The 72,089-nt window shown below is 42.8% G+C and overlaps 1 protein-coding gene across 1 annotated transcript; it reads left to right on the top strand.

Annotated features, from left to right (window-relative positions):
• Positions 1–32,738: 32,738 nt before the first annotated feature.
• Positions 32,739–52,625, top strand: LOC147421418 (cytochrome c1-2, heme protein, mitochondrial-like). Its single transcript, XM_086503716.1, has 7 exons — positions 32,739–32,895; positions 41,823–42,028; positions 42,130–42,409; positions 42,484–42,555; positions 42,664–42,780; positions 52,093–52,158; positions 52,250–52,625. The coding sequence occupies exons 1-7, from the start codon at positions 32,818–32,820 to the stop codon at positions 52,364–52,366; spliced, it is 936 nt and encodes a 311-aa protein (XP_086359842.1). The 5' UTR covers positions 32,739–32,817; the 3' UTR covers positions 52,367–52,625.
• Positions 52,626–72,089: the final 19,464 nt, after the last annotated feature.

The raw sequence follows: 72,089 nt of genomic DNA, 5'->3' as shown, positions 1-72,089 counted from the left end.
GATCTTGAACCTAGAAAAAGGTTGAAGGTGTTAGGTTGAAATAATTGATTTTTGACATATTCAATTAAAGAGGTATTTAATTGAAAAGAGAGAGAGAGAGAGAGAGAGAGAGAGAGAGAGAGAGAGAGAGAAAGAAAGAGAGAGAATTATCCTCATTCTTGTAGGAAGATTTCCATCAGGCCTACCACAAATTCATGGATTTCAACATTAGGTTTATGAGGGCATGCCTATCGCGACGCTACTCAATGCAAATAAGCATGATGAAATGGCTAGACAAGAGATTTTCTCCTTCCACTTGGAGGGTCGGGTGGTCAGGATCTAGTGGAATCTTCTTCATTGATGTGGGAGACTTAGAAGGTTTAGCACTAAATATGAAGAGACTCATATGGGCTGAAGATCTTCAAGTGATTGAAGTATACGTTTTCTTTGGGAAGAGAATCCAGAGGAAACCCTTGTAGTAGATGGTGTCCAAGTATCACATAATCATTGGATTTTTTACTAGGTGTCTAAAGTAATCTACCTATGTAGAATTAGGCCCATAGGTATCGGCCCTAGATTTGAGGACCAAAAGATGTTGTATATTTTGATCCTATATCTGATCCACCCATAATCCACAAGATTCTAGTATAGGAATTTCATCACCCTTGTACATAGTAGGGTATACATTATTTTCTTTTCCAAAATTACTCAATCAAGAAATCAAGGGTAGATCTAGCAAATAAGGAAGAGGTTCTCGATAGGAAGGTAGATTTTGAATCTTAGGAATGAGATAGTTATCCAAAAACCAACTCACATTCCATGTGCACAAGATAGCCTCCCTTGAAAAATGACCTAGATATGAGGGTATTAATGCACAAGACTAATAGGAAGCCAAAAGAACCCTTGGTATGATAACTCTTAAAACCCTTTACATATTGTTGGTCAACCAGGTTAGGGCACACGGGGGTACCTCTGGTGCAATGGTGAAAGCTTGTGCTGAACGCAGATTTCTTACAATGGCAAGAACACGCTGAGTGCATTCAGATTGGCAAAGCTAGAATACTTAAAACTTGTTGAATGTTGATTGCTCTACATGGTCAATTAGACCGACCACGTTGACAAGGTGGATATATGGATCTTTTATATGAAATGGATTTGATCTGGTTTTTGAGATAATACCTTTGGTTTGTAAAGGTTTTTAAGATGGGCTCAACCCCGAGAGTCTCTTGGATAAATTGAGTAGCAAGTAGTTAGTAATGCTAAAGTAAGGAATTGTGGGATCTCAAAATTAGCCTTGAGAAAAGATAAAGAAAGTTATTGGAAATAAAAAAATTAAGGATCAACTAGTTGTATGGAAAGATGACCCCACTAAAAAATGCTACTCGGGTGCCAAAAATTTTCTATGTAAAGAGTTCACTAATTTCGGTTGAGATGAGGAATCTCAAATTCTTAAGTTGGGGTGATTGTAAGGTTTCCACCTTTCTAGAAGTGGGAAAATGAACTCTAAGCTTTATTTCAGAACCCTATGTTATCATATACATGTGGTAGTGATGTGTGTGAACACATTAGGACAACCGGGGCATTTTTTCCCTCTTTAGGAGGTTTTTTCCCCCGAGCATTGTATATACGCCCATCACTCTAGGGCTATCTATCTTTTCATTGCATACTAAGTAACACACTCTCTATTGTGTGCCTTAAGCTTCCTTCACCTTCTCCAAGTTGTGTGCATTTCTCTGCAACCCTAATTCCAACAATTGGTATCAGAGCAAGTTGCATCCTCCCGGGCTCAGTCGCCAGCAGCTCCAGCACACGTCTGCTCACTTTCTCCAATTTTTGTGAGCTTTGGCAAGCGTTCGCAGGTCGACAAAAATTTCAAGTGAGCTTGTAGAGCTCAATCTGCTCAAATTTTTGATGCGGGCTCATTTTGGCCTCTGTTTCCACTACAGACAGTACTGCACATGCTATTTCATCATTTTGTGTAAAAATTGTGTCAGTGCCGTTTTCTGCATAATAGGTGCCTAACAGTCTTCTATGGTATGTGCTATATAGCACGTGTTGTTCCTGCTTTGTTTCTCCTCTTTTGGAAGCATTTAGGGGCAGCATTTACCATGGCTGACAATAACACAGATGTGTTCAAGATGTTTGCTACTGAGGACAGACTGGATGGGGACAATTACCCTATGTGGGATTACATGATGCAACATGTTCTTGTGTCAAAGGGCGTCTGGAATATTGTGCAAGGCATTGATGTACGTCTTGGTTCTGAGGATGCAGGCGATGTTGAGGATGTTGCAGGTCTTACTGCAAGAATTGCTGCTATTAGAGTTGCTTTGCTTGCAGCACAACAATCTCGTTGGGATGTAAAGGATGCGTAGGCTCATGCATTGATTGCGTTGTCTATGAAGCGTACCATTGTTCCTCACATTCGTTCAACAAAATTTGCAAAACAGGCTTGGGATATTCTAGCAGGTCTTTATGCAAGCCGCAATGAGGCTAAAATTGCTTTGTTGTATAAAGAGCTGGAATCGAAGATTATGCATGAGGAAGATGATATGGACACTTTCCTTGCTAGTGTCAAGGATATCAGTGAGCAACTTATTTCTGCAGGTAAAGTCATTTCAGACAGTTCCCTTGTGCAGACTGTTCTTGATGCCTTACCAGATTCATACCAGACTTTTTCTAGTACTTGGAGACTAATGACCCAAAGAAATCCTGAAGTTGTCAAGTTTGATGCATTATGCACATTGATGTTGCAAGAGTCACCTTCCAGAAAAAATAGGACTAGGGAGCGTGAAGTCAAACAGGCTTTTATTGCTTCTCAAAGAAAGGGTGGTAACAGCAATGCAACCACTTCTTATGATTCTGTTGCGAGTGGCAAAACTTTTGTTCCTAATGCTTCTACACGCAGTAATTCGTCTGGAAATTTTGGTGATAAGGGTAAAAAGAAGATGCATTGCCATTTTTGTAGAGCTAATGATCATTTGATCAAGCAGTGTCCTAAGTTGAAGTCCAAAGAGGCTAAGAAGAAAGAGAGTGGTTCCACTGTAAATGCTGGTTCCACTACAAATGCAGCCATTGTTGAGTCTTTTGTAAAAGGAGACTATGATACTGATGTTGATGCAAAATGGGCTTTTAGTGTAGAGTGCACTTACAATCCTGTTGTCCATGATGCATGCATGTGAGTTGCTGCAAATTCACATGTGTGGTATTTTGACAATGGTGCTACAAAGCACATTACCTCACATCGTGAATTGTTCACCTCTCTCGAGTTTGTCCCTCATGGGAATTCAGTCACTTGTGCCAACAATGCCTCTTATCCGGTTCTTTCACACTTGTTGATGCACTTTATGTACCTGGGATCAAGAAGAATATTTTGTCTGTATCCGCACTTGCTAGACTTGGACTTGTAGTCAAATTTGTGGATGACAGAGATACAGTTCATGATCTCAGTTTTGGTGATGAAATTGTTGCATCTGGCCTTTTGTGTTGTGGGCTGTGTATAAGCTCACTTTGTATGACAAGTATGGACAAATTTTTGCAAATGCTGTTGCAGATTCAAGGGCTATTTCAGATGCCAAACTTTGGCATGCACGTTTTGGGCATGTGAATTTTGCCAGTTTGCTGCGTTTCAGAAATCTGATATGGTTGCTTCTTTCCGCCTCTTGAAGCACCTATCAAACATGTTTGTGAAGGCTGTATTTTGGGTAAAATGGAGCGTTAAGTTTCCAAAGGATGATTCAGTTAGGACCACATGCAGGTTGCAGCTTGTGCGTAGCGATGTTTGTGGGCCCATGCAAACTCCATCCTTGGGCAATTACCTGTACTTCGTGACTTTCATTGATGATTACTCCAGGCATGCATGGGTATTTCCGCTTAAAGCGAAGTCCGAAGTTTTTATGTGCTTCAAACAATTTCTGGCTATGGCTGAAAATGTATTGAAATGTACTATGGGCACCCTCTGTTCCAATCGAGGGGGGGGGGGGGTATATGTCTCATGAATTTAATGCATTTCTGGCTAGTCGTGGGATAAAACACCAATGTCCAGTGCCGTATACGCCTCAACAAAATGGTGTTGCTGAGAGGAAAAACAGGTCTCTTACGAAAATGGCAAGATGTATGGTCAAGAGTCAAGCTTTACCACATTCGTTTTGGCTCGAGGTTGTCATATGTGCCACTTATGTACTCAACAGGTGTCCTACGAAAGCATTGCAGTCTATGACTCCATATGAAGCATGGCATGATAGAAAGCCATCTATTGAGCACATGTGTGTTTTTGGTTGTTTGGCTTATGGTTTAGTGCCACAAGTGCAGCTCAGAAAATTGGATGATGAGGCTGTCAAATGTATTTTTGTTGGTTATAGTGCTGAAAGCAAAGGTTACATGTTGTATCATCTATAAAGAAAGCGTATTTTGGTTTCACGGGATGTAGTGTTGTGGAAGATTCTGTTCAGCCCTTGCTGTCATGTACTAGAGACAATAATGTAAGCTCATAGGACATTTATGACACTTCGTTGCCTCTTTTCAGTGGTGGAAGTTTGAATGTAAATTCCAATGAGGCAAATGTACAGGCTATGGGGGTTTTCAAAAATGTTATAGATCAGCCTATTACTGATGCAGATGTACATGATGTACTTGATGAGGAAAGGGCTGAAAATGAGCGGGTTAGAGGTATGCCAAAATGGCTAGTGCACACTTTGCGTGACAGTAAATTGGATGCACCTTTGTCTAGTCGTACTCGTTCAGGCTCTCGCCATGCATCTTATGCATTAGATTGTTATGCTTTGGCTGTGTCTAGCTTACATGATGTTGAGGAACCTCTGTCTTTTGATGAAGCACAAAATTCAAAAAATTGGATGGCTGCCATGCAATCAGAATATGATGCACTTATAGAAAATGACACATGGAGTTTATATGATTTGTCTCCTAGCAAAAAGTCCATTGGTACAAAGTGGGTTTACAAGTTGAAACACAATCCGGATGGTGAGATCGATCGCCATAAGGCTCGACTTGTTGCAAAGGGTTATGCACAACAAAAAGGCATAGATTCTTAAGAGACTTTTGCTCGCACTTGTTGTATGACTACTGTGTGTTTTCTATGTGCATTGGCAGCTCATTTTGGTTGGGATATACATGAATCAGACATTGTTACTACTTTCTTGAATGGTGACATATTTGAGGAAGTTTATGTAATGCAGCCTCGTGGTTTTATCAAGATAGGACAAGACGAGAAAGTATGCAAATGTAACAAGGCTTTGTATGGGTTGAAGCAATCTCCTCGTGCTTGGTATGAGGCTGACACTCATTTGGTCAAACAAGGCTTTCGTAACAGTCCAACAGAAAGTACATTGTATGTAAAGTGTGAGGGTGATGTACTTCTCATTTTGGTTCTTTATGTAGATGATTTGTTGATCACTAGACCAAATAAGAGACATATTGTTGAATTTAAGGTTGATTTAAATGCTACTTTCAAGATGAAAGATTTGGGACTGTTGCATCATTACTTAGGTATATAATTTAAGCAGTGTGATGGTGGTATTGCCTTGTGTCAAAAAAGTTACATAGAGACATTGCTATGTAAGTTTGGACTTGAGGATTACTCCCATGGAAACATGTTTGAAATTGAGTCTACATGATGTTGGTGATGCTGCAGATGTCACTCTTTACCAAACTGCTGTTGGATGCCTCATTTATGTATGCAACACGTGGCCAAATATTCTGTTTGCAGTCTCACAGGTTAGCAGATTTATGCATAGCCCAGGTTCTAAGCATTGGCAGGATGTCAAGAGGATTTTTCGCTACCTTAGTGGCACTTTACATCTTGGCTTGTTTTATCCCAAAGGGGGATCATTGCCGCCAAACTTACATGCTTTTTCGGACTCAGATTTGGCTGGTTGTTTTGACACGCGAGTGTCCACAAGTGTTTTTGTTTCATGCTAGCAATTCATGTATATCATGGTTGAGTAAGAAGCAACCTACTGTGGCCACTTCAAGTTGTGAGACTGAGTACAGGGTAGTCTTCACATCTACGTTTGAGTGTGTATGGCTTAGATGCCTTATGGCTGATTTGGATGTTGGACAGGACACTGCCAACACTATCTACACTGACAGTCAGAGCGCATTGGCAATTGCAAGGAATACAGTTTTTCGCGCTTGCACAAAGCACATTGAGGTGCATTACCACTATGTTAGGGAGAGGCTCTTAGCAGGAGAGATCAGCTTGGCTTATGTGCCAACACAAGACAACCTTGCAGATCTTTTCACAAAGGCATTGTCTCATGAGAAGCTTGAAGCTTTTCGCAAAGCTTTGGGCTTATTCCCCTTTGTGGATTGATCATGTCCTCAGGGCATGGCACTTTGCTTTACTCATGTGCCAACTCTCGTTCACCGCATCACTCCAGGCGGGATTTGTTACCATATACATGTGGTAGTGATGTGTGTGAACACATTAGGACCGCCGGGGCATTTTTTCCCTCTTTAGGAGGTTTTTCCCCTGAGCATTTTATATACACCCATCACTGTAGGGCTATCTATCTTTCCATTGCACACTAAGTAACACACTCTCTATTGTGTGCCTTGAGCTTCCTTCGTCTTCTCCAAGCTGTGTGCATTTCTCTACAACCCTAATTCCAACACACTAAACATAGAAATTAGTAAACCACTATCTCAAAAGTAGCTAAAATTGGTATTTTTAGAATCTTAAGCACGATAAACCTATATCTATGAACTCTCATAACTAAATTCGGATAAAATATGACATCACTATCACCTCTAGAAGCTTTACTACCACTTTGAATTGGAAAAATAATTGAATGGTTTCTAGTAATCATTTAAGCTTAAGAATTTCATTATAGCCCCTAGATATTTATCCAGATATTTACCAAAAAAGCAGAAACTAAGCCTAAAAATCAGCAGTTTTGAATTATAAAATGGACAAGAGCTAGGGAAGGCCATTACTGACCTGCCAGGTACTGGTTTAGCAGCATGTGGTGCTAGATGGAGGTTGGGGGCTGCTTGGGCTGCAAGCAACTGCCAATTTTAGAGTCTGAGAGCCTATCTCAGGGGGTTCACCGTTCAATACCCCCTATATAACGTGTGTTCTCGTAGGGTATTAAAAAAGCGACTCTTTTAACATGTCTGAATGAATAAAACGACCCCTTATTTTGGGAAATTTTTTCAAAATTGAATATAAAACCCCTTTATATTAATGTATCTCTATTAAATTTCCTAAATATTTTTCATTTTAAAATCCCTCCTTTCGAACTCACGTTATCCCCCCCTGGGGAGCCTATGAGTGCCAGAAAAATCTATAAAAAGGACCTATGCTTCACAAACAGTCAGACTCAAAGATCTAGCCACATCTCTCTTGCATAGAGAGACTTTGTCCAAAATTCACTAGAGAGCAAAAAATCTAGCTGATTAGCAAAGATAATTAGCATTAATCATGTTAATTAGTATAGATTATTAATCTATGCTTAATTTCTTAACTAATATAATTAATTAGAAAGATTAACCCTCTCTTTATTATAAATCACTCTCTTAATGCAAACATATTGTTGATTATTCAAACTAAGATTATGATTATTAATCTAATTAATTAGTGAACCATATTAAGACTAAAATTAATCAATTTTGGCCTTAATTAAGGAAAATTATATCCTTTAATCTTAGATAATTACAAGGTAATTATTAGAGCTTGATTATACTATTATAAAAGGTATTCCTAATGGCTTCAAAAAAAATAAAAGGTATTCCTAATTCAAAGATTCCCTCAACAACAACAAAAATGATATGCTAATCTATAGAACATATCAACGGGAAATGCACGTAGATTTGCAACAGTATCAGTTAGGAAGGATGGATACAACATTGTGTGTGTGTGTGTGTGTGTGTGTGTGTGTGTGTGTGTGTGTGTGTGTGTGTGAGAGAGAGAGAGAGAGAGAGAGAGAGAGAGAGAGGACGCTTTAAAGAGAAGAAAACGCTCAAGGAAAAATAAAAGAGAAGGGGAACACCTCTTTATATAGACACAAAAGGTATTTTTTTCCACCTTCATCTGTCTTTTCATTTCCTAAACTTATCCTTCACTTATGCACTTAATATGTTTTGAAGGAAATTTTATTTTTTTGAGATTGGGGAGACATATTAAGAACTTAGAAAAAATATGTCATGATTGTTTGATTAATTTTTGTAATTGATTAGAAAAAAAATTAGCTATTTTTAGCCATAAAACTAATAGAAAATTTAGCAAACTAGCTTAATAAATCACAAGATAATTATCAAAGCTAAAAAACATTGTTAGAAACACGAGGTAATTAATTCATGCACAAAAAATTAGTTTAGCTATTTAATTAAGCTAGAATTATTTGATTTTAGTTGTAAATGAAAGGAGGAAGTTAGTTAATTAGCTTAGCAAATTACATGGTAGTTATTTGAGCTAGAAAGCATGATTTCAAGCAAGGATAATTAGCTCATGAATAGAAAATTAGCTTAGATATTTAATTAAGCAAAAATTGTTTGATTTTAATTGTAAATAAAAGGAGAAAATTAGTTAATTAGCTTAGATAACTACATGGTAATTATCAAAGTTAGAAAACATCCTTAGAAAGTTAGGATAATTAGCTCATGAACTAAAAATTAGTTTAGCTTTTTAGTTAAGCTAAAATTGTTTGATTTTAGCTATAATTCAAAGGGGAAAAGTAGTTACTTGGCTTAGATAATTACATGGTAACTATCAAAGTTATAAAATATCATTATAGCAAGTTGACATAATTAGCTCATGAACAAAAAATTAGTTTAGCTATTTAATTAGGTTAAAATTATTTGATTTTAGCTGTAAATCAAAGGGAAAAATTAGTTAATTAGCTAAGATAATTACATGGGACAAGTGGGTATGGGTCAAGATTGTTAAGAAATATTATAAGTGATCGTACTTTGTCTTAAGTCTAAAGATGTATCTTTGCTAAAAGACTATTTCTAATGCTGATTTTCAATACTTGTTTAAAGGAATCACTCTGTTGGGAAGCTAAAAGAATTGTTATTTTAAATGTTAAAAGAGCGTGGTAGTAATTAAAAAATATAGAATCGTGTGTGAGTGCAGGGTGGTAAGTGGGGATTGACTAAGGTTGTCAATCAAGGACGGGTGGACCTGATTAGTCAACCATCCCTGCACACCAAAAATGTTTAGAAGACTCCTTCAATTGGAAGAGGAGTCCACCAACGGTTGTGCTCTCACATCTGCTAGGGAAAAAAAAGCATTGGTTGAGGATACGTTAGCCCAATTTGTGGAAGTTGTAGGGCCAAAAAAATTTTGGACTTTTACGATTTTGTCTCGTTTGCGCTGTGAGACAGGACTAGGTCTTCTTCTAGGGCTATAGACCCAAGCCATTGTCAATGGTAAAGGTCTATTCCCTGGATTTTTCTTGTTGAGACTCTGACTTTTGTTAGGCCTAGAGACCTGTTGCGGTCCCCATCTCGACCTTGATGATGGCGGGTTGGAGACCTCTCAGGTGAGAAATTGGTTTTAGATGTGAGTGTGTAAAGGACATTCTAGAAACCTATCATAAATACTCAAGATATGATTGAAAAGGTACCATACTCCTTGTAGCATCCCATAAATTTCTAAAGAGAGGAATTAAAAGACGTGGATGCTATTAAAAACTTGTGATAGATGATCTTGTGGATAATAAGTTCATTAAGCACTTCTTGTGTTATTTGTAAGGCATGCATGTCTCTTATTACATATTGATCAAAGCACAACTAAGCACGCTATGTATGTTTAACATCCCCCATCAATAGTGCCCTTTATCCCAAAAATATTGTCCTATAATCATAATCCATGAGACTACTATAGATAAATCCTTTGGTTCTTGCTTGCTAATAGCCCAAATCTTTTTTACTCTAGCTTGGTGGCCATATGTTATGATTTTTCACCACAAAGTGACAAGATCCTTATTCACATTATGATTTTCACATGATATCCTTAACACCATGCTATTCTTGCCACCTATCTATGTAGGCATGGTAACCATATATTACCCTCTTTTACGTCGTAGTTCACTAATTGGTTCTCACCTAACTTTATTGGTCCCAATTCTCATGTTCATGTCACATCACTTGATTTAAGCCTTGGATCACATCTAAGGGACCCCTTGTTACATGATCTTGCATTCATATTAATTTAGACAATTTAAAAAAACATCCACATAGCAACATGTTGTAAGTAATAGGTGCAAGCATCACGGTTCCAATTTGATCCCTATAAATATGTAGTCTAGAAAAATCCATGATGTGTTTTGAAAACATTTGATGTGTGCAAGAAATTCAAGCGCACGATAATGTTTTGCAACCGGTCTTGTAGAATGCATGAATTGCAAGATATGCCAAACAACAATCATGGCCAAGATATTGTTCAATATGCAATTAGTGACGTTTGCATTAAAAAAATAAGGCTAAATTCAGACTGCCTAAAGAACAAAATTCTACAAGGTGTTTTGCAATGGTGGAATTTCACCATTCTTGCAAATGTAATGGGAAGACTTTTAGACCCACCACGTTGATGGGTGGCATTTCCTTCTCGAACAAGTGTGACTTTTGGGCACTTACTAACCTAAAATGTGCTCATTGAATCATTCACTGCATGACGTATACTTCATGAGCCAACTAGCTTTCCAAGTCATTGTAACCTATTGCTGCAACAAGAATCAAGATTTTGATTGAAGCCTTGAGGCACCTGTGTGAATACATACAGAGCTAGAACAAAAGCCAGACGCTCATACCATGTGTGCAGTCTGAATGCAATGGCTACTTTGAAAGTATGAATGAGCTTGACTTTTCTTACCATTATCATATACTAAAGGACAATGAAGGTCCTAAAAATATTGGAGCTTTATATGTGTTTGCTTCTTAAAAAATTGAGCTCTCTCTCTCTCTCTCTCTCTCTCTCTCTCTCTCTAAATAACAAAGCCATATGAGTGTGAAACCCATCCATAGGACTAGTGTTTACCAAAAACTTTTATGGCAACCAATGGGAAAAGGGGAGCATAAAAAATCTCCCAATTTTTAGTGTACACTAAAATCCTCCAAATTTAATCGCTTTCCATCAAGGTGACCCGCCAAACTGGTTGAGAGTTTTCAAAAAACTTCCTTTAAAAATAAATTGAAGGCTGGTTTTCTGTCAACATTGCATAGGATGGAGAGAGAGAGAGAGAGAGAGAGAGAGAGAGAGAGAGAGAGAGAGAGAGAGAGAGAGAGAGAGAGAGAGAGAGAGAGAGAGAGAGAGAGAGAGAGAGAGAACAATGCCAACATTTTCTCACAGTGGAACTCTTGATTCAAGCACAACTAACACAATCCCAACAAAATAGTAGCATTTGTTGCAGTGGCATTGTGTACACTCTCTCATAAGGATCACTAGTTTTGTATTCATAGAATGCACCTTGCAAACCTACGCCCTTCTACAAGATGATGACATGGGTAGGAGTATTCATGATGATATTCCAAATAAAATATTGTTGAATATGTATGCTAAATGTGGTACCTTCATGAGAGCGCAATAAGTTCTAGATGAGTGTCTTGTCCAAAATATCATCTTTGAAAGTGAGTTGATCGAAAATGCCCATTATGGCTGTGTCAAGGAAGGAGTGTGCTAAGAGGATTGACAATGAGATTGCTAATTAATGGCAGATGAGCATTGTATTTGAAACAATGTATCTTGGAATGAAGTGATAGCAAGGTCATGGCAATGAAGCATTGTGCTGCTTTCATTGGTGGATGAGAAGGGAAGGAATCTCTTCAAAGAAAAATACCTATTCTTGGACCTTGAATCCTTGTGGACTTACATAAGATGTCAACATGGGTGAGAGAATTCACAATGAGATTGCCAATGAAGGGTTTTTTGAGAAAGATGGCATTCTTGGTGGTGCTTTAGTTGATATGTATGCCAAATGTGATGTTGTCAAGAAAGCACAAAAATTTCTTGTCAATGGGTATCTTATTTGTAATGTCACTTGGAACATATTGATTGTAGGATATTGTCGTGCATGGCTATGGGAAAGAAGCTCTATTATTTTTTAACCAGATGTGAAGGGAAGGCCTCTCTCCAAATGCATCCATCCATGCTTGCACTTGATTGCATGTGGTCTTACGCAACACCTTCATATTGGTAAGAGAATTCATGGTGAGATTGCTAGCTAGGGGTTTTGGGGAAAGATGTGCTTGGTGGTGAGTTGATCAATATATCCAAAATGTGGTGCACTCATGAAAGCACAAAAAGTTCTTGATGGGCATCCTCTCTAAAATTTGGTCTCTTGAAGTGTGTTGATTGCAAGATATGGACAGCATGGTGTGACAAGGAAGCATGTCCTGTTTTCATTGGGATTTGAAGGAAAGGCCTCCCTTTAAATGCAGCCACTTGTGCATTGATTGAAGGATATGCCCAATGTGGATGTGGAAAAGTAGCTTTGAGCTATTTTAAGTGGATTCAAAGAAAAGACCTTTCTCTAAATGTAAACACATGTGGCCTTATACAGGCCTTCACTTGGGTGAGAGGATTCACAATGAGATTGCCAATTAGGGGATGTTGGAGAGACATGTTGTGCTTTGGCAATTGCTTGATGGGAATCTTCTTTGGAATGTTATCTTTTGGAATGTGTTGACTGTAGGAATTCCCAACATGGCATGGTAAGGAAGCTCTGGGTTAATTTTACTAGATGCAAAGGAAAGGGATTTTCCAAATGCATCCCTTGATGCTTGCATCTTGAGGGCATGTGGTCCTATGGTAACATGTTGCTCCAAAATTAGTGGCAACAACTCACTAGTCCTCATCAACAATTACCTAGATGTTAGGAACTCTTGGGTACAAAAAGCAAGTCATGGGTCTTTGTGGTTGACTTCTCAACGATACCTTCCACAGTGTTATCCACTTGGTACGATGACGGGTTGCTATCACAATTTCATGAGGAATGGCAAGAAAGAAACTATGTTGTACCTTGAAGGCATGTGGCCTTACTCAAGATGTGAGAAAATTCACGATGAGATTGCTAGTTAGCTGTTGTTGGAAAACTATTTTGTGCTTGGCAATGGATTATTTGATATGTACATGAAATGTGGTGGCCTTGCAAGAGCACCAAAACCTATTGATGAGCTTCTTGTTTAAAGTGTCATTTTTTGCAATGTACCCAACATGGCTGCGGCAAGGAAGTTACAATGTTGTGAGGGCCCTTCCAAGGACCACCGGCTCTGCCATGTCCAAATGGATACACCATGATCTTCGACATCCCTCCCGCTTGAGACCAACACCAAGACATGTCTCCTCCTACTCTTTGATGATGATTCAAGGGGGTGTTAACATTCACTTTTGTCGTTTGGGTCCCTTAACCCAAAAACACCTTTTCTCATTGGTTCCACTCACCATTCAAAGTCATCAGACTAAATTAGAACATCAACCTTCCAGGGTCAACTGGTGGGAGTTCTCTAATTCACCCTTGGTTCAAGGTTATTGATGCTTTTTTTTCTGATTAGGACCGAGCACAGTCGTTAGTGCATTCCCCTAAGATGAGTGTATTTATTAGCTAAACAAATTCCTTGTTTCCAAGTTTGATTCCCTCTCCGTAGATCAGAATCCCTTATTCCATTTTTGACTTAACTTAATGGACAACATAAAATTGGATTCAACTTTCTGGCCAACAATTGACCCTCCGGAATCCACCCACCCACCCACCAAACCATTTGGTAAATGCACCTTCCCAAGGTAGTACTATGATACTAGAAAATAATATTCTAATAATGTCAAACCAAGAATACATTTCAACCATTTGAAAGCAGCATGCAAATTGTTGTATACCCTTGCAAGTGTGCATTTATAAGGTCGTTCCCACCTTTTTCCTCTTGAGAATATTTTACTTCCTTTTTTCTTTCGTATTAGTAAAATTATATTGTTATCTTCCAAGCAATCACGTATACTCCTCCAGACATATCCCTGTCCTCATCCCAAGACTTGGGTATCCTGTCTCCTTTGCCACATGTGGAGGCAGCGCCTTAACACAATTTTCAATTCTTATATTTGTTTATCACGTGTGGAAAAGGCTTACAAAAATAATCTACTCTAGATTCTTTTTAAATCAATAATCCGAGAAGCACAACAAAGGTTCGGGTGATGAGGACAATTACAAAATAGCCCATTCATGTTCCTAGCCTTTCCAAGGTTCATTTTTACCAAACAATTAGAAGAGCTCCGTAATTAAACCACATCCTCCTCCCTTATCATGATCCCTTCATGGATCCATTTTCCTTCCTCTTTTTCCCATCTGCATCAGGCCTACTTGGACTAGGCCAATTTCCATATGCATGCACGGGTCTCACCACCCGGTCGGGACTCACCCCCATTCAATCTCATTTCTAGGGTAGTGAATGAACCCAAGCTCAAAACATAGACCGATGGTTATCAATCCTAGCCAAAAAGGGCCATCCCTTGTTGCATCCCACAGGTAATCACATGCGCTGGTCTTTTCCAAACATGTAAGACAAAGTTCATACTTAAATATTCTATGTTATGCTAGGGCTATCCACGTCAAATCTTCTCGGTAAAGTATTAATCCTAGTTGAAATTTAGATTAAGTTCATTTGAGCTATAATCACTTAGTTTCTACTGTCTTTTAATTTCTACTTAAACAAAACCTTAAGAAGTATTAATCCTAGTTGAAATTTAGATTAAGTTCATTTGAGCTATAATCACTTAGTTTCTACTGTCTTTTAATTTCTACTTAAACAAAACCTTAAGAAATACAACGAGTCTCTTGGGAGTTAAAGGTTTTGTCTAGATGTAAGTTTCAAGTAAACCACGTCTTGGGTCATCACTTTTGCAAAATTATCCCCTTACTCCCCCCCCCCCCCAATATCGCAATTGCAAAACAAATTTGAAAGAATATGGACTTGAAAAGAACAATGCATATGCTCTTTATGATGATCCTTGCTTTAGAGTGGGTCATGAAATGCAAACATAGAACTTTAGGGTGCACAAACTTATAATTGTAAACTTCTTTGAGTGATTATGCAAGAGTCAATGGTTGATTGTATAAGTATAGAACCCTTCAAAGAATGGTGGTGTAAGAGTTAAAATGCAACATTCCTAAGAGTGGACATTTTAGTGTAGTGAAAAGTGCACATGCACATGCAATGAAGTATGAATGATCAACAAATTTTACACAAGAAATGTTTTAGGCTCACCTCGTGCTTTCATGGAGAGAATTAATCACACATCTAGGAGAGGCTTAAAAATTTGGGATTCTTCCATTTGGTAAGAGGGAAGGGAGGGAATGACCTTATTTGGAATGGGAATCTTCTTTCTCAAAGAAAACTTCTTTGGTTATAATAAACTTACCCTTCAAAACTCAACTTCCTTTTGAAAATTAGATATTAACTTAGTACATCACTAAAACTTTTACACATATAATTTATGCAAAATCAAGAGCATATCTTTTGGAAAAATTATAATTCCTCTTCTTGAAAATTAGGTTAGTTCCAAAAACAACTCCATTACCTAGTTGCCTTTGATTTGTAGCATTTACCTTTATAAGAGTAGTGTAGGCAATAGAATAAAAGTAACTTAAAAGTCAATAAAAGGTTTATGCGAGAGATTAAGAGATAATTAAGGATATTAGTTGCCATTTCATCATGCATACTATTTAGGTAATTATGATCTGCAGCCACCTATGGTTAAAGAGAGTGCTTTCTACTCTCTCTATGCCATATTAGTCTGGTAATCTAAGAAACTTGAAATAACATCGTGGTTAGTTGTTCCCAACTTTAGTAGTCACTAATTGCGGTGAACCCACTTTCTACAAAGAGGCCATTCAAATGGATGATAGCATGAAGTGGGAAGAAGCTATGCAATCTGAGTATAACTCAATTTTAGCGAATGAAACTTGGGAATTGACTGAGTTACTTATGAGTAAACAGGCATTGCCATGCAAACGGCTGTAAATAAAGAAGTGTATTATAGATGATCCCAAGGCTAAGTATAAGGCAAGATTGGGTGCTAAAGGGTTCAAGAAAACGAAAGGCATGGATTTCGATGAAATCTTTTCTCCATTGGTGAAGATGACTACATTGCATCTTGTGCTTGGTCTCGTAGCCATCAAAATCTTGGAATTGGTCCAAATGGATGTGAATACACCGTTTCTTCATGGGGATCTTGAAGAGGATGTTTACATGAAATAGCTAGAGGGTTTTGTGATAAAGCCTGAGAAACCAACACTAGTAGAACTGGTGTATAAACTCAATAAATCTTTGTATGAATTAAAGCAAGGCTCAAGTCAATGTTATATCAAATTTGATAAGTACATTCAGTCCCATGGTTACGTAAGAAGCCAAGCGGATCACTGTTTGTACACAAAGACCTTCAATGATGGTTCCCTCATCATTGTGATTTTGTACGTGGATGATATGCTCATAGCCAAGAAATCAAAAGATGAGATTGCAATTCTCAAGGATGCCTTAAGCAAGCAGTTTTCTATGAAAGATTTGGGCGATGCACATCACTTTCTTAGTATGTGTATCAAGTGAGATCGCAAACGTAGTATACTTGAACTTTTGCACGAAGAGTATATTCACAAGGTGTTGCAACGTTTTAGTATGCAAGTGGGGAAAGCATTGAGTACCCCAATGGCAACATACAAAAAACTTAGCAAGCATGATTGTCCCAAATCGGATGCTCAAAAGGCAGAGATGGCAAAGGTGTCGTATTCTTCAGCAGTTGGCAGTCACATGTTCGCCATGGTTAGCACACAGCTAGACATTGCATATGCAGTGGGAGTGGTCAGCAGGATACATTGATTTGGATTATGCGGGTTGTGTGGACACTAGGCGATCCACATCTAGCTATGTTTTCTTGTTTGTTGGAGCTGCAATTTCTTGGAGTTCGTGTATCCAAAATTGAACTTCGTCTTCCACCACTAATGTTGCAGTTTCTAATTCCAATAAGGAAGTTGTGTGGTTATCTCGTCTAGTGGGAGATTTTGGTATACACCAAATTCCAATGCTACATTGCGACAGTTAGAGTGCGATTGCATTAGTAAAGAACCACGTGCTTCACTCCAAGTCAAAACACATAGAGGTCAGGTATCATGTGGTACGGGATATTTTGGCTAGCAACAAATGCATTGAGTTAGTCAAAGTTCACATGCCAGATATGGTCGCCCACCCACTTATTCTTTGGTTCATAAAGATAATAAGGAGGAGAGAGTGTTTTTACGCTCTCAAGCTCCACCAAAAGAACTTTGTGAACATTGCATCCCCTTCTCCTTCCTTCTCTTGCATTCACCTCTCAACACCATTAATACGTGGCCAGAGAAAATCCGATGCCGAGAATGGAAGGGGAAACACGAATTTTGATGCTTGTAAAGGCAGAAGATTGTGTAAAAGACAAAATCTCAAGTCAGTTTACAAAAACACGGGACACTAGAACAAAAGAGGGTATTAGGAGCTTGAGGAAGCAAGCTCAAAAGATTGAAACAAAACAAAACAAATGAAACCAAAAGAACCAGGGATGGATGAGTTTGGAGAAGTCGAGCATAAAAAGAAATACCAAGAACCCAAGAGAATGTTAAAGGAAGTGTGGACAACTCAGATAGAAAGTGAGGAAGGAGAGAGCACCGATATAGACAATATGGTTGTCCCTTCCCATTATCATAAATTCACTATCTAGGATAGAAAAATAGTGATGACTCAATCGATAAGGAGAAAAGAGGAAATGAATCCTATGATGGCCCTGAAAACACGAAACGAATAGACCTAGTGGAACCTGGAGAGGTGGCAAGACCAGTCTACATAGCAATGGATCTGAGCACAAAATAAGAGGAGCTGCTCATCCAACTCCTCAAAGAATATAAAGATGTTTTTTCATGGTCATACAAAGACCGCAAGGGGGTGGATCCATCCATCTGTCAACAAAAAATTCCCTTGAAGCCTGATGCCAAACCCTATAGACAACATCCCTATACCTATAATGACACATTTGCCAAACAAATTAAAGAGGAGATTGACAAGATTAAGGAGGAGGATTTCATCTACTAGATTGAACACACTGATTGGGTATCACCCATTGTGGTTGTCCCCAAGAAAAATGGGAAATTATGTATATCTATGAATCTCAAAAAAGTAAATGCTGCAACAATAAGGGATAACTATCCCTTACCAATCACAAGACATGTGCTTGAACGAGTGGCAGGCAAACAAAACTACTCATTTTTAGAAAAATTCTTAGGATACAACCAATTTGTCTATCACGTTAAAAGACCAATACAAAATGCCATTCGCTATGGAATGGGGAATCTGTGCTTACAAGGTAATGCCTTTTGGCTTGACCAATGCACTAGCCACATTTCAAAGGCTAATGACACAGTCTTTCAAAGAATACTTGCGAATATTCTTGGAAATATACATGGACAACCTTTGTGTTTACTCTATCCTGAGGACAGAACACATTGAACATCTCATAAAAGTATTCAAAAAGTGCAAAACTTAAAGAATCTGTCTAAACCCTGAAAAATGTTTTTTCACGGTAAGACACGGTAGAATCTTGGGACATATTGCCTCTGAGAATGCTATCTCTATGGATCTTGACAAGATCAAGGTGATTGTGGAAATGCCAAGGCCAACTAATGTCAAACAGGTACAATCCTTCATGGGACATTGCGGATACTATTGACAGTAACCTATATATGTATGTAGTCATTGCACAACCCTCGTATAAGTTGCCTTTGATTGGACAAAGGAGCGCGAGGAGTCATTCACAAAACTTATGGGTTATATCAACACCAGTACACAAAGCACCAGATTGGGATAGAATATTCCATGTTCACATTGATGCCTCAGCATTTACTATAGGTTGTATCTTGGCTCAACCATGAAACAAAACAATGGACTTCCCAGTCTCTTATGATAGTCAACAACTGAATAGTGCAATTACACAACCATGGAGCAAGAAGGGTTAGGAATGATATATGCCATAAATAAATTTAGGCATTATCTTTTGGCTAACAAATTTGTATTCTTCACAAATCCCCAAGCCCTCTTGTATCTAGTAAACAAACGTTGCAATATATGAAGAATTTTTTGTTGGTTCATCATAATGCTTGAGTTTGATTTTATGATTGTGGTAAAAAGAGGGAAAAACACACCTGAGAGCAAATCATCTCTCTAGGTTACCCAATGGGAAGCACCCACAGGAGTAGACGGTGATATACCCAACGCTCACCTCTTCAACATCGAGATGGTTCCAAAATGGTCTCAAGAGGTCGTCAATCTTTTGACTTACGGTGGTAAAATTGACAAAATAGAACAAACCCATAAGCGACAAACAATCAGGCAAGCTAAAAACTTCAGTATAGAGACTTTGATGATAGGTCTGCAAAATGGCAAAAATGCAATTTTTTTGTACCTTTTTTTTGCCCCAAAAAAATTAGTGAGGCAAAAGTAACCATATTTTTTTACCATAATTTATTGAAGTTAACAAGAAATTTTATCTCATGTCCTACAAAAATCCCCACTCTTATTTATATGCAATCAACCGTAAGAAATGGATGTTTTGGGCAAAATGCACGAGTTCGTCAACTTTGGAGGCTTGTTGTGACCAAGACATAAGAAATTTTACAAATTTTTCATTTTTTCCATATGTAGTAGTCTTTGAACTATAAGCTCATGAAAGAATTTTTCAAAATCACTGGATCTACTATGGTTTTGGAAAAAATTTATAACAACCTGAAAGGACATTTTTATGTCCTGTTAGGTTACCAAACTAGTGTTAGAGCAAGTACATGGAGGAATTATCGAAGGCCATTTCTCGAGAGATAAGACAACTAAAATTTTCTTAATTGTAGTGGCCTACATTGCACATGGATGTTGATGAATATGTCAAGCATTGTGATGATTGTCAGCATACCAAGGTACCCATAAAGAGAGATGAGATTCCGTTATGGCCAATGATGGGAGCAAGGGCATTTGCTAAGTAGGGTCTAGACTTTGTGAGACCAATCTCATCACCCGCTTGAAAATCCTATGCCCAATATATCATCGTCGCCACACGGACTATCTCACAAAATGGGTTGAAGGAAAAGCCAGACAAAAGGCAGATGCCAGAACCACTGCACAATTTCTTTATGAAAATGTCTTTGTAAGGTATGGATTACCCATATAAATTTTTAGTGATAAAGACACACATTTCATAAATGAAGTTATCAAAAATCTTCTTGACGAGTTCATGATTATTCAAAAGAAGTCTTTCCCATACCACCCACAAGCTAATGGACAGGCAAAAGCTACTAATAAACCACTTTGCACAGTACTGACAAAAATTATGATAGAATCACAAACATATTGGGACCAAAAGTTACATTCTGCTTTATGGACATACGGAGTGGCCTATAAGATATCCATTGGAGTGACACCCTACAATATGGTGTGTGGTCTTAATGCCATTCTACCCATTGAATTCTTAATCCCAACCCTGAGAGTAGCTAAACAACTAGAATGGATGGGTCATGAATTATCATCAAGATTAGATGACTTGAAAAAGCTAGATGAGCTACGCCTTCAAGCTATAGCGTCTATCTATTATAAAAAAAGATGCCAAAAAGAGTTTTTCAACAAGCATGTGCGGTAAAAAGAATTTACAAGAGGGGATTACATCTTAGTATATACCTTGAAACAATATGCTAAGAATCTCAAAAAGCGAGCGATGGGACCCTTTCTGATAAAAAAATTGTCACCAAGTGGGGCTGTCAAGCTTGCAACATTAGACGGAGAAGAAATGCATAACTGGATTAGTCGATTTAGACTCAAGAAGTATCATCTACCACCACTAACTCAGGAAATGCTAAAGCAGATTCATAGTGGAATACAACGAACAAAAGCAAATCAACGGATTGTTGAAGAAGCACAGACAAAAGCTAAGGGATGAATGGCTAAACGAAGGCTTCTACATCACCAGCAATAACATAGGAGACCATTGAGGATCAACGTTATTTCTATAAAAGAATTTGAAGAAGATAGAGTGGATCCAGTAATCTAGGTCAAGATTGGCAACAATCAAGTCAAAACTACCATTCTACTCGACATAGGATCCCAAAAAAATGTCATTTCCCTCCGCTTGTATAAAAAGATCGGTCAAGACGTAGAGCTTCAAATGACATCACACGAGATGCAAATCTATACCGACCACCATATCAAATCATTAGGATTGGTGACCTCATTTGTTCAAATTGATCAAGATGTCTATCCACACATATTGTATATGGTAGAGGATCATCAAAACCAACCTAAACTCTTGCTAGGATAGCCATGGCAAAGGATGTACAATGTTTAGATAGATTGGAAGTCCAATCTGGTACAAATTCAGAATGAAACAGAGAGGCAAACAGTTCCACTGACTCAAGTCAATGGAACATAGCTAGCCATGGAAAACACTAATAACAAGGGCAAAAAACCCTTGCCTACAAGAACCATGCGATGGATTCCCAAAGACTCTACACAAAGGTCAACACACCAAGTCAAGATAGCATCATCCCAATCCTCACCATCCCAATAAAATATCCAATGACATAAACGACAAACAAAAGAGAGAGATGGATACCAAAGAAATAGTTTAACACAAAGCAAGTTTGGGTAAGGAAAGATAAATTACATAAAAAAGAATCACTCAAAACCCAAGAGCCTGCAACAGCCTCTAGTACCATCTCACATGCCCATACGGCCCACCCCTGCATCTATCACAAAAAGATGGGTGCCAAAGAAGTTGGTTCAAGCTCAAAAAACACAGGAGCTTATTTGTAGACCTAAGCGCAGTAAGTTGAATCCCCCTACAAGGCCAACAAACCAGAAAAGCACCACTAAGCAAATCAACACCCAACCAAGTCAACCAAGCAAGTTTGGATAGCCAAAGAGTTATCAGCTTTGAATCCGAGTGGCAAAAACACAAGACAAACATCAAATCCATAGATAGAATAAGCAACTACAAAAACACCAAGTATGGCAGCCAAAACAACCCAAGCAAGCCATCAACACGGCCGACCTTGTCGAATTTTTCCAGATGCCTATGAAATCACGTGTTGCACTACTCCAACAAAAGCTATATGGACCCAGAAATATGGCTCCACCCAATTTGAACCCATAACTTCCAATTTATCTAGGAGTACTTAGACACGAGAGGGGGGAGACATGACGGAACTCAGTCAATAGGATTTTTGGAGGGTCTTGCATGAGGTTTTCTTTGCACTCAGAGATTCTTGAATGTTGGGATCTCTTCAATGATACATGTGGCTAGAGTTACCCCTTTACATACCTTATTGAAGACTATGTATAGAGATGACTAAGTGCTTTGTACAACATGTTGGTGAGTTAGCTTTTACCATCTTGGGCCAAATTTAGCGCATTTGTTTAGTGAGATACTCTCAATGCACAGTGTTATTGTGATAGCTTTATAGACTTATCTTTGATTCAATATTTTGTTGCATTTACTAGAAAAACTTTGTTAATTTTATCCCAGATTCTTGCCATCTCGGTAGTTATGGCCTCATCTTTTGAGAAGAATGTCTCCAATACTTAGAAGTTTGATGGCACATCTCCATCTGGAAATAAGAGATCCATGACGTGTTGATTCAAAAGAACAAGTTAGAGCCACTGTTTGAATGCCAAGAGGGTGACAATACACATATGCCTAGTGGAAATCACTTGATGCAAAAATAAGGTCTACCATTTGTTTACACCTTGTAGAGTTATTTTATTTATGATTGTGGGTGAAGTCACCACTTGGGATCTATGGCAAAAGTTATGCAACACTTATGAGAGCAAGATTGATAGTAACAAAGTTTACTTGATGAAAAAGTGTTATGGGCTTTGTATGAAGGAAGTGTGCAGTGTCTCAGGACACTTGAATGAGTTTACCATCATTTTCAATTAATTGACTTCGCAGGGACTTAACTCAGCGATGGAGTCCGATATATTTTCTTGTTGGGTTTCTTACCTTCCTCATGGGATATGCTTTGTACAGCCTAAGCACTTCAAAATTTGATGACAAGCTTGAGAAGTTTGATAGATCATTATAAGGGCAAAGCTGGGGTGGAAGAGGCTAATGTTGTGGAGTCTCCGAAGACTCATGTTTTTTATATGACTTATGCTTTGGATCTCTTGGTATTTCCATCAGATCTTACGAGAGATTATCTCGTTACGCATGAAGCTAGCTATGCACAAAATTGAATGATTGATTATGGCACCAATTTCCATGTTATGTCATACAAGAAGTTGTTTTTCTCTTATGGGAAGGACTATAAAGGTCTAGTCAAGTTAGGTGACTCTTATGTCCTTGACATTCTTGGGATTGGAGACATAAAATTGGTATTCTCTAATGGAAGACATGTTCTTGAGTTAGTGAAGAAAATGGCATTCTTGGGATTGGAGACATAAAGTTGGTACTCTCTAATGGTAGACATGTTCCAAAGTTAGTGAAGAGCTCGATCTTTACAAGATAGCTAGATGACTTGGGTTTCATGAACACATTTGGGAAGTAGACTTAAATTATCAAGAAGGGAAGCTTGGTTGTTCTCAAAGGTTAGAAACATAGCTCCTTGTATTCCTTGCATGTGTCATGTGTCAAAGATGATTTTATTGCAATAGACGAGTTGTTGTCTATTCGATTGTGGCATAGCCGACTATAAAATATGAGCCAAAAAGGAATGAAAACTTTTGTATGTTTTGATTATTTACATGTAATCAGTTTAAGTGAATTTTCTATGTGTGAATATTATTTATGGCAACAAGCAGACTAGGAATGTTAATTTACCTAGGAATAAAAAGCATGTTGAGCCACTAGAGCTTGTCGTAGAGACATTTGTGCTCCTATGCCGATCAAGTCTCTAGAGGGTACTTACTTTGTAACTTTTCTTGACAAATCTACTAGGAAGGTGTGGGTTTGCCCTTTGAAACATAAGGGTGAGGTTTTCTCTATGTTCTAGAAGTTCCCTGCATTGGTTGATAATCGGTCAAAAAAGAAGCTTAAGAGCTTGCATATTGACAATTATGGGGAGTATGTCCTGAAAGAGATGGCAGATTTTTGTGCAAAGAGATAGATTTGGTGGCAATTTACTACACCATGCACACCTACCCAGAATGAAATTGTTGAGTGTATGAATCGTACTATACAGGAACATGTTCTAGCTATGCTTTCTATGGCAAACCTTACAAAATGGGCATAAGTTTTTTTTATGGCACTACATATTATTAATAGATCTCCTAGCACACCTTGGATTACAAGATATGAGACGAGTTGTGGTCAGTGGGAAGCTACATTACGACCATTTATGTGTCTTTGGCTACGAGCCATATGTTCATGTGCCAAATGGGCTTAGATCAAAGTCACATAAATGCATCTTCATTGGTTATGAAAAAGTTACTTCTGGGGATGTTGCCTTAGAGTCAATGAGAACTCGAAAGTCTAGTGATGAGCCTTCCACTAGCAACACTCTTCAGCGAGCAGAGTAGTAGTCAAGAATTACAACATTCGATTAGAGCTTTGCATCTGTCTAAGCACTTTTAGTCGGGTGTAGATTATGTCAAGTTTTTGATAGTGGATAACTGTATTGCTTCCAAGAAGCCATGCAAATGGATGATAAGTTGTAGTGGCAACAAGCTATGTAATCTAAGTATGACTCAATTGTGAAGAATGAGACTTGGGAATTAGTGAAATTGCCTTCTAGTAAGAGAGCATTACCTTGCAAATGGTTTCACACACAAAAGTTTACATCGAGAGATCCCAAACCTAAGGCTAGATTAGTCGCTAAGGCATTCAAGCGATAGAAAGGTGCTGATTTTGATTATAAATCCTCACATGTGTTCAAGATGACTACTTTGTTCATAGTGCTTGGCTTAATAGCCACTAAGGATTTGGAATTGGTCCAAATGGAAGTGAAGACGGATTTCCTTCCTAGGGATCTCCAAGAGATATCTACATGAAATAGCTTGAGGGATTTGAAGTGCCAAGTAGAGAAGAATTGGTGTGTGAGCTCAAACAAGCTCTTTATGACTCGAGGAAAGGATCCAAGCAATGGTATCATAAGTTTGATACATTCATGCAATCTTATTGTTATAAGAGGAGTCAAGAGGATCATTGCTTGTACAGGTTGAAGCTCGGTGATGGATCATTGATACTTCTCATTTTATAAGTCAATAACATGCTTATCCCTAGGAAGTCCACTCATGAGATTGCCACTTTAATAATTACAATCCCAACAAAAGTTTGTAGAGTGTAGATGCCATCTAGGTTTGATCCCTAGAAAAAAAATTTCCTCCTAAAGAGGAAGATGAGTTTTTCCCAAGCACTAATGTGTAGGCTTTCATACTTGAATGGTACACATTCATGCATTTCTAAGAGGAGTCGATAGAGTGAAAGTAGCCCATCCAATCGAGTAGCAAAACAAAGCTATAGTTCACGTGCATTCACAGTGATTTCTATATCATGCAATTGACTTTTGTTACTCCAAAAGTCATCCAACACCTAAAGCCATCTGCAAGACATTTAAATACGGGCCTCACTTTCACATTAAAAATGAACTATTGATATTTAATCCATGTTGTTCTTCATTCATCCTATAGGAATAACATGGTATTATTGATAGTTATTTTGAATTGAATGGGATTGGTTTGTATGTTTCTATGAATTGACCTTCTGAATTTACTCCTCTTGTGCAATGTTAAATCTCATAGTGACATGAAGATTGACAACAAAGTGAGCAAGACCAAGTGTGCATCATCAACACAATGAGACTTCTAGGTTTGTTATCTCATTTTGTATCTCCATACCTATGTAGTATTGTAGACTAGGCAGTTGGCTATGGGTTAGGGCACTGCTTCCATTTCTTATAAAATTGGGAGAGACATTATGCCAACTCTCCACCATACTTCTGTATGGCACTTCAATAGTCCATGCACATCATATTTTCACAATTGTTTGTAAATCCTCTATAGTGTGAAACAATTAACCAATTCTTTGTTTTTGTTTGAAGTTCCTCAACGACAAAACTTTAACTACAAGCACATTAGCTTCCTCATTAGGCTCATGCTCCTTTTTGAACTGTATACTGCATTGAAGGTTTATAAATAAACAAAAGTTGATTTTATTTTAGTAATTGTAAATCAAGTTTTATATAAAATATGGGGCACATACAATCTTTTCCATTCCATGGCAATCTCACAATCCAAGGGATCAACTCATTATCGACACTAAGTTATCGACGTCGTTGGCGGGAGTCGGTATATGCATTGCTAAAACTGGAGAAAGACTCAATTTTTAAAAAATCAAAATTTATAATAACGATGTTGATTCTGACACATATACTAATGGATGTTCTGCTCCATATATTAGCACTCATACCAATGCATATGCCAACTTGTAAAACAAAACCCGCAGGTTCGTTTTCACGTTTTCACGTTTTCGCCCCATTTTTTTGCTTCTTCTCCTTGCTCCTTTGCTACATTTCTCCTCCAACCCTGTTGGGCCTCACTTGACTTTGGCTTTCCACTCACACACCCTCTTGCAACAAAAAGGTATGCTTTTTTTGGGGTTTATGTTGTTGGAATTAGGGTTGCAGGGAAACACACACAGCTTGGAGAAACGAAGGAAGCTCAAGGCACACAACAAAGAGTATATAACTTAGTGTGCAACGGAAAGATAGATAGCACTAGAATGATGGGCGTATATACAATGCACGGGGGGGAAAAACCTCCTAGTGAGGGAAAAAATGCCCCAGTGGTCTTAAGTGTGTTCACACACATCACTATCACATGTATATGGTAACAAATTACTCCTGGAGTGATGTGGTGAATGAGAGATGGCACATAGAGTAAAGGGAAGTGCCATGCCCTGAGGATATGATCAGTCCACAAAGTGGAGTAAGCCCAAAGCTTTGCAAAAAGCTTCAAACTTCTCACGAGACAATGCCTTTGTGAAAAGATTTGCAAGGTTGTCCTGTGTTGGCACATAAGCCAAGCTGATCTCTCTTGTTGAGAACCTCTCCTTGACATAGTGGTAATGTACCTCAATGTGCTTTGTGTGAGCATGAAAAACTGGGTTCCTCACAACTACCAATGCACTTTGACTGTCAGTGTAGATAGTGTTGGCAGTGTCTTGTCCAACATCCAAATTAGCCATAAGGCGTCTGAGCCATGCACACTCAAACGTAGTTGTGAAGATTGCCCTGTACTCAGCCCCAACTAGAAGTGGCCACAATAGGTTGCTTCTTGCTCAACCATGATATAATGAACTGCTAAGCATGAAACAAAAACCACTTGTGGACACTCGCGTGCCAAAACAACCAACCCAATTTGAGTCTGAAAAAGCATGTAAGTCTCGTGGCAATGATCTCTCCTTGGGATAAAGCAAGCCAAGATGTAAAGTGCCACTCAAGTAGCGAAAAATTCTCTTGACAGCCTGCCAATGCTTAGACCTTGGGCTGTGCATAAATCTGGAGACTTGTGAGACTGCAAACTGAATATCCGGCCTCATGCTAGATACATAAATGAGGCATCCAACATCATTTTGGTAAAGAGTGACATCAACAGGATCACTAACATCATGTAGACTTAACTTCAAACGTGTTTCCATGGGAGTGGCAATAGGTTTGGAATCCTCAAGTCCAAACTTACATAGCAATGTTTCTATGTAGCTTTTTTGACACAAGGCAATACCATCATCACAATGCTTAAATTGTATACCCAAGTAATGATGCAACAGTTCCAAATCTTTCATGTTGAAAGTAGCATTCAAATCAGCCTTAAATTCAGCAATATGTCTCTCATTTGGTCCAGTGATAAGCAAATCATCTACATAAAGAACCACAATGAGAAGTACATCACCCTCACGCTTTACATACAATGTGTTTTCTGTTGGACTGTTACGAAAACCTTGTTTGACCAAAGGAGTGTCAACCTTCGCATACCAAGCACGAGGAGATTGCTTCAACCCATACAAAGCTTTGTTACATTTGCACACCTTATCCTCTTGTCCTTTCTTGAAAAAATCGCGAGCTGCATTACATAAACTTCCTCAAATATGTCACCATTCAAGAAAGCAGTAACAACGTTTGATTGATGTACATCCCAACCAAAATGAGTTACCAATGCACATAGAAAACACACAGTAGTCATACAACAAGTGGGAGCAAAAGTCTCTTCATAATCTATACCTTTTTGTTGTGCATAACCCTTTGCAACATGTCAAGCCTTATAGCGATCAATCTCACCATCCGGCTTGCGCTTCAACTTGTAAACCCACTTCGTACCATTGGCCTTTTGCCCAGGAGGAAAATCACATAAAGTCCATGTGTCATTTTCTATAAGTGCATCATATTCTGATTGCATGGCAGCCATCCAATTTTTTGAATTTTGTGCTTCATTAAAAGACAGAGGTTCCTCAGCATCATGTAAGCTAGACACAGCCAAAGCATAACAATCTGATGCATAAGATGCAGGCGAGAGCCTGAACGAGTGCGACTAGACAAAGGTGCATCCAATTTACTGTCACACAATGTATGCACCAGCCATTTTGGCATACCTCTAGCCTGCTCATTTTCAGCCCTTTCCTCATCAAGTGCATCATGTACATCTACATCAGTAATAGGATGATCTGTAACATTTTCAAAAGTCCCCCATAGGCTGTACATTTGCCTCATTGGAATTTACATTTGAACTTCCACCACTAAAAAGAGGCAAAAAAATGTCATAAATGTCTTGTGAGCTTACATTACTCTCTCTAGTACATGACAACAAGGGCTGAACAGAGTCTTCCACAAACACAACATCCCGTGAAACAAGAATACACTTTGTTTGTGGATGATACAACCTATAACCTTTGCTTTCAGCACTATAACCAACAAAGATACATTTGACAGCCTTATCATCCAATTTTTTGCGTTGTGTTTGTGGCACAAAAGCATATGCCAAACAACCAAAAAACAAGCATGTACTCAATAGAAGGCTTTCTATCATGCCATGCTTCATATGGAGTAATAGACTGCAAAGCTTTTGTAGGACACTTGTTTAGTACATAAGTGGCGCACATGATGGCCTCAAGCCAAAAAGAATGCGGCAAAGCTTGATTTTTGACCATACATCGTGCCATTTCTATAAGTGACTTGTTTTTCCTCTCAGCGACACCATTTTGCTGAGGTGTATAAGGCACTATACATTGGTGTTTTATCCCATGACTAGCTAGAAATGCATTAAATTCATGAGACATATACTCCCCCCCTCGATCGGAACGGAGGGTGCCCAAAGTACATTTCGAGACATTTTTAGCCATAGCCAGAAATTTTTTGACGCACATAAAAACTTCGGACTTTGCTTTAAGCAGAAATACCCATGCATGCCTGGACTAACATCAATGAAAGTCACGAAGTAAAGGTAATTGCCCAAGGACGGAGTTTGCATGGGCCCACACACATCATTATGCACAAGCTGCAACCTGCATGTGGCCCTAACTGAACCATCCTTTGGAAACTTAGAACGCTGTATCTTACCCAAAATACAGCCTTCACAAACGTGTTTGACAGGTGCTTCAAGAGGCGGCAAAGAAGCAACCATATCAGATTTCTACAAACGCAACAAACTGAGGAAATTCAGGTTACCAAAATGTGCATGCCAAAGTTTTTCATCTGAAATAGCCTTTGAATCCAAAACTGGATTTGCAAAATTCTGCCCACACTTGTCATACAAAGTGAGCTTATACATCCGACATCATAAAATGTGATACAACAATTTCATCACTGAAATTGAGATCATAGACTGTACATCTGTCATCCACAAATTTGACTACAAGACCAAGTCTAGCAATTACATACAAAAGATTCTTCTTGATCCCAGGTACATAAAGTGCATCAACAAGTGTGAAATAACTGCCATTTGCAATAGTAAGCACAATCTTTCCAACTCCTTGACCCGGATAAGAGGCATTGTTGGCACAAGTAACTAAATTCCCATGAGGGACAGACTCAAGAGAGGTGAAAAAATCACGATGTGATGTGAGGTAATGTGCTTTGTAGCACCAATGTCAAAATACCACACATGTGAATCTGCAGCAACTGACATGCATGCATCATGGACATCGGGATTATAGGTACACTGCACTAAAAGCCCATTCTGCATCAACATCAGTATCACAGTCTCCTTTCACCGAAGACTCAACAATAGCTGCATTTGTAGTGGAACCAGCATTTACAGTGGAACCACCCTCTTTGCTCTTAGCTGCATTTGTAGTGGATCAAGCATTTGCAGTGGAACCACCCTTTTTTTTTCTTAGCCTCTTTGGCCTTCAACTTAGGACACTGCTTGATCAAGTGATCATTTAGCTTTAGAATAATGGCAACACATCTTGTTTTGCCCTTATCACCAGAATTTCCAAACGAATTGCTGCCAGCAGAAGCATTAGGAGCATGTGATTTTCCACTTGCAAAAGAACCATAAGAAGTGGCTGGATTGCTATTACCACCCTTTCTTTGAGAAGCAGTAAAAGCCTATTCAAATGCACGCTGTCTAGTCCTGTTTTTTTCTAGAAAGTGACTCTTGCAAGGTGCACAATGCATCAAACTTGACAACTTCAGGATTTCCTTGGGTCATGAGTCTCCAAGTACTATCAAAAGTCTTGTAAGAATCTGGCAAGGGATCGAGAATAGTCTTCACAAGGGAATTGTCTGAAATGACTTCACCTGTAGAAATAAGTTGCTCATTGATATCCTTGACACCAACAAGGAAAGTGTCAATATCATCTTCCTCGTGCATAATCTTCGACTCCAGCTCCCTACACAACAATGCAATTTTTGCCTCATTGCGGCTTGCATAAAGACCAACCAGAATATCCCAAGCCTGTTTTGCAAATTTTGTTGAACAAATGTAATGGTGCGGTTTATAGACAATGCAATCAATGCATGAGCCTACGGATCCCTTACATCCCAATGAGCTTGTTTTGCCGTAGGCAAAACAATTCTAACAGCAGCCTCATCCTCAACATTGACTTACATCCTCAGAACCAAGATGTACATCCATGCCTTGCACAATATTCTAGACGCCCTTTAACACAAGTACATGTTGCATCATGTAAGCCTACATAGGGTTTGGCTGTTAGTAGTTGTCCGTGTAAAGTTGGTTAAAGTTGGCCGCTCTAAATTGACTTTTGGCCACATTGGTTTGGCTATTTCAAGCTGTTAAGGACTAGCGGCTTTTGATTTGGCTGCTAATAGTTGGCAATCTTTTGATCGATTTAGGGTTTGTCGTGTAAAGTCGTTTAAGTTTGGTCGCTTTAAAATCAGGTAAGGGTGGTGTTTGGTCATTTCAATTCGCTTAGGGCTAGCTGCTTAGGTTTAGTGGCTTTTGGTTTGGCAGCTAGGAGTTGGCCTTGTAAATGTGCTTAGGGTTGGTTGTGTAGAGATGCTCTAAATCGACTTAGGATCGCTTTAGTTCTGCCATTCCAGTCCGCTTAGATCTCACTACTTGGGGTTAGTAGCTTATGGTTTGGCCATTTCAATCCGCTTAGGGTTGGTTGTGTAAAGGCACTTAGGGTTGGCGGATCTAAATCAACTTAGGGTTGTATAGATTTTTCCATTCAATTCCGCTTAGGGCTAGCTGCTTAGGATTAGCGGCTTTTAGTTTGCATGCTAATAGTTGGCCATGTTTAGCCACTTAGGGTTGGCAGTGTTTGCCTGCTTAGGATCGTTCGCTTAAGGTTGGTTGTGTTTTAGTCTGCTTAGGGCTAGCCGCTCAAGGTTAGTGGCTTTTGGTTTGGCTGGTGTGGGTGAGTGGGTGCAATCCCATAAAACTAACTCGCACAAGCGAAACGGATAAAAAAAGACAAGATTGGAGAGGAATCCATCATGATCGATATTATGGGCATGTAGTGACAGGTATACATTTATTGTTTCTTACAACAAACACCATCTCTAATATTAGAGGCCACGTATGCCACGGGACTATTTGACACCACCTTATCAGGTGAGATCGGTGGTCCAGGATCTCTGAAAGATGTGGACCGTCTGTTTGTTCCCAAGAATAAAAAGATTCTGGCCGGTGTGGGTGAGTGGGTGCAATCCCATAAAACTAACTCGCACAAGCGAAATGGATAAAAAAAGACAAGATTGGAGAGGAATCCACCATGATCGATATTATGGGCATGTAGTGACAGGTATACATTTATTGTTTCTTACAACAAACACCATCTCTAATATTAGAGGCCACGTATGCCACGGGACCATTTGACACCACCTTATCAGGTGAGATCGGTGGTCCAGGATCTCTGAAAGATGTGGACCGTCCGTTTGTTCCCAAGAATAAAAAGATTCTGGCCGGTTATCCCCACGATTTGAACCCATCACCTCCCTTACTAGAGACATCAGCTCTCCCATTAAGCTATCGTGCGCCACTTGAAAAGAGGGTGAGAACATAATATAATATGGCAAAAGTGACGGGGTGAGGATCATAGGGTAATCACTTGGAGATCACTTTGGAATGGTTGGGGTCACACGATGATCACTTTGAAATCACTTTAGAATGGTTGGGGTCACACGGTGATCACATTGGAATAAGTAGGTTCATAGGGTGATCACATCTCAATTGGAAATCACGTGACGATCACTTGATGTTCACATTGACTTTCCTTGGGGTTCACTTCAATTGTGATCACATGACGATCACTTGGGGCTTAATTCGCCATCGGACGGCGCGAAACCAATCCCGCCGCCCTCAATTAATAGCGATCCCACCTGACACAAGTGGTGTCAAGTAATACCGCTGTAACCGTCGTGCGCTTGAAAGCAAATGGGGGTCGGCTTGCTACCACGCCGAGCTTTTTCACGGATCATACGTCGGTCGGACCACAGCTCGCGGGTTGCTCAGGTTAGCCATCGCCATGCTTGCATTGCCCTCTCTAAGCCCTCACCTGTTGTTTTCTGTTCGATCTTACCAGGAGATGGTCCTCGCTCACTTGATTCACGTTGCCCTATTGCAATTCTGCATAGTAGATCCAATCATCGAGATAGCATGAGTATTTCTTTGCTACATGCTTAGCTTAGGTCCAGGCAGACTGTCAGTGTGGGTGTCTTCTGGCTTTTCTGGCAAGCTTTGTGATATGTTCACGAGTATCCTAGGCTATTCTTGATGAATGCATCTTGTATCAATTTTAGTTTTTGAGCTTAAAGCATAAGCCCTACAAGCTCGATCTGAGATCTTTGCAACAATGACAAATAACTTCAGGAAGCTTTCAAATTCAAGGGGTTGGCCAATAAACAGAAGGAAGCCACTTAAGGAAGCTTATAAACAAAACGAAGCCACTTAAGGAAGCTAGCATGCAAACTTTGTTTGAAGAACGAGCAAGCAGTACATGCTAACACTGAACCCATGGTTGTTGCTGTGAAAGTGCACTGGAAGGTGTGGCGACAACTGAAAATGCCGGGGGAGAGAGAGAGAGAGAGAGAGAGAGAGAGAGAGAGAGAGAGAGAGAGAGAGAGAGAGTTCCTGCGGGGCTGCACCTCTGCAATAGGAGAGTACAATGTGCAGACTCAATGCCAGAATGGGGGCGCCCCCCTCTCCCTATATGGGGGTCAACAAAAATGCCTGACCCGCCTTATTTCTAACCCTATTTCCATATTTTCCCAGACTTTGGGTCATGGGGTTTGTATTGATGCCGAACAAAAAGGCCTACAAGTGGCCAGGTGGCAAAAACTAAAACATTCCTCCACATGTTAGAATGGGGAAAATCCTCACAAGGCTAGGCTTAGCCGCAAATAGGCCCCCACTCGCAGGATCTAGACGAGGAAACCCAGGAGATGACCCCTCTTAGATCTTGGGCACACAACAAAACCAGTGATTTTGGGCCAGTGATCTGGGGCCTCCAAGAGTGAAGAAGGAATATGCAAGTCCTGTACACCATTGGATCAAGAACACCTCTCACTAGCATAGACAATCTGCAAGTCCTGTACACCACTGGATCAAGAACACCTCTCACTAGCCTAGACAATCCTATCCACCACTGGCAACAAGTAGGTCCCATTATTGCCACTAGTGTATGCTTGGCGCATGGAACTTGTATCAGGCATACAGCTAGAGCTAATTCGCCCGTACACCATGCCGTGCGGGCATATCATGAAAATCTATAGGTTATAGGAAAATTCTAAGATTGAATGCACCTTCTCTAGGAACTAGTCTAGCCATCTTGCCCCAAAGTTTGGCTCACAATGCGAGAAGCCGACATACAATGCCCTATGCCCTGTGCTTGAGTATCACAAAGGTGAACATCTGTTGACTTTTGTGTCACACCATCCTCCAAAGATTGAATAGGTCCTCTAGGCTCTGCCAAGAAAGTAGGAGCAACCGTTGAAGCCTCGTGTTGAGAAAGAAATCTGACAAGGGTACTATCCATCTGCAAGTCTATGAGTCTTTGATGAAGATGAAGGTAGCAGAACCAAGTGTGTAAATGTTGGAGCAGGTGCAACAGTAACCACCTCAGTGGACTCCAAGTCCTAAGTTAACTTCTTCGGGCAATTCTCCTGAACATGCCCTCGTTCTCCACTTTTATGACATATCATTTTCTTCTTGGATCTCTCACCACGTGAAGTATGATTCTTTTGTGTCATTTTCTTCTGCTTTCCTTTCTTGGACAACTGTCTTGCCAGGGCTTCTGAGCCCCTCTCTAAACCCGGACTTCCATAACTGGTACTCTTGATCGAGCATGATAGGAACAAGGTCCTCTTTGATTTAATCAAGGCCAAGTAGAAAGCACTGTACTTGAGAGTCAAATGCATCATCAAGATAATAGCCATATCTTCCGCACAGATCAACTTCCGTACTTGAAGAATCTGATCCTTCATGGATTTCAACTGTCGAGGGTCCAAAGTGTGCAATTATAAATCTGTCTTCGTAGGTGTCATCCTATTGTAAACTTTCTCCAAGTGGTTCAAGATCTCCTGCAATGGAAAAAGTGAATTGGATGACGATCAATAAGTCTGCAGCTATGAGTAAACCTTTTCTCGAACATGGGATGCCACCAGATCTTCGATCTACCCCCGATAGAAGTTAGAACTCCACCAAATGTGCCTGATCAAGGGCAGCCCACCCAGGGTGGTCTCGTATGGTGACGTGAGTTTTGTCCACGTACGAAGACGTACGGTACTCATCGAACTAGAAAATTTTATGTCGTATGACATGGTTACGTACGTTCAAAAATAAAAACACGCAATTCTTATCCCTAGATTTTACACTTAGGACAAATAGACAATTGATTATCACATTGGACAAGAATGCAACTTGCAAGTGCCAAGTGCCGACACTCAAGAGTTGAGAATCAAGACAATGAGACACAATGGGTATGAACTGCGATTCGCATTACATATGTCATAAATTAAAAAGCTAAGTTGAGATTTGATAATCGAGATGATACAAAAAAGTAGGCCTTTTAAGCCTCAATCATGCAAAAAGTGGAAGTAGGGTCAAAAAAGATATGAGAGACACTAAAGTCTAAGAGCTTTCTCCGCTCTCATCATCATCATCATCATCTTCCTCTTGTGAGCTATGCTCATCGATGTCATCTTCATCCTCACATGAATCGGATTGTGGTGTGTCATAATCTCCCTCACTAAGGAGATTTCCCTCCTCGTCATACTTCGGCTCTCTAGGGTCCATAGTGTTGGATCTACGAATAGGCACATCCTCCAAAACAGAAGCCGCCGCAATGGAGCCGCTTCCCGAGCCTCGCGGCACATAGGTTGTAGGAGTAGTAGCCTCCATCTCACGGCCACGGCCACGAGCATGGGAAGCTCTTGCACCTCTACCTCTTGTGGCCGAAGGGACTCCACGGACAATGACCCTCTTGCGTGATCGTGTGCGAGAAACCCGTCGGTCAATCTCCTCTAGCTCCAAGTAGAGCTCGCGGAAATTTTACTCCTCCGTCATATCACGCTCTTTGTTGACACTTTTGAGAGTATCAATTGAGAGCTTGCAATCATCAACATTGACCTATTTGACAAGTTATACAAAAGTTCAAAAGAGTCAAGACTAAAGATAAAGTTAGGCTAGTTAGCACATGTGAATTGGAATGCAAAGCCATAGCCCATATGAGTCAAGAAGCAAGTGTGTAGAAAGAGGGTTTATTTGTCTAGCCATAGGCATCTCATGCATGGAGCGCAACATTCTGAGATTGGAGCGACAACAGTCTCGAATTTCAGCAGTTAGAAGATCTCAGATTTCAGCCATCAAGTCGCCGTCGTCATCACCATCGTCGTCATCGGCATAGTCCCATTGCATCAGTCCATTGCATTCGCATTGTACACCTTTGTGCAATCAAAGTAGACCACTCTCGTCGGCGAGAGTGGGGCCTTCGGAGGAGGGTTTTACAACCTCTTGGGTGTCGTATCTCTTCTCTCTCCTTCTCCGACTCATTCACTTGCACGCACAATATCCACTCACTTTGTTCGTGATCATAGCACTCTCCATAAGACGGAAAGCTCTCTCTTTCCCTAAGAACTAAAAGGAACCTTGAGCAATAAAGATCACTAATCTTGAGAAAAAACAACATTCATTCCGCTGCACCTTACATTGGTATCAGAGCTTTGGAAGTGTTCTGCATTACTCAAGGAAAGAACCACAAGATTTTTTTTTTTTGCTTGTTGCAATCGCACGAACCCAAGTTTACTTGGGCGTGGCAATTCCTAATCGTGTTTTGTTGAAGAGTGACAGGAATCCCAAGAAAGAAGGGCTTGTCCAGCCTCCCCTTGTGTCTCTTTTCACTCATTGAGATCGGACCGTGCACTTAGCGGCCGGCCAATCGACGTGAGGTGGGAAAAAGCAACCTTGGTGTGAGCGCAAGGCTGCCAAGGGGTGCGCCCGTTGAAAGGAGTAGAACTCGGGTGAAGAGAAGATCCTTCTTCAACGCGATTTGCAAGCGAAAGAAAACCTCAAGAACCCCAAGAACTCAAGAACCTCAAGAACCTCAAGAACCCAAGATTCTCACGAATCAAGGACCTCAAGAACCTCAAGACCCTCACGAACCCAAGTTCCTCGTGAACTTAAGAACCCAGACCACAAGAACCCACAAGAACCCACGACTTCAGAATGATCATCACTCGAAGCGGAATGGATACTTCGCTTGGAGGTGATGAGCATGAGAGAGGCGAAGAAGAAATTTCCTTACCAGGAGGTTTTTCTGACCCTTCCCCATCTACGACACTGATTGCACTAACTCCAATGGAGGAGTTGGCATTGTTGTATATGGAACAGAATTTACAACGCAAAGCAAGAAATGCCGCAAGAATGGCAGCCATAGCGCGTGAGCGTGAGCAAGCACGCTTGGAAGCCAAAAAACGACGAGCCACATTGGATCGTGAATTCAAAGAACGACAAGCCACATTGGATCGTGAATTCAAAGAAAGAAAAACAAAAATGGAACGCAAACAAGCAGAGAACCAAGCAAGACAAGCAGAATTTTATCGCGAGAACAAAGCACGACTGCAAGAGATGTTGCGACTCTTTTCTCAAGTGCAGGCACCGATGCAAGAGATTCGAGGAAAGGAGACTCTCTCAGTCTCTTCTTCTCCATCGCATGATACACAGGATTTGCATGATTGTATGAAGCATGATGAATTGAATGATAGTGATTTGCATGATGATTTGAATGATAGTGATTTGCATGATGATTTGAATGACAATGATAAGCATGATGATTTGGATGACAATGACAAGCATGATGATTTACATGATCAAGATGTGATTTCTCACAAGCATGATGAGTTGCATGAAGAAGATGTGATTGTTCACAAGAATGATGTGTTAGTGGATGCTTTTTCTAGCAAAGCTAACCTCGTTGTAGATTCGATTACTCACCAAGAATCGATCTTGGCTTTCGAGTCGAGGTCCACAGATCCCCCACAAGACGATTCGATAGATCCCGAAGAAGCGATCTTGGCTCTCGAGCCTTGGTCCAAAGAACCCTCACAGGAAGTATTATGTGTTCGCATGATTGATACGCACGCATTGTTCGAGTGTTTCATTCGTGACGGTTTCCTGTATTTTAGTCAACATCGTTATGTGATCCCTTTTCCTAGGCATGACATATTGTATGTTGAGCACGTTTCTCTCATGGATGAGCATGAATGTATGCGGATTGTTCATGAAAAGTTGAAAAGTTTGTAAGGAAGTCACATTCCATGTCTCTTCCTTGGCATGACACAGTTTCTGAACGAGCACATGATAGTATGAGCACCAAGCATGGGCATTGCCATTGTGATTTGCCACAGTTGATTGATTTCGATCAAACAGAAAAGATTCGATCGCATTGTTTGCATGTGTTTGATGAACGGGTTGTCACTCCGTCTCTATGTTCATCTACATTGTATGTACAATCTTTAGAGAAGACAATATTTTTTTCCTTCACTTTACATGGAATGGGTATGTTAATGGTTTTGTGTTGGAGATGGTTTCAGGAATTTTCAGCCATGGAGATTCTTGAAGACGAAGGAAGTAGGACTCTAGACGAAGTTGAAGCATCAAAGGAGCCACATAAGACTTTGTCGCTTTCGGTGCGGCCCAAAGAAGCAAGCGTTGCAGACCTTTATGAAGTTCAAGTACCGCACGACCCACACATCAAAGTGGGCCGGCGAGAGTCCCTTCCAGGATTCCGGATGCTGTTGGCGATCTCCCTCGACGCCATACAGTTCGGTACCAGTATCTCACTTTGAAAAGGAGGGGATGTCACGTGACACATCCCAACCCTATGTGTCCGTGGACAAGCTATACCACAATAGGGTTCAGTCCGTTCAATCAAGTCTAGATTAGCAGTGATCTGGCACTTTTGTGAGTCTATTCGTAGACCGTGCATGCACAGTCACTTAGCATAGATGCATATCCTCCGGTTGCACACAGCATGATCATCGGAATTCCCATCAGAATCCATTAGCATCAGTTAGGGGAATTTTCCAGTGCATTTAGCCTATTTTCCTATTTATTGGTATTTTCACTTATTATTTTTAAGTGACTTTCCAACAAAAGTAGGTAGGGCAATTTTGCTAAGTTAATATATAAGCAAACCCAAGTTAGCACTTTCTGGCAGAAGAGGCAGCAGGAGCTTCCCGCTCAACCGGCAACTTCTCAGCAGTACCCCCCTCAGCAGTAGACCCTCGCCATCCACTCCTTCCCTTTGGCGTTTCCTCCCAACAAGCCATCACCTACAAGTCCTCTTGCCTGGCGTTTTCCAACCTCAGCAAATACATCCCAGCCAGCGTTTTTCAGCCTTGACAAAAACGCCAGCATCACTTGCGGATTCAGCGTTTTTTCAGCCTTGTCAAAAACGCCAGCTCAGCAGTAGCAAAAACGCAGAATTCAACAGTTGGATTCTCACAGTTTTTAGCCTATGACACAGTAGCAGATCAGCCCCTAGACGGTTGCAGATGTTCCCCCCATTTTCAGCCATAAAAACGCAGCCAAAACAGTCATTTTCAGCCACCGAAACAGTCCCGAATTTCAGCAGTTAGAAGATCTCAGATTTCAGCCATCAAGTCGCCGTCGTCATCACCGTCGTCGTCATCGGCATAGTCCCATTGCATCAGTCCATTGCATTCGCATTGTACACCTTTGTGCAATCAATGTAGACCACTCTCGCCGACGAGAGTGGGGCCTTCGGAGGAGGGTTTTACAACCTCTCGGGTGTCGTATCTCTTCTCTCTCCTTCTCTCAGTCTCATTCACTTGCACGCACAATATCCACTCACTTTGTTCGTGATCATAGCACTCTCCATAAGACGGAAAGCTCTCTCTTTCCCTAAGAACTAAAAGGAACCTTGAGCAATAAAGATCACTAATCTTGAGAAAAAACAACATTCATTCCGCTGCACCTAACAGTTACATAGAGCATTTCATGATTATTCTAAAGGATGCCTTCATCGAGTGGCCCGGATATATGGACACACATATGCCACATAGTGCTAGAGTGGCGATTCGACGTCTCATACCATAGACCAACGTTTGAGGGCAATGGTTAAAGATCGGGGTGCTTGCCCCTGTGTAGGTGCAGGTGACAGGCTGAGCCGGTCACGCACCTTTTTGGAGGGCTGGCACTGCTTTCAGCATTGTGTACAACAGGAGACACATTGACATCATCTGCCCGCAAGCGGGCGCAGCGGTAGAGGCGCATGTTGGGACGGTGCAGGTGCTGAGCTCGATGTGTGTCAACTCCGCATTGACCATCATTTTGGTCAACCGATTGCTGCCCGTTGAGTTCAACGGGATACCGGCTGGGACGTGCTTGCCATGATGGCAAGCACCCTGAGATATAACCAACGCCAAGTTTGAGGTTCGATAGGCAGCACGGATTGACAGACCAAAGGACATGCAGGGTAAGTGGAGGTGGGGTGGGGAACAAGGAGCACTACGTTTGCAGCTGTCCAACATATGAGAGCATACGAGGCAGATATACAATCCTTTTCAAAGGACACCCACACTCAGGAGAGTGCTCTTGGAGTTGACAGACCAGAGACAGCTGGGTCGCTTCTTCCTAGAGATTCAGAGACATAGAGAGCCTCTCCTCCAGTAATCCTCACCCACTAGTGAGGGCAACAGTCACAGATTTTTAGAGAGCTGCCCAGGCCCCAGTTCCACCCACTGACATTCAGAAAGGGGTCACATTACAGCAGACATAGGTTATTTGAGCAGGCAGACACCTTAGAGCACCAGGATACCAAGCCCTGAGAGTACATCAGGGGGTCATCGGGGAGATTTGACTACGACATTAGCAAACCAGACAGAGGGAGATAGAGTGGGCAGTAGTCTTGCTACATGGGTGTGTGAGCGAAAAGTGAAGTTTTTTCTTCTTCTGGTTGTCTTCCAAAGTAATGGCTTGCAGATAAAGTGAGCGATGGGCTGGTCACAAGAGACTTGATTTTAGGGAGCATTTGTCATGCTGTCTGTACCAACTTTCACTGCATATCTTTTGACTATGACATCAGCAGACCAGACAGTGGGAGACAGAGTGGGCAGTAGTCTTGCTACGTGGGTGTGTGAGCGAAAAGCAAGTTTTTTCCGCTTCTGGTTGTCTTCCAAAGTAATGGCTTGCAGATAAAGTGAGTGATGGCTGGTCACAAGAGGCTTGGTTTTAGGGAGCATTTTTCATGCTATGTGTACCTACTTTTACTGCATATCTTTTGAGATAAATGAAGACTGGTACAAGACCGTCAATTGTGACATTTTGGCCCTTGTGCAGGTTATTTTGCTTCCCTTGTGTCCACTAAGTTCAAACAATGATATAATGCATCTTATCCCATGTGGTGTTGCTCAGACTTTTGGTGATTCTGAAGCTTCAACTTTTCAATTGTGCACACTAAAGATCAGTATGAGTTCTCGCCACAAGTGCTTGACTTGAATTTAAGATTGCCAATGTTTTGGTCAATCATTTGAGCCCATCATGATGCACCCAATTCCCTTTCTCACTTCAAAATTTCTGCTGTAATTGACTTGATCGTTTCAGAGAAAACAGAGTTCTTTCTTGTAAACATGTAGAAGTTTTTTCTTGATGCATTGAACTTGTACTACAGTTGCTTTGTAGAGATGTTTTTTGTCCATTCTTGTTTTAGTTAATTAAGAATCAAGATGAGAATTTAATTTTACTTAGTTAAAATTCAAGACAAGAATGGAAGAAATCTTTCTGTTATAGATAACAGCGCTCTTACGTGTCAGTTTTAGAACCTATCTTGCTGACCATTCATTCCTTACATTACGTGTGCAGTCTTGGATCTTCTTATTCTGAAGAATGAACTATTATATTTTTTAACTAATGTGCTGCAGGTGGCTGCTGCCACTAACAAGCAACATGATACTGGAGTCAGCAGCAGAAGACCATCTGCCAAAGCTTTGGGCTATTTAGGAGCCGGTGTCGCTGGTTTGATAGGCCTTATAGGTGTGGCCTATGCAGATGAAGCTGAGCATGGGTTACCAGCCCCACATTACCCATGGCCTCACAATGGTGTTCTAAGTTCCTATGATCACGCATCGTATGTCTGTTCTGTATACATATACTTTGCTTGTCCTTCAGTGTATAAGCTGTTAATCATGCTGTTGACGTAAAGTGGAACTATGGCATGTTCAAGAGCAGAATTCGGCGAGGGCATCAAGTATATCAGCAGGTGTGTGCCGCCTGTCATAGCATGTCATTCCTGGCATTCCGCGATCTGATTGGGGTAGCATACACAGAGGATGAGGTGAAAGCTATTGCAGCAGAAACTGAAGTTGAGGATGGTCCCAACGACGAGGGTGAGATGTACCTGAGGCCAGGAAAGCCAAGTGATCACTTCCCCAGCCCTTATCCAAATGAACAGGCGGCAAGATTTGCAAATGGAGGCGCTTATCCTCCTGATTTAAGTCTAATTACAAAGGTGAGTAGTCTCTGTGCTCGGAGACATGATATGTAATTTTTACCGGCATTTACTGTTTTTTTGTTAATGTCCAGGCTCGTCATAACGGTCAAAACTACGTGTTCGCTCTTCTTACTGGTTATCGTGAGCCACCAGCAGGAGTCTCGGTAATAATTCTTAGCCTGTGGAAATTTGATTGTATCCTGTTGTTTAATAATTACTGGTTGGATATGAATCTTACTGAGGTGTGATATGAGGGATTCCTACTCTGGCAGGTGAGGGAGGGGTTGCATTATAACCCATATTTCCCTGGCGGGGCTATAGCAATGCCAAAGATGCTGGTGGATGGTGCTGTTGAATATGAAGATGGAGTACCTGCCACTGAAAGTCAGGTACTTTGTTGAATTCCTTAATCTTGATAAAATGGGCATCAAATCTGACATCTGGGAAAAGTCCACGAGTGGAGGACCACTAAGAGAACACCTGCAGGACATTGCCAGGTGGCCAAGGACAAGCACAAAACAGTTCTGACTGTTTATGATCTGCCCCTAGGAGATGCCTAGGCACTGGCCGCTCCGCCCAAGAGATGAACTATCTTTCCCCTTCTCAAATGAAGACATACATGGAAAAAACCAAGTGTTATTCATGTGGGGAACAAGAGACAAGAAACAAGACTGTCTGTCATTAGAGAAACACACTTCTTATCGTCCAATTTCTAGATGAATCCCATGTGTTCAAAGGAACATTAGTGAAGACAAAGGCAAAAGCTAACTCCTTTAGGGATGGAGTTGCCTGAACAATCGACAGATTCTCCTTTTTGATACAGATAGCTTCATCTCTTTGTGCTAAGCAGAATGTTTGAACATTCCACCATATCAATTGAGTACGCTGATTAGCTCAGGTTTTGTGTTCCAAGAGTTGACTTCCAACTCTAGAGTCTACTCCTATTCAGGATTGGGTGAGTATGAGGATAAGGAAACTTTCCTCCTTGCCCTCATAGGTGCATGTGAGTTTATTGTGGATTTGAATTTATATTTTAGAACCCTTTCTAGTCCTGATTCTTAGGAGAAGACACTCACTCTTGTCCAGGGGTCTGTAGTATCTTTTGCATGGAGCTATGGGTGACTGGCAATGCCAATAATAAGTCAGATATCTGGAGAGACAGAACTTAAGAACTCTTGCTTGACCTTCACAGGAGAGCAATGTGTCTTCTTAAGATTAAACAAAATTAGACTTTGGTTTATTGGTAGAAAAAAGGTTGTTATCCAAAATGTCATCCAGATGAACCATAGTAACAGGGAATGGCCGTTTTCAGGTCTCCGTTCCCCGTTCCCATTCTAAGTTCCCGTTCTGAATCCCCGTTCTGTGTTTCAAACGTGAGTACCCGTAATAGGGAATGGCATTTTGTGGCAGTTGCTGTTCCACTTTCCCCGTTCCCCGTTCTAGTTTCTTGTTCTGGTAACTATGAGATGAACTACCTTGTAAGAGATCACACCAGTGATCTGGTACTGGGCAGCTGAATGCCTTATTAACCACCATACATCATAAGAAAAGGCAATGGGAAGAAATCTTAGAACAATCTAGTGACCGGCTATAGAAGGGTTCTGTATGGCTGGTCTGCAAATATTATGTGCTCAAAAGAACAGGATACATCACTGATCCTTGAACAAGACTACGATTGAAAACTTTTCCCAAATCCCTTGGATTGACAACATTGTAGAGAAGTTACAAGGAGGTTGTGTCTTTGTATAGATCTTCGCTATCAATACACAATGCCCCTAATACCATGCATAAACAGAGCCTTTAGTACACTTTTTGGGTGGTATGAATTCTTGGTATGGCTGTAGGCCTTACTAATGAGCCAACAACTTTGGGTGATGGATCGAATTTTCAGATCCCCATTGCACCCCATAGGCGCCTCCTGAAAGTCTTTGTGATAACATCCTTGTCAATGAAGAACATCGGAAAATGTTTTTAGTTAGTTTTTGAAAAGATACGCAAGCCGAAGCTCCAGATAATGTGAAGGTGGGAAATCCTACCTCACTTAAAATCATGCCTCTCAACAGTCAGGCGAGAAGGGAAAGCGAAGGTAAAAATTATTTACGAATGGCTGACACTAAAGCAAAAGCAAGCTTTTCAAAAACTTCAAACACCGAGTCATAGACCCATATGTATTGTTCCTGATATAAAACCACTTTTTGAAGTACCCTGCAAAGAGTAAAGTGATTGCATAAGAGCAATCTTGACAATATAGGATGGTGTTGATGATAATATTAACTAGAAGTTGATGGTAATATTAAGTATTGGATGACCAAATGAACCTACAACTTACACTTTCCTGTAACTGTCAAAGATGAATGGATTTTTTGGAATCATCAAGGAGTTACCTGCAGAAGCTACAATGTGATGTTTTCTTCTGAATTGTGACTAGTTGATTTGTGTTAAAACTTCTTCTTTGTGAAGTGGTGCTTTGCCATCTCAACTACATGCTCTATGTCAGTGGAGATACCCGGCTCGCTACCCCCCCCCTCCTCCTCCTCGCGCTGCCCTGTGCTGCTCGCTCGCCCCTCATCCCCCCTTCCTCTTGCTGCCCACAGCCTGCCCACATTCCTCCCACCCTCACCTCGGGTTTTCTTTCCGTGTGGGTTCACGGAGACACCGACTCGCTTCGTTCGCATCGATGCCCTCGACTCCCCTTCGCTCGCCTTCGCAACAGCAGACATAGATGGAGGATTCTGCTCCGCCACAGAGGGACTCCATTGCAGCCCCCTCGCCCGATCCCGCAGAACCCACCATCCGACTTGCTCTTTCACCGACAGAGCAAGCGAGCTTAGAGGCAGAGGCACCTTTGTTATCTGCAAGATTCTCGGCACCAGACCCAATAGAGGGGAGGTGCGCGATTTCCTTCTTGCAGAGGTGGGCAAGATCCTCGATGCTCAGCTTCTCGGACATGGCTACTACTAGGTAGAGTTTGAGACTCCCGAGATGGCGTCCAAAGTCATTGCGATGAGCCCCTTGGCCATCCGAGCAGTTCGAGCACACTTCCGAATGTGGTGCCACGGTTTCGACCCAACTACCGACGTTCTGATCGAGGAGGCAAACTTGCCCATCTTAGTCTGCTTCCCCGGCCTGCGGAGGGAGTACCTTCCGCCCTTTCTAGGATAGGCTCAGCGATTGGGACTGTCTTGGAGACACCTCACACGGCAGCCTCTGTAGCTGCCAAGGCGGCCGGCATCCCCATAGTACGTGTTCTGGTTTGGGACACCCATACTCTCTGGAAGGTCATCCTACTACCTCGGGTGAGTGGAGGTTGGTTCCGTCTGAGCGTGGAGTATTCGGGCCTCTTGAATCAGTGTTTCATTTGCAGACAGATGGGCTATTTGGCAAAGGCCTATCCTTGCAGGAGACCTCGACCCACAGCGCATGCGTAGCCTCCCAAGGTTTCGCATGGCCAGCAACCAGATACACAGGACGCACAGGCTGGTACCTCAACTGAGACCAGCGATTAGGCAATTGACGGTTGGCAGCAGGTGCCTGGCCGCCGCCAATAGGGGCGGGCTCGCCCCATTGCTCCCCCTGGTGGCCGACCTTCTGTAGCTTAGCAGCACTGGGTCCCGACTGGGAACCGTTTTGACCCCCTTTAGCAAGACCCGCCTGAGGAGACCCCGTCCACTTCAGTTTCTCCACCTCCACCTCCACCTTCACCTCCTCCTCCCTCTGACGCTACCGCTCTGCCTCCCCTGCCTTCTCCCTCCCCCACCTCCACCTCCACCTCCACCTCCTGTCCCTCCTCTCTCCTTGGTGGAGCCCACAGCCTCATCTCTTGACCCCTCCTCCACTCATCCTCAGATGCAGGGGACTGGACACGCATCTGTCGCGAGGCGAGGTAGTGCTTTCGCTATGAGCCGTGTGGCTCGAGAGGGACAGCCCCACCTAAGGCCGCCTTTTTTGGTGCAGACTTCTCATTTTGCAGCAGTCCCTAGAGGTTTGACTAGTTTTGACATTCGTAGATGCTGGGACCTCTTCGACTACAGCTTCACACTGTTCCTAGGTGACTCTTCTCGTGACCTGGAGGAGGCTTGCTTTCAAGTCCACGCCCTCTTTCTTGAAGCTAGAGGCATTTAGGCTTTGGACACAGCGATGGGCTTCTCCTTTCCGCTGTGCGGTAGGGTTTCCACAGAGTGGACCCAACACTCAGTTCTTGAATGGCTCGAGATTCAGGCTAGTGAGTTCTCACTCCACACAGGGAACTTAAGGGTGACAGATCTGGTGCAGACACTTTGGCCTCTTGCGAAGTTCAGCGTGACGCCTCCGAATGCAGCGGGTTGCAGGCACATTGTGGTGCATTTGTTTGCTGACACTCAGAGCCCTCCTTGCTATGTATTTGTACATGAGGATTCTTGGACAGAGGATGTAGCCCTTCGGGCTGCACGCTCGGCTTGGGCCTGGGCGGGACAATCACTCCTTTCGCGCTTTCTAGAGGTCGTTCGGATGCGGATTACTCCCCATCCAAACCGGCCTCAAAGATAGCGAGGTTGGTTGCTGTGGCAGCATCTGTTTTCTCTCACCGACTCCATGAGGATTATCTCATGGAATGTGCAGGGATTAGGAGGGTCCCAGTTTCAGTGTCAGAGGGGTCGGTTGCGTCAAGAGCTTCAGAGATGCCTTGTATGTGGTGAGATTGACATTCTTATGCTACAAGAGCATCATCTTTGTGAGAGCCTCATTAGGCGGTTTTGCGTGGTCGCTATGAGATGTTTTGGTCAGCTACATTTGGACCTGGAGGCATCCAGGGAGGGGTATGTATGACTATTGCGGATTCTTTGCAAGAGGCCATTGTGGGCAGAGGGATTATTGTGCCAGGCAGGGCTCAGTGGATTACTATGCAGGTTCAGGGCTGCCTCATGGGCTTCCTGAACATCTATGCGCCCAATGTGGCGAGTGCACGTGCAGAGTTTTGGTTTGATATTGTAGAGTCTCTGCCGCTAGCAGAGCAATGGTGCATTGGGGGTGACTTCAACATGTTGGACGACCCCGTTGACAACCCCGCTGACAGGATTGGAGATTGCCATTCTACAGTGCATGGAGTTGAGTTGGCAGCTTGGGAGAGGTTATGTATGACCGCGGGTTTCAGATGTGGTAGCATTCTAGCTTTGTGAGTCCCCCAGAAAGTCTGGCCTTCTCTCATTCGGACCGTAGAGTGGGAGGAGTGAATCTATCTCGGATAGATCGCTTCTACACTAGTGACCACTTTTGTGACTTGGGTGGGTCAATTTGCATTCTGGCTGGGACTTCTTTTTCGGACCATGCACCAATGATCCTCACAGTGACAAATAGACAGAGGAGAGGGAGCACGATGCTACACATCCTTGAGAGGGTCTTGCTGGACTCTGCGCTTAGAGAGCGAGTGATGGCTCTTTGGACAGAGGGCTTAGACATGCAGGACTCTCCTGCTGATAGAGTGGCCTCTTGACTTGCTCAGCTTAGTCGGCTATTTCTCCAGAAGTCTACGGCCCGCCTGGCTGCAGCGAGAGAGGAGCAGCAGTGTCTCCGACGAGGCGTTGCTTCCTTGCAGAGGATGCAGGAGCAGCATCCAGATAGTCCCTGGTTGGAGGAGCAGTTGCACCAGGCTCGCCAGGAGCTTTCTAGCACAGAGGAGAGGCGCCATGAGTTTTCTTTTCATCAATAGGCATCTCAGTGGACCCAGATGGGTGACAGAGTTCTTTGAGATAGTGGAGGAGGAGGCGTGATGGGTCAGTTGCTTCAGAGCCAGAGGACATGCATGCAGTTGCTACCGACTTTTACCGTGACTTGCTGTCAGCAGAGCCTCAGTCAGAGCGTTTGGATGCATGCAGAGAGCATGTGTGGGCATAGATGCCTTGTCTTGTGACTGAGGAGATGCGCCGGAGGCTTGAGCTGCCTCTTCAGTTAGAGGAGCTCCACGCAACCCTCAGAGTACTTCCCCGTGGTAGCTGTCCAGGTGAGGATGGTTTGACTCCCAGCTTTTGCTAGATCTCTGCAGCGCTTTTCAGTACATCCTACACACAGGAGAGATGCATGACAGCACGAGTGAGGGCCTGATTTACCTCATTACCAAGGAGGGTGGCTCCTTGGATGAGATTCGACAGTGGCGGCCCATCACCATCCTCAACTCAGCCTACAAAATTCTTGCCAAGGCTCTGAGTTTGAGGATTCATCCACTTTTAGAGAGCATTATACACGGGACACAAACAGGTTTTGTCAAGGAGCGTAGTATCCTTGACAACATCTTTACTTTTTGGGAGGCATCTGCCCTTGCGCGCCCTAGTGGTGAGGATCTGGTGATACTTCTTCTCGATTTTGAGAAGGCCTACAATAGAGTTGACTGGGACTTTTTGGAGGGCACTCTACGCAGGATGGGCTTCTTAGATGCCTGGATTAGAGGTGTGTCGGCTCTCTACAAACGGGCGCATAGTCAGGTACTTTTGTACAGTGGTAGAGGTGACCGTTTCATGCTCACACGTTCTGTCAGACAGGGCTGCCCTCTTGCCCCCTTCCTCTTTCTGCTTTATGCTGAGGCGATGAGCAGGTTTTTTCTTTCACAGTAGGTTGGTCTACGTGGCTTAGCGCTCCCTATTCGGGGAGATGAGCTACTGGATGCTGAGTTTGCAGATGACTCAGCCTTGTACTTGGAGGGCCAGGAGTCCAACCTTCACAGGTGTGAGCAAGCTCTTGAGACCTTTTGTTGTGCATCAGGCGCACTGATCAATTGGAGAAAGAGAGTGGCTTTCTCGGTTGGTAGTGCTCCTACGCCTGATTGGCTGCCAGGGAAGGGTTTCAGATGGATTCCCCGAGGGACTGTAGTTCGATACTTGGGATGTTAGGTTGGCTTGGACTTGTCTCTTGAGCAGCAGATTTCTCCCCTCCTTCTGTCCATCAGGAGGAAGTTGTTACATTGGAGCTCCGCACGACTTTCTCTGGCAGGCAGAGTTGTAGTGGCCAACCAGGTGTTGTTGGCTACTATGTGGTACATCACTTCTTGTTGGATCTTTTGGAGTTCCTGCATCAGTCAGGTAGAGAGGCTGATCAGGAACGTCCTTTGGTCAGGGCACGGTACTCAGATAGCCCAGGCCAAAGTGGCATGGCAGGTCATCACTCTTCCTTGTTCTCAGGGAGGGTTGCATAGACCCAGCACAGCAGAGCAGAGCCCTTCTTGGGAAGTTTGTTGCCATAGGATTGCTTCCAAGGGAGGAGCCCTGGAAGGAGTTTTTGCTTCAGTTGCTTAGTGCTAGAGTGCCTCAGGCTGGAGACCCCGGGCGACCTTTGACCAGATGGATTTTCAGAGAGATGCGTAGAGTTGGCTTGAGTAGGAGACTGGAGGACCGTTTTGCTGTGAGTGTGCTCTGCTCCTGGGAGCAGCTACGGAGAGACCTGGAGCAGCATCAGCCTACTTGCACAGAGGAGCGCGTGAGACAGCCCCTTGTTTGGAACCCCATGGTTAGCACTCAGAGAGGCCACTTGGTTGGTAGTAGGCCTCATGTTTCTTGGGGTCCCATGGCAGAGGGTCTAGCACGCACTTTAGGTACTGGCTACAATTCTCAGGCTTGTCAGAGGAGCTTCATAGCATCCAGCTACAGGGCATGAGAGGGGTGCAGAGCATGTGTCAGGACATCACAGAGGCAGTATCAGTTGAGTGGCTCACACCTCTCGAGTCAACAGCACCCAGATGGATGGGGGCCTTCACGCGACTGGAGGTTCTCATCGTAGCTCGCGCTTGCTTAGAGACTGTACCCCCCCCTGTTTTTCAAGCTACAGGTTGAGGGTCGTTTACACCGAGTTTCAGTAGAGGCCCCACAGGTGGCAGAGTGTTGTTTTCAGAGGATCCGAGTTGTGGGCATGTGTGGGAGGACTTGTGTCATAGATCCTGACCTAACAACTCTTGAGACTGGCCACTGGAGGCTGTGGGCTTGGGAGAGCTGTCCACTGACACGAGTGCGGTGGGATCCTGGAATGTGGTTTTGGAGGGACCCTTTCTCTTCAGCCGACCATTCTGGTGTCCCTTTCTTTCAGTACACTGTTCGATTGGGTAGTCACATACTGGCAGCACGGAGAGAGGCTCGTCCGGCTGCAGCACCTCATTGGCAAAAGGAGGGTCTCACAACTGAGTTCTTGTCAGCTTTTTGGGCGAGGTTGTGGGACTCTAGATAGCCAGTTGGGAGCTGGCTTGTACATAGTGGTCTCTCGGCAGCATGCGCAGCTCGTGACCATCCTGTGGAGAGTCAGCATCATTGTCTTTGGGATTGTCCTTTGGTACAGAAGGTTTGGCTTCGTGTCCTTCGGCTGATGCCAGCTCTTTCCACGACATGGCAATACACTTGGGGGGCAGCTGCTTGGTCCACTCTCACGGGCCCGGCACTTCAGTTTGAGCTATCCTCCACGAGCAGGATGATAGTGATGCAGGGGGGTCGACCTATACTCCAGCTTGCTATAGAGCTTACTCCACAGGAGTGGTGCATTGAGAGAGAGGAGTGTTGGGGCCTCATCTGCGGTCTTACACTTTGGTTCATTTGGCGGGCCCGCTACTTCCGCATCTTTGAGGCTCGTCCTGTACCACCAGCAGAGAAAGTTTGATATCTTTGGCTAGAGCTGATCCATACTCTCAAAGGATAGTTTGAGAGACTCCAGGGCAGCTCTGACTGCATGCAGGAGCGTAGAGAGGCGTTCCTTCGACTCTGGCGCCTTGGGCCTTTCTTCACCATGGTCCAGGACTCCAAGGTGTGCTCAGATGGCACTACCGTCCACTTGTGTGGCTTTTCCCTCCTCCCATCTCTTGATTTAGCCTCATTGTACATATGTTGTTTTTTTTTTTCATTGGGAGAGTCTCCCCCTTATGATTGTTGTAGCCCTCTCTAGTAGAGGTGGTTGTAGCCCTATGGGCAGTTTCATTAACTAATAGAAAAATCTTTCTCTCGGAAAAAAACACACTACATGCTCTATGTGTGTGGCATGTGCGCAAGAGTGTCTCGTGATGCCTAGGTCTACACCCGCTATTCTGTTGACTTTGTCAGAAATGTTGTAGTATTCAGACCATTCTATGCATGATGGAGCTTTTGGTAACATTATTATGTTGATAACCGTGAATCCGTCTTTCCTCAGCCTTGTGAGATGAGGGCTCAGTGGAGACTTGACTTCACTTATGAGGTGAGGCACTTGTACTTATGATCACGAAGGGAGGTCCTCGAGGTGACTTCTCGCCATGAAGTACAAGTGCTTCACCTGATAAAGTGAAAGGCCGGGTGGAAGACCTCATGGTAACTACCATGAGTCTATAATAACCCTCCCCCATAGGCCCTTATTCTCTTGTGCACTGAGGGTACTGGCTGCTGTGGTTGAAGAAGCTGGCTACAGCCTGTTCACAGGGATCTTGGTTAATATAAGGGTGGAAGCACCCTCGGGGAAAAGTTACGCATCTGAGCCAGTCAGCCTTGAGCTTCTCTCTATGCATGCAACTAAGGGGCACAAAAGCGGCTGTTAAAGGCCCCTTCAAAGATGGGTTTGGAGGTCCTATGGGGGAGCCCTCTAACTTGCACACCTTTAAGAGGTATATTCCGTTTTTTCCTTGCACTCATCCACATAACAATAATGGATGCTTTTTTGCTGGGACTTGTCTAGGTAAAGAATAGTGGATATGACTGTCCGTTAATTGACTTATATGACTCTTGCAGATGGCGAAGGATGTCGTAACTTTCTTGTCTTGGGCTGCTGAGCCTGAGATGGAGGAGCGAAAACTAGTAAGTACATCTTGAGTATCATCCTACTTTCTTCTCTCATTTTCAGCAATTAAGTTTGATAGCTAAGTGACACTCGCTTTCTGTATTTTAGATGGGCTTCAAAGTGATGTTTGTACTTTGCTTAGCCCTCCTTCAAGCAGGATACTACAAGAGGTGGAAGTGGGCAGCAATAAAGTCTAGGAGAGTAATTGTTGATGTGATCAACTAAAGAAGGTTTTGTTCAGGGAGTGTTTCTCAAGACATGTTAGGTGGCAGTTTACAATAAAAGGGAAAATTCATGAGTTGGAGGCGGACTTCGTTAATCATCTGCCAATGAGTCCAGTAATATGGTAAATTGGTTGTCGGCCACTAGAATGGAAAGGAGGAATGTGAACTGTCGACAAATGGTGTTATTTCAGTCTTATTTTTGTTCACTTTACTGCAACATTCTCCAATAATGAAGTGTACATAGTATGACTTTCTTGCTATTGACAGTCAGTGCGGCTGCTGGTGTATATTCCTTGTTGAGGGCGCATCATGTTCTGAATTTTGCGACGTTTTTAGATTTTCCATTTTTTTAACGAATTGCCGCCTTTCTAGATGATGCTTTAATCTGCATTTCTCAAACTTTCAACTGGTTTATTCCTTTTAAAACCAGGTATTTTGCTGCTTTCAGAGACGGAGACCTGTACATCCTCTAAACGATTACATGGATTGAGTCACGGGTGTCAATGCCAACTAGAAAAATCACTAGGTTTGGTTATCATACTTTTGACAAGCAATCCCCTCTTAATAATCGTGAGTAAACCAGAGACAGCAAAGGTGGCAATCAAATCAGCATTTAGATTTCTAGAACGGTCTAGGTTCTAAATTGGTGCCTAGGCTGTGGGTGTGTTATCAGCATGCCTGTCTGTGCGCAAGATAAATGCAAGACTCTTTCAGCAAACAAACACAGCATGTTTAAGTAATGACTGAAAGTTATGGGTTTAATTGAGTTGTCAAATACACATACTAGCAGGGTAAGAATTCATCGGTTTTGCTGCTTGTGTGTCATAGGTTCACCTTTTAGGAGTTTTTCCTTTGTGTCATAGTTTCGCCTTGGAAATTTCAGTATGCTCAATCAGCCCATATGTTTACGGTCATTTTAGAGGGTTGTGGAGAAATGCTTTGCTATTTGGAAGGACCACGATTTTGAGAAAAGCTTTTTGAGGTGTATCTTGGCAAACGTCGTTGAAGATTAAAGAGGAAAAGGGCATAATAGGTGGCACAAAGTGGGGACGAACTGAGATAGGCTTTTGGCCTGCCAAACGCCTTGGTATCCATATGGGTGAAGGTCGTTCAAGTTTGTTTGCTTGACATGTGTCCCTTTAAAATTGAAGAAAAAGAAAGCATTTCTTTTCAAATGCTATTTCCTAAAGCTTTTTTCGGCATGTTGAAAAAGACTTTAAAGAAAAACGGATTAAAGAGTATTCATAGGAGTTTGATACATAGTCTTTGTTAGAACAAAGGATTAAAGAGTATACATAGGAGTTTGATCCATAATGTGAAGTGTTATTTACAATATGAAATATTGATTCAATTTGTTTTTAAAACTCACTTATAAAGAGTCTTTTTATTTAAAGACTTCACAAAGATTCGTTTTTTTTAAATTATTCATTAGGTTTATTAAATCTATCTTTTTTAATGAAAGCATTAATATATTCTTTTGTTTTAGTTTTTAATAGGTTTTTTTATGTTATTGCTTTTATTAAATTTTTTTCATTTTTTTTCAAATAAAAATGTGTAACCTATACCTTTCACCTTATTATTTAAGTCGAGCTTTTTTTAATATGTAAATCATTCGAGAGGATGGTTGGGTTCACGAGAGTTGATGAAAGAAGTTCAAAAAGGAATGTGTCTTCACCATGGAGGCTGTCCATTGGCACAAAAGAAAATTACAGTTCTCTGGACCAACAAAAAAATTAGCAAGCCTTTTCCCTCAGAAGAGCAGTTCTACCCTCCACTTTTCAACACAAAACATGGGTCGGTGTGATAGAATTGAATCCAACAGCTACGTACTCAACAACACTACCACTAAACTACAACTCATTGGACATCAAAATTAAACATAATAAATTTTATAAAGCTACTTCCGTTCCTTGTGAAAGAAGGGAGAGGTTGAAGAAAGAATACGAAGTTTTTGTTGTCGACTCTTGTGAATTTAGCTTTTGTATGTGTAAAGAATAATATAATGTATCATTTTTTTATTATTTCAAATGACAATGTACAATGTGCATATTTCACTTTATTATCTAAGTGGGACCTTTTCTAATACATAAACCATTTGTGATTCTATATGTAGAATGGATAATATACTTTTATATTGAAACACAATAAAAATCTCATGTGATTGTAAGCACTCATTTAAACTTACTTTCCATAAATATCATTCACCCCCTTCCCCCCCTCGTAACTTAGCAGGGCTTCGTGCCTCTTCGCTTTGTTTTAACATGTGATAAAATCACGAGGCTTGCCCTTGAGAGCAACAATTGAAGGTAAAAATATAGTTTCCATAGTGAGCTTATTAAGGAGAATGTACTGGATGCTTGCATATGTTTCAGGATAAAAAACATCGTGATGGGACGCGGAGGAGAGAGAGGTGACTTGTGTCAGTAGTAGCTCGTTAAGAGACATATTTTTTTGCTTGCACTATGGATCAGGCCAAGGCAAGAGAGAGATATAAAGTTTTTTTTTGTTTTGCTTCTGTGCATGGCCTCCCTTTGTGTGTCACGCGTCTGTCAAGTGGTCTCACACAGATGAACTGTGTGTACCTATCAAGTGGTGTCTCAATTGTAGCAAGAACGAAAACACCCTCTCTCTCTCTCTCTCTCTCTCTCTCTCTCTCTCTCATCCATACTGCAGGCGTGCAGGCAAGGAGAGCGTCTCCAGAGTCTCTCTTTGTCCCATCCATGCTATCGGCGCATAGACGAAACGAGATCTCCGAGAGAGAGAGAGAGAGAGAGAGAGAGAGAGAGAGAGCGCGAGAGCGAGCCTATGTCAAAACAACAACGGAGGGACAAAGGGATATATTTTCGTCTATTCTCAGCTCGTTCATGTGAGTAGCCTTGGGTGATTGGCAGGTGATGCCAGAGGACGTGCGTGAGTGAGACAAATGCATGCATTGTCTAGAGTAAGTGGGTGTGAGGATGAGGTGGAGCGATGTCATAGACCAAACAAGGGTGATGGGGCTGGGTTCTAGAAACCAAGTGGGGGATGGGGTTGACGTGCTCCCATGACGTAGGTCCCATGTTCTACAGAACAAGTCGAGAATGGCGATAGAAAGTAGGATAGTGAGTGGGAGAAAGCATCATGCAATGGCGATGCTGAGGGATGTGCATAGAGAGCTAATGGGGACAAACACAAGTTATTTGCTTTGCAATTGCAAGATCCACTCGGCATATTTGCAGGAAATTAATCCAACTTTTTGACAGCAATAGCGTGCAAGTGCAATAATAGTAGGACCTAATAATATTTTGGATGTCCTATGTGCCTAATAACTCTCCACTACCTCTATCCACCAATAAAATGATGGTAAAAGTTATGCATTTTTAAAAAGAAAACCTCTCCTTTTTTTATTATTAAAAGGGTAAGGCCTTTGGGGTAAGCCCATTAAGGAAAAAGAAGAAATGGGAGGAGGTGTAAGTGTGTTTAATTTTGAGATACCCCTTTGAACTGAATACCAAAACGAGGGAAATTTTGCTCTCTATGTCTCTCTGTGCTTTTGTTTTCATCTCTCTCTCTCTCTCTCTCTCTCTCTCTCTCGTTTGGAGATAGGTCGCTTTGAAGGCACGTTCTCTCTGTTATATCTCCGTTGTAGCCTAAACCATGCACAAGGAGCGCAAGGCTGATTAAGCAGAAAAAGGGAGGCGGGAGGATTGCAAGGGAATGTCTCTCTCTCTCTCTCTCTCTCTCTCTCTCTCTCTCTCTCTCTCTCTCTGCATGTGCAATTGTGCAAGCCACAGCGTTAACTTCGAGCACTACTGTGCACGTGGATCCGTCAAATGCCCTCAATATGGAAGATTTCAATTTTTTAAAAGGTGATTGGCGTGGAAGACGGATTATCTTTCTCTGCAAACTTCAAAGGCATTGCTGTCTCTCTGTCTCACTGGTTCAAGTGCGCAAGTGCCAAATGGACACCTTTGGCTCTATCGGACCCGCTGTCTGACACCACTTGAGCAAAGCACGTGAAGTGTGTGCGCGGTCCGCAAGCAACAGAGTCTGGCATAGAGATCAAGGTGGAGACAGAGAGGGGGCGAGCTCTGCGTGCAGCAACCATGGCACGCTCTCTCTTTAAAATAAAAAAACATGAAGTCATCTCTCATCATCCCTGTTCTAACGACCAAGCTGTCCAGCAATAGATAATACTCTGCATTTGCCTAATACAAATAAGTACGAGTCAGGGAGAAGGACTTTCTTCAACTTCTGCAAAGTCATCAACCAACAAAAAACGCTTCTTGATTCTTCCTCCAGCTGCCAGAGTCTGGACCTCTACCATTGCCATACCTGCTTCCTCCACCATAATCACCTCCCCCTCCACCATAACCATTCCTTCCCCCTTCTCCGCATTAGCCGTGTTCTCGGCTATGATTGTGCGCTCTATTCGACCATCATATCCTTCTCCACATCCGTAGTCGAACCTTGACAGAGGAAGGAAACCCTGAAGGAGAAGATCTAACCTAGGAGGGTTCCTCAATCCCTGCAGAAGACAGAAACCGTCAAAAAGGGTAGTCTCGCTCTCTCTTTGTTGGTTGCTACAGAACTATGAAGGATGGGGCTGATGGGATCAGTATCGTGAGGCAGAAGGGGATGAAACAATGTGCACTGTGGATTGCCTTAATGCAACAGTGTGCACTATGCATTGCCTTGTGCTGTGAGGGACGGTCGGTCAGGGAGGACACAGTCAGTACTGCGCTGCCAGTAAGAAGCACCAAGGCTGAAAGTCGCAAGCCAGGAGGGGGAGGCTTACGCACACAAAGCATGGAAGGGAAATTCTCTCTATCTCTCAACCACGTGCGTGAGGACGCAACCTTGTTATCTATCTGTTTCTTCCCCTAGGTTAGCATGCACGCAAGAACAGATTCTTCGCTTTCTCTGGCTCGCGATGCAGATTGAGAGTGTGATCGCAAAGCAGAGTGAATCGGCGATGGAGATTTCTCTCGAGCTCATAGTGTGATCTATACTTCTTCTAAATTGTATTATTATATTATTTTTATTTTGTTATTTTATTATGGAAGACAGGCCTTCCACGTGGACGCAAGGCTTGGGATCCTGGCCTATATTTCACACTGGCATGGGAGGAGATGGGATCTACGGTGGGATGATTGAGGACCGTAGATCCCGGGCTTCCGTGGACAATATAAACTCGAGAAAAATGTAAACTCAAGTACCCGAGTTTACTTCGCCCCACCCCCCCTCGCCCCACGGGATTGAACCCACAACCTAGGGTTTGAGGGCCATGTGGCCTATCCACCACGCCCGTGCACGTCACTGTGGAATGTACACGTTTCCATGGAGTTTTGACGTGCAAGAGTATCGGAGCGAGCAAAAGTAAACTCCGGTATTTTTGTAAACTCGGTACCCGAGTTTACAAAAATACCCGAGTTTACTTTTGCAACAAGATCTACGGCGCGCGCCTAATGTCGGGGCCCAAAAGTGATGGGAGCCTTTGATCCCATCTCCCATGCTCGTGTTAGATATAACTGAGGGCTTGGGATGGCCGGAGTCAGAGAACAGGCGCGCATGCTTGGGGGTAGTCGAATAGCCAGAAAGTGGAGCCGCGATCGCCTATCCTAAGTTGAACTAACATCTCTCTCTCTCTCTCTCTCTCTCTCTCTCTCTCTCTCTCTCTCTCCGCACACACAAAAACACAGCACGGTAGGCGGGGTGCTCCATAGACAAGGAAAGCGGAGGTGAAGGTAGTGGGAGAATGGCGTGAGCCGTTGAAAGGCGGAGCGGTCTTCGCGCAATTGAAGCCTTGAAGGGTGGGATGAGGATTGAAGCCTTTGATCGTGGTTATCGACACTTGAACGGTTGGAGCGCAATCACCTTGAAGGGTGGGGAGATAGCCGCGTATCGTGTGTGTGTAATAAACCAGCTAGCCTGTGTAGGCTTGCCTCACCCTCTCTACAGTTCCTGCCTATTACAACCTGTTCATCACCCTCTCTGTAGTTCAAGGAGCCAGCATGTTAACCAGTTCAGTCTGCCACCCTCTGTCAAGGCCAAGGAGGTCAAAGTGTGGACTCTCCCTCATCCTGATCCGCCTCCATCTGCACCATTCTAGGCCTCTTGCTGACTTGATTCCATTCATGGCATGCATGCGCCAACCCTCCTACCTTTGAGGCCTCTTGGGTCAACCCTCCCCCTGTCGTCCCGCCATTCCAAGCCTCATGTGCCATCTTCCCCCCTCGTCACTATATGGCCCGGCTTTGGCCAGGGGGGATCTAGGGCCCAAATTTGGGGGCACAAGGTGGCTTTGATCTTGGTTGTCGGATCATGTAGTGAACTGGGGGTGAACTCGGAGTGAACTAGGGGTGAACTTCGGGGCAAAAATGGCGTCCCGAGTTCACTCCTAGCTCACCCGCTTCGTAGGGTGTGGGCCGAACCTGGGACGTTTCGGTTGCCACATGAATGTCCTACCACCACGCTAGCGCGCGTCGCTGTCCATGTTGGCATGGCACATGATCATACTCTAGTTTAGGCGCCCCTAGTTCACCATTAGTTCACCCCTAGTTCACCCACCCCTAGTTCACCATTAGTTCACCCCTAGTTCACCCCGTGATCCGACGACGGAGATTAAAGCCGCCTAAATTTGGGCCCTAGATCCCCTCTGACACAGAGCCGTGCCATATAGTGACGAGGGTAGGAGGGTTTACATGCCGGCTCCTTGAACTGCAGAGAGCGTGGCGAACAGGTTAATAGGTGGGCACTATAGAGATGGTGAGGCAAGCCTACGCGGGCTAGTTGGGCTCTGGTTAAATATCGGCTTGCTAGGCCGCGTGTAGGTGGGCGTGACTGGCCCAGCCGGTCACGTCGCTTTTTGGGGGGGCAGCAGACATTTTAAACATATGTATAGCATGTGCCATAGCCTGTGCAGATGCACGCACGTAGTGCAGTGGTTAGGGTAGTGCTTCTGGGACGCGAAATCGGGGGTTCGAGGCTGCGTGTGAGCTCTGCGTGTTGACTTTTTGGTCAACGATCACCTAACAGCTACATTCGACCGGCAACTGGCATGCCTTGCTTTTCCACGAGGCCTAGCAGGCCGAAATATAACCAAAACCGGCTAGCTGGGTTATTATACCCACCACATGCGCCATCTCCCTGCCCTTCAAGGTGACTGCTTGCGCTATAGCTTCTCGGCTTCGCCGTTCAAGGGTCCATAACAACCATTGAAGGCTTCAATCCTCCATTGAAGGGAAAGAGGGGGGAGATCCTCGTCACTATATGGCACGACTCTGTGTCAGAGGGGATCTAGGGCCCAAATTTAGGCGGCTTTAATCTCCGTCGTCGGATCACGGGTTGAACTAGGGGTGAACTAACGGTGCACTAGGGGCAGGTAAGCTAGGGGTGGGTGAACTAGGGGTGAACTAAGAGTGAACTAGGGGCGCCTAAACTAGAGTATGATCATGTGCCATGCCAACATGGACAATGACGCGCGCTAGCGTGGTGGTAGGGCATTCATGTGGCAACCGAGACGTCCTAGGTTCGACCCACACCTTGCGAAGCGGATGAACTCGGGGTGAACTAGGAGTGAACTTGGGGCACCATTTTTGCCCCGAAGTTCACCCCTAGTTCACTCCGAGTTCACCCCCAGTTCACTACGTGATCCGACGACCGAGATCAAAGCCACCTTGTGCCCCCAAATTTGGGCCCTAGATCCCCCTTGGCCAGAGCCGTGCCATATAGTGACAAGGCCCTCCTACCTTCAAGGCCTCTTGCGTCAACCCTCCTCCTGCCGTCCTGCCATTCCAAGCCTCCTGCGTCATCTCTCCTCTCTTTCCCTCTAGCGGCTAGCCACTGGTGCAGCAAAAAGCATGGTCTCTCTCCATGTTGACGCGCCTCCATCTGCACCATCCAAAGTCTCCTGGCCTGCAGACCGCCTCCATTTGTGGCTTGCATACACCAACCATGCGCCATTCACTTTGTTTTCTTTTTGGTGGAACCAATGTATGGAAGAATGTTCTCAAGGACGTTCTGCAAATCGCTTAGACTTTGTGGTCCTTTTGTTTAGATTATGGCTTAGGAGCACCATTGGGAGAGGAACCAGCTTACTACAGAAGACCAGAGGAGGTATATCGATTAGGACGTGGAGATCCAATGATGAGATTTGTAGACCATCGTAGAATTAGACCATCTCAAGTGCAAAAATGGGTAAACAAAAAATACATAGGAAACAGAGATCCAAGAGATCATGTAGTAGCTTTTGTGCGTGTAATTAGAGCGGAAGAGGTGTTAGACTTCCCTACCCAATTTGCAGGGTTTGGACTAACCCTAAAGGATGACGCTGCTACTTGGTTTGACTCTGTGGAGCGTAGAGACTTTGAGTCTATGGAGGAGGTGTTTGACGAGTTTATCGAGGACTTCTCACAAAAGGGGATAGCTCATAAAACCGTCTTGCAAATCCATAAATTCAAACATAAAGACGAGGAATCTGTGCGAAAGGCAGTCCTACGACTAAAAAGATATGTTAAGTTCTGCCTTGTGGAAGAACTGCCAACTCAGTCCAGACTTATGCTTATATTTATCCAAGGACTAAGGAATGCAGATCTCCATAAGGACTTACATATGAAGAGGAGCACAACGTTAAATGAATTAACTAAGGAGGCTTTTTACCTTGTAGACAATTGTGCGGTCTACAAAGAGGGTAGTTCAAGGATCTTGATGATGATTCATCCTCACAACAAAGTGGAAGCAAGTATTCTAAGACAGCACCAAAAGGAGAAGTAGCTGTAAACCAAGAGCAGCTTGTAGAGGAAGTGCTAAAAAAGATTAATTGTACGCCAAACCCCAGGCTAAACAGCCTAAGTGGTGTGCTATTGAACAAAAATGGACAAACCATGGTACGGAGGAATGTTATTATAACAAGAGATATGTGAGAGAGAGACCTTATGCTCCCCAAGCTCAGGTAGCTTCTCCTCAAGTTCCACCGATGCCTAGGTATCAAGCAGGCAATCTACCAGGACCTGTAGGTGTAGAAAGACCACAACCAGTGTTGAGGCAACAACCACCCCTACCAGGATTACGACCAGCCGGCATAAGATACACACCAACCGTAACCGAATTAGAAGAGAAGGCTTTGGTGCCTATGCATGCATATTATGAATATCCCAATGCCTTTGCTCAGCAACCCCGAAAGAATCAGCTGTCACCAGTGCAATCACTGGATAAAGCACCAAAAGGAAGGGTGCCGCTAAAAAGCAAACAGGAAACTGCCAACCATGCCAACTACATGCATAAGAAGTCACCTACTAGAGTGAAAAGATCAGAGTTAGCAACACAAGAAAAACAAGTATGGGTACGCAAGGATAGAAGTGACATAGCAGGCAAACCAGAATACAACAGACGAATTCAACAGAAACAGATAGTTCAACCAGAACCCATGGTAATAAAAAAGATATGGATCCCAAAGAAAATTCTCAGCAAAAACTCCAATATGACTCACATCTGGATCCTGAAACCGAAGCAAAAGGAACTCCCTTCAGTACAAGCAACATCGGAAGCCAAACCACTGCATATGAAACCGGCAAACCGATTTATGTGGGTGCCCATCAACAACAAAACAATGGCAACCACGGCAGTCGCACTAAACCTACAAAAATCTCCAAAGAAAATCTACCAATGGAGAGCAAAAGAGACAAAGTCTATGGCCATTCCGGCCAAGCCAATTCTAGCCAAGGCGACAACTACGGCCATATCAACAGAAGCGGCAAAGCAAGCGACTTTTGCAAAAAAGACAATCAAACAAAGACCAATAGAGTTACAAATTTTACTTGCAAAGAAAACAGGAAACCTCGACAGCGAATGCCAATAAGCATCTTGCTTATACCCTTCTCTTGCACAACATTAATTTTTCCATGCATTGACCGAGTATGCATAAAATAGGGCCACATTACACGGCCAAGCATTAGCACAAATTTTTTCAACCCATGCATGGCGCATACACCGGGGCGATACCTTGTCGTCCGAGAGGACTTCGGCTAGGAGGGGGGGAGGCATTCTCAAATGCGGACCCAATGGCAGAAAGAGCAAAAAAGGACATCTTTTTCGACTATTTTTAAGGGTTGTTGTTTGATTGCAAATTTTTTTGGACTAACCCAAGTACATGCCCTTATACAGCATGAATCTACAAGTATATGGGGCCAAACACCAAATCAAGCCCCTAGGTGTGTATATATAAGTAAAAATAACCATTTTTCGGATAAAATATCGATAAAATAGAGAAATCCGGTCATAAAAATTGCATGTGAGTGTATAGAATGTTTTGCGGTGATGTTTTTGATTTATTATGATTTTTGGGGATTTTTTGGGTTTGATTTGCTATTTTTCTTTTAATTTTGCTAATATTCGGCAGAAAAACTTCAAAAATACAAACAGCAGGTGAAAGATGATCGTAATGAAAAAAAAATACGGGGATGATCAGTGAATATAGAACAACCTATGGTACAATGGGGGTGTAATTATGAGACTGGAGCGGAAAGCGTGTTTTGGCCAGATTTTGACCGAAATGCCAAATTTATGGTAAACTGGGCAAATGAAGTCCAAATTAGGAAATTTTTGAGCCTAAACCACATCTCGCAAGAATTTGGGAGCATATGTCAAATTTCATCAAAAGTGGTTCGGGGACCCCCATTATAAGAAATTTTCACTTCATTTTTAGCTCATTTCCACTATTGACCTTTGAGAGAGAGCTCCTGCCACCTAGAGCGAACGGAACTTCCAACAGCTTCTATGACGCGCACGACTATCCGATGGGCTTCAAACATGAGAGTTAGGCTCACCACCTTGAGCTTTTCGCGCATGTTTGTCATTTTGTCGCAAAAACTAGCGTAGGGTTCACACAGAAAGCGGGCAGTAGAGACCTACAAGTAGAAGTGGCCACCTAACGGCTAACCCAAAAGCAATGAGACTTCATCGGCAGCTTACCCTAGCATAGGAGACCAATCTTGGATGCCCAAAGGCAGTAGAAAACCATCGAGAAAAACCCTAATTCCTAGAGCCCCGCAAGAGGCCACCAAATGGGAAATCGGCGGAGAGACGTCCAAATGCTACCAAAATTCATGGGTAGGAGCATCTCGACATGCTCGACAAGTCTATGTAGCCCACATGACCAAAAGGTGACCCGAAGCGGCACTAAACTTCAGAAACGGCATTAGACACACAAAGCGTCAAAAAGCTCTCACGGCCAAACCGCATGTCTGTTTGCCACCAAACTTCACGAGCGGCTTTCATAGACCATCAACAACCAAGTCCTATGGTGGTAGACCACCACAAGTCATCGAAAACATGTAAATGCAACCACGGGTGCTTCTAGAGCGACAAATTGCCAAATGGGGCTACGGTGAAGCCAAAGTCGACAAAAACCATACGGCAAGTATCCCCAAGGGATCGGGAAGCTATGGAGACCAACATCAAGAAATTTCATCGCCGAAAAGCATTCCAAAAGTCAGAAAACGGCTCGGAGGCTCTGAAATCCACACAGAGAGTTTTTTCTATCTATTTGACTTTTTTGTTGAAATTAGGCTTAAAAGGGACTCAGGGGGACTAAGGGCCCAGTAGCAGTTTCCATAAAAAATTCATCAGGAGACATCCTACGCGTAGGATGTCTCAAGGCCATTTTTGGGCACAAAACCCAACATCTCTCATCACACACATTTTCTGAATAGCCTTTACATGCTAGCCAACAAGTTTCATCACATTTGGACCAAAATTGACCTCATATGCACCAAAAAACGCAAAGTTAGGACATAGGGGCAATAATGGGCCATAGACCTATCAAAACTTGTCCAAACCACATGAAACTTGCACAATACATTCATGAGCACATTGCCAACCAATCTGTGTGGTCACCTGCAAAAAATGATGAAGTAGACATCCTACGTGTAGGATGTCTATTTGACATTTTTGGCCTACAGAGAGTGTTTTCCAATTCCATATCTTTTTATATCACCTTCAAGAGCTCATATATTAAGTTTGAAGCCATTCTAATCATTTTTGACCCCAACCACCTACAAGATACACTTTTTGAGCCCAAAAACACTACACAGGGTCTTACCCACATCAAATCTTGTCCAAATCAAAATCCAAGAGCATGGTCATGTTCCACATGCCAAGGGCTACCCACAGAACAAATCTCAAGCTATTTTGATGAAATAGACATCCTAGGCGTAGGATGTCTCCAGCATGTTTTTGAACTTCTGTGCAAACAATGACATCATGGGAGCCATTACCATGATGCAAGGAGCCCATATATCAATTTCCAACCCATTTGGATATCATTTGCCACCTGTTGTGGACATCCTACCCAATTTGTGAGCTTAAAGCCTGAATCTGCCCAGAAATGCACTTTTTGATGCCCAAACACAATTCCAATCATATAGCCATGTTGCACAAGCCAAGGGCCACCAGCATGTCAAGTATCATCAAAATCTGATGAAAAAGACATCCTACGTGTAGGATGTCTAGATAATAAAATTTGGCAAGAATTGTACTATGAGCACATGCACAGTTTTCCAAGTTCCTTTTAAGTTTTATTTTCAATTTTCAAGTCATTTGGATAGTTAAAGCTCAGTTTCTCACCTGATATAGAAAAAACGCTAACTTCGGACTACTGAGTGCAACAGGATCTATGGCAGCCGCAAAGTCACCGGAAAAGAAGAAGAGGATGACCATAAAAGATTATTTGGAAGAAGTAGAGCCCTTTGTCATCCCAGAAGGAACTCTAAAGCCAACCAGCACGTGGATCCAAGAGGACTTGCTAGAGTCAAATGATTTGAAGATCTACCAAGGCGTGTTCAAAGACACCAAAGGAAATGTAATAGAGCTACCCATGCTACCGTGAGAGCTCAATGAGTTTGTCAGAAGAAAAATGGCAGAGTACCTGGAGAAGATAGATCTCCACAATTATTTTGAAGCTGTGCCGGCACGAATTGACATAAAAAGAGTATGGGAATTTGTGACTACAATCAAAGAAGATGGAGTGGCCAGAGTTACGGATCTGCAGGGCAAGCCAAACACGGTGATTGAAATCACGGAGAAAGTAGTGGCAGCTGCACTAGACCTCTCCAACAAAGGAGATAGTGTAACCAAAAGAAGAGACGAAGTAAAGGTGTACACAGAAAAGAAAGGCAACTACACCTTTGAAGACATTGCCAACCCTAAAGTGGCAATCATGAGTCAGCTGTACAACCAGTACTTCCATATGTGTACAAAGTGGCCACAAAAGTACAGAATGCCACCTGGAGCAATTGCCACAACCTTCACCTGGGCAATGCAGAAAAGCAAGCCGAAGGTAATTAACTATGCAGCTTATATAAATGATAATCTGGTGAAGATGGGCAACAAGAACCCCACATACATTGTGCCGGGTGAGCTGATCACGAAAGTGATTTATGGGGCATTACACGCCAAGGGAAGATGGCCCGACCCTTCGTCACAAAATGACCGGATAAGGCTCAAGGAAGATAAAGAAGAGGAACAGCCCAAAGCACCAAGGGTTGCCACTAGGTTGAAATGCCGGTTAGAGACCGTGCAAGAGGAGCAGCCAGAGTTGAAGAAAGGAAAGAAGGAATCTGTCCAAGTGCCGGTCAAAGAGACGAAATCACAGAAAGCGGCACGGCTAGAGTGGCTAATGGAAAGTTTTAGAGCCAAAAGAGCCCTCAAGGGAGATTTGAGCGAGCTATGGAAGCCATCACTAGAAGCAATGTCGGGATCATCTCGAAGGGTACACAGAGACATATTTGAAGATTATATTAAGAATTTTGAGATTCCGGATGCCACGACAGAAAATAGCCCACATGTACCATTTACAGAAGCAGAAGTGGAGGAAGTCCGACGGCATCTGCTAAAAGAGCAGGAAGGCCAAGAGAGAGAGAGAAAGACAAAGGCGGACAGGGACTTCAAGAAAAAGTCGGCAACTCCACCGTCCAGCCCTGAGTCCAGCCCACCGCCATCACCACCTCCTCGTAGCCCTCCACAAACTCAGCAGAAGGAGAAGCTAGACAAACCTGAAGATCAAGAATATTCAAGGCAAGAAGAGAGCCAAGAACAAGAGCAAAAAGAAGAAGCTAAGCCCAAAAGTGAGCAGCTAGAGCCAAATGAAGCAACGTATAACACTTTTCTTAATCTACTAGCTACGGGATATTCAAAAGAAGAGGCAGCCACAGTCGCATTTGACTTGGCAAGCACAGGGCCCAAAGAGCAGATGCAGAGCCTGCGGTTAGTGGAGCTAAAAGAGATGACCACTGATACAACGGACCTACACCCACCCACCAATGATTGGGATGTGGTGATGACCAAGCTAACCGGGCTCAGGGCACAATCAATGGCCACGGAAAGTGAAATGGCTAATCTCAAACCACTGAAGTGCAAATCAAGTTTGAAGTCGACACTCTACACAAACAAAGCCAAAGGCATATAGAGAGAGAAGCAGAGCCAAGCCAGTCTGGCAAAGGCATTGCAAAGATGCCAAGAGATGGAAAGAGAGAATCAGGCGACAACTCAAAGACTGCAAGGAGCCAAAGAAGAATATAGAAAACTTAGCAAGTCATTGACAAATGCAGAGAGGGAAAGGGATAACCTAACCCTACAACTTGCTGAAGAGTCCAAGGAAGTGGAAGCCATATGGAATGCCAAAGAGAAGGCATAAATCGAGCAGGAGGATAGCCAGGATGAGGTCATTGAGCTCAAGGACCAGATTAAAGTTAAAGATCAGACCATCCAGCGGCTACGGGCATCTCCAACCAGAGTCAGAGCGACTAGCTCGACTCACACCACTTCAGAGAGTCAGATTTATGAAGAACAAATGAAAGAGCTCCAGAAGGAGTTGACCTTAGAGAAGAAGCAAAGGCTGATGATGGCAGAAGGGTCAGTGGTCATGCAAACCTACATGGAAGAAGAGCACAAGGCAATGCAAGATGAGCTGGAAAACATCAAGAGAAAGCTCGAGGAGGCAGATAAAATAAATGCCGATTTGAATGACCTCCTCGTGAACATGGGAGAACAAGCTGAAGTAGAAAAGCAATCATTCCAAAGGCAAATAGAAGAGCTGAGAGGCCAGTAGGCAGAAGAGCAGTTAAGCACGGGGCCAACAGCCATGGAAGGAATAGACTTAGAGAATGTGGCAGATCCTGTGGACACACCCATGCAAGAGGAAATCCTAGTAGGACCCTCTCAAGAGCCACAAGATCTGACACAAGAAGAGGAAGAGAAGCTGCGAAAGGCCATAGAAGTAGAAATCAGAGAAACGGCCAAAGAAGCCTTGGAATGGGAGCAGAGGGTGTTTAAATCAATGACGATTCAGAAGATAGATGCCAGCAACCTTCGGCGTAAATGGCTACAACCCTCTCTCCCATATCCTTTGCTAAAGTACAAAGCCTCCACAATCAACAAAAGAATCAGAGAAGAGCCAACAGTGCCACTGTACACATCAGACATCTCCAAGCCTGAAGGGATAAAGTTGATAGTCGACTCTCAGCCCAGGTGGAGAAAGGCATGGCTGACAAAGTATCCATAGTATCTAATCCAGTTGGTAGAGGCACCAAAAGTCATTAGAGATAAACTAAGTTTCTGCCCTCTACCAAGGATACGGATGTGGAAGGCCCATGAGCTACTGCAAAGAAGCCAACCTACTTGGCTAAACTACCCGAAGCTGCTAGGCTTGAAGGCAGGTGAGACAATAATTTTTCAATACATGGTGAAAACCCTAACGGGCGCCATCAAATTGTTCGCTGGCTCACCTGACCTATCTTGCATTATGACGAGGAAGATTTACAAAACACTTTTGGCAGTCTTCGAGACGTTCAAACCGGGCCAGGCGACAGACAATATCTTCTTCTTTCAAGATACTTACAGATGTGCATACGATCTCTCTCAGCCTTCCAAGGAGGTGATACATGCATTGTATCAAAGGATCATGTTTTTGCCATCCTATCACCTCCAGGCTTTTGAATAAGCTTTCTACAGTGGCTTCTTCACAATCAACTCTGACATATTCAACCCAACACTACTGGCTCAACATGCAAGATATGAGTCACTGCTCAAGATGCGAGAAACCTTAAGATGAAGAAGCAGCTCAAGAGCCATGTCGGGGATGACATGAGCAAGGAGGGGGGGAGTGTTAGAAGCTGGACACACCCTACGGAAAATGACTACTCAACGGATTATTATTTTTTGTAATTATTCATTCATTGAGAAAACCCGACATTTCACCTTGTAAATATTGGGGCTTACAGAAGTTTCCAGATTGTATCCCAGTTTTGACATTTAGATTGAGTAGATGATTAAATTTGGAACATTAGGGTTTGAGAATTGTAAGGTATTTATACCACTTTTTGACCTTAATGAAAAACCTTTTTTCATTTTAAAAAGTTTGAAGTCTGTGAGTGAGCATACTATGTACGAGAGAGAGTGAGAGCTTCATCTAGACGCTACGCGCGTACCGATGGTCGGAATCGAGTGCGGAGAAGTGCAGCGTGTTGCGCCCGACGCGAGCTACATGCCAATACCTACATTGCGTGCGTACGGTCCGGTTTTGCGAGCTCCATCTACGAGCTTCATCTGGTGATTCAGTGAGCATACGTTGTCCGATTTGCCATTGCAGCATATCCACGCGTTCGCATTGAGTAGAGCTACACATTAGACACTTTAGATTTGGGAAATGAAGACCTGTAAATTTTGGCCAGACATGCTACGTGATTCTGCACTAGGTGTTTTGGGTTGGGCTTTTGGTTCATAGACCTTAGGGAGAGCGACCTATTGGCGCTAGTAGGGTCTCCTTCAAGTTGTGTGGCGTTTTGAGATTGTTTGATGGGTATTCGGCTCTAAAAAGCGTGTAGGAAGTTTCCTCGTATGCACTCTTGAAGGCTGTAGCTTAGACATTGGGTAGAGACCTCTGTAGGAATTAGTTAGGAGTCTGTCGAGTGTAGGTTGACACCCTATGCTTGCTTCCACACGCTTGCGGGTCGAGCTTCGTCCTTAGCTGACAAATTTTGTTAGGTAAGTTCTCGCTGTGCTGACGTCCGTCGCGGCGTATCCGTCCAACAATGTGGTGCTTAAAGGAGCTTCCTATCTAGAATGTCTTCTCTTGGAGAGCTTCCTATCTGGCAGGTTTTCTACTGTAATGCACTAATTGCAAGATATGTCAACAAAGGCATGACCAGGAAGATCTGGGTTGTTTGTAGCAGATGCAAAGCGAGGGCATCTCTCCATATGCAATCACCTACAATTGGATCTTGAAGGCATGTGGCACTTATCTAGGCAAAAGAATTTACAATGAGATTGTTAGTCCAAGGGGTGTTAAAAAACGAGGCGGTGCTTGGGAGTGTCGAGATCAATATGTTTGTCAAGTGTGATGTCCTTCAGAAAGCAAAGAAAGTCCTTGAGGAGCTTTTGATCTGGGAGGTCATCTCTTGGGAATGCTTTGATTGTGGCATTTGCCCAACAGAGATGCAATCACATATGCTTGAGAAGCTTGGTGTTTGGAATGACATCCCTTCAAACACATTGATTGTGGCATATGCACAAAATGGGTAGGGCGAGGAAGCTAGGGTTTTTTTTCAGTGGATGCAAAGTGAGGTTGTTTCTCCATATGCAAACATGTATGCTTGCAGCTTCTAGGCATGAGGGACTGTGCAAGATGCTGGCATGGGGAAAAGAATTCACTATGATATTGTTGGTCAGGGGTTGTTGAAGAGACGTCGTGCTTGAGAATGCCTTGGTCGATATGTACGCACAATGAGGGAGCTTCCTGTATGGAATGTCTTCTCTTGAATTGCATTCATTTTCCTAGGAGGGATAAGGTGAGGAAGTTGTTGCTAATTTCAGTGAATGTGAAGCGAGGACATCCCTATGGAGGCAATTACCTGCACTTGAGAATCTCTATGCGTTGATTGTTGAGTTATGCCCAAGAGCCATAGGGTGAGGAAGTTGTGTGTTGTTTTCAGTAGATGTGAAGCGAGGGTGTCTCTCCACATGCAATCACCTATGCTTGCATCTTCAAAGAATATGGGACTATGAAAAATGCTGATACTGGCAAAGAATTCATGATGATATTGTTAGTCGGGGATTGTTGAAAAAAAATGTCTTGCTTGGAAATTCCTTGGTCAACACGTACACAAAATTTTGGTGCACCTAAGAAGCTTCCAATATGCTTGAGGAGCTGCGTGTTCGGAATGCCATCCCTTTGAACACATTGATTGTGGCATATGCACAAAAGGGCTAGGCTGAGGAAGCTAGGGGTTGTTTTCAGCGGATGCAAAGTGAGGTTGTTTCTCTAGATGAAAATATCTATGCTTGTAGCTTCAAGGCATGGGGGACTATGCAAGATCATGACATGGGGAAAAGAATTCACGATGGTATTGTTGGTCAATTGCATTTGAAAGAGGATGTTGTGCTTTGGAATGCCTTGGTCGACATGTACGCAAAATGTGGTGCTTAAAGGAGCTTTCTATCTAGAATGTCTTCTCTTGAAGAGCTTCCTATGTGGTTGGAATGCACTAATTACAAGATAAGTCAAAAAAGGCATGACACTAGGAAGATCTGGGTTGTTTATAGCAGATGCAAAGCGGCGGCATCTTTCCATATTTAATCACCTAAGTTGGATCTTGAAGGCATGTGGCACTGATCTGGGCAAAGGAATTCACAATGAGATTGTTAGTCCAAGGAGAATTCTGGTAATGCCACATGGCGCTAAATGAGAAATTGCAACCGTAAAAACAACAATGGGTGAGAGCTAGGCTTCGTGAGCCGGAAGGTACACATGCAAGGGTCAAGATCTGAAGGTGAAATTTGCAAAGGCGAGAGATGAAGTGGTAGCTGTGCAAGAGAGAGAGAGAGAGAGAGAGAGAGAGAGAGAGAGAGAGAGAGAGAGAGAGAGAGAGAGAGAGAGAGAGAGAGAGAGAGAGAGAGAGAGAGAGAGAGAGAGAGAGAGAGAGAGAGAGGGATCCTATCCCTCTTGCTGCAGTGCTGCCCCAACAGTCTCTCTTCTCTTCAGTGCAGGCCCACATGGTTTAAGTACCAAGCACTACACTTTGCTTCATATGAAGATGCTAGCATTGATTTTGATATAGTGCTATATGGTGTATTTGTATATCTTGGATTGCGTTCCAGGCACTATAGTTTATGCTATATAGTAACTAGGGATTTTTGCCAAATAGGATAGTGTACTTGACTTTGTGATCAAGGGATATGTGGATTCAAGTTGGATTTCTGCAAAATCCACCACTGGGACATGCCAGTGTTGACTGAGATGTTGATGAGTAGGATGTTGGTTAGCCAGATGTTGGTCAATTGGATGTTACTTAGTCAGATATTTGCGCGCTGAGTCAGATTATGCTGATCTAGATATTGTTGAATCAGATGTTGTGTCTGATATTTGCTGAGTCAGATTATTTGCTAAGTCAGAACATTACTGGGTCGTAATATTTACTGAGCCGGATTTTGCTGAGCCAGAGTTTGGTGAGTCAGATTATTTGCTAAGTCAAAACATTACTGGGTCGTAATATTTACTGAGTCGGATTTTGCTGAGCCAGAGTTTGCTGAGTCAGATTATTTGCTAAGTCAGAACATTACTGGGTCGTAATATTTACTGAGTCGGATTTTGCTGAGCCAGAGTTTGGTGAGTCTGATATTTTAAAACCTTATAAAAGGTCAAGCTATTTGTATTTGGACGGGGTATACTTTCTTGAAGTAAGAATTTACAA

Source organism: Adiantum capillus-veneris, chromosome 27 (genome assembly GCF_014529385.1).
Source record: "Adiantum capillus-veneris isolate H3 chromosome 27, ASM1452938v2, whole genome shotgun sequence".
Classification (NCBI taxonomy): domain Eukaryota; kingdom Viridiplantae; phylum Streptophyta; class Polypodiopsida; order Polypodiales; family Pteridaceae; genus Adiantum; species Adiantum capillus-veneris.
Note: the sequence above shows the minus strand (reverse complement) of the source record. Positions and strands in the feature narration are given on the sequence as shown.

Coding starts and splice junctions, on each gene's coding strand:
- LOC147421418 (XM_086503716.1), top strand. CDS start 32,818: ATGGGGGTCGGCTTGCTACCACGCCGAGCTTTTTCACGGATCATACGT. Junction 42,029..42,129: donor AGTTCCTATGATCACGCATC/GTATGTCTGTTC, acceptor GTTCAAGAGCAG/AATTCGGCGAGGGCATCAAG. Junction 42,781..52,092: donor TACCTGCCACTGAAAGTCAG/GTACTTTGTTGA, acceptor TGACTCTTGCAG/ATGGCGAAGGATGTCGTAAC.